Consider the following 70,113-nt stretch of genomic DNA (forward strand, 5'->3'; position numbering starts at 1 on the left):
GTTGCAGGCTGTGATCTGATGGAAAGTGCATGCAGGGAAAGCCTGCTTCGTTACGCCCGCAAAATCCAAATGCCCACCTGGGCTGGGAGCATCGAGCTTTCAACCTTTCAAGTACCCCTAGCTCAATTTTTATTTCTGCTAAACCATAGTAAGCACCAATGACCTCTTGTAATCTTGTTTATAGACCTGTCAGCAATATAAGAAACCATACTTAATTGTGCTGACTGCGTCCCTGCAAGAACACAGCACTCATTCTTCAGACACTTCTAGACCCAACGCGTTACTGAAATCAGAGAGTCCCACCAGTCCTCCTCCCTCAACCGCGTGAGTGCACGTTACATTCAAGCAGGTTGACCGCCTTCATTCCCAAAGCTGTCGCTTTCTTTCATTCCGTTACTCATTTTTGGTGTATTTATTTGCCCCGTGCTGGGATATCCCATGTCTGCTGACATAAGTGATCGCGCAGCAGCCGGAGCTCCTCTCCCCGACGCAGAGCGTGTTTAGGCTCTGTTGGGGTTTACACAGCCCAGACCTCACAGGCAGCTGGACTCGGTTCTGTTACTCATCGATCAATCTTTCAGAGCAGTGGCTGACAAATTTGTTTTAACACGGATGTCTAAACAAGAAAATCCTACTGCTTTTTTTACTGCAAGAATGAAGGGCAAAACCAATATTTTTCCTATAATGAAACCTGAATACCGGGTCTATTTCAAATGACAGAAAACACAAATGTTATGATTACAGAATTTAGTGTGCTTTCTACCTCAGAGTGAGGTTCCACTGTGCAGCTACAAAAACACGCTAGGGAAGGTAAAGCCAACGCCAAGTCCTAATGGCTTTCTCTAGCCCTGAAGCACGCTCAGTTTTATTCCCTACAGCAGTGGCTTCTTGAGAGAGTATCACCCCCCCTTCATCCAAGTCTCTAAGCTGAGCCTGAGCAAAACACCATTCCCAGGATTTCATCCAGTAATTTCTTTAAGTTGCCAGCAGCCTAAATTGGAATATGCCTTTTAACATAAGTCAAATCTATAAAAAAAAAATCAAGAACTACGAAACAGGCTGCTTAATCTCACATCTTAAAGGGCAGAACATTCATTAAACAAGCCAGAAATGTGCTAATTCAGGGGAATATCTTTTTTCCTGAAGGCTAGCGTTACAAAATAGTGTCACTAAATACTACCAGAAAAACAATCCAGTTGCCTCTAAAGTTCAGCAGCGTTCATGACGACATTCCTGTCCCGAGACTGCCACCAAGATGTTCTCATACAACTCAGTCATATGGAAATCATAGCCCTCGCAGAGCAGCTGTGTTTTTTGGAAGTGACTTCATATTTTTGGATGTTGTCTGCCACATGGAATCTAACATCTTCAACAGCAAATAAAGCTCTTCCTTTCATCCCATGCCACGTTTCCTCCATGTAATAAAGGTGGTAGACAATTATTAACTCTACAATGGCTTCTTTTTGCTGCCTTCCCTTAAGGCACAGGGACTGCATCTCTGTAAACGCCTCTGCAAGCTCCTGGTATTCCTAACAGAAATTGAGCTGAGATTTTACACAGAACTGGAAGGTTTCTTCTTCCCACTTGCCTCACATCTGTGCTGATGTGGATCTACTGACTCACTCCCAAACAGTCACTCCTGCAAGTTCGTTTCCCCAAACTACATGTTTCATAATGACGGTTCTACCACATGTGCGTCTGGCAAACCAAAAGGACTGCTGGCTACCACCCTTGGGAGAGGTCTGGACAGTGCAGGACACGCCAAAACACACCCCTGGATCCTGCTCCACAGGCCGTGTGAACCAGCAGCTCGGAGAGCTCACGAGTTGCCAACGGCCAACGCCTTTGCAGCCCTCTGTTGTTAGAGTGGGGGTTAACAACTCGCAGGAGAGTGAAGAGAGGATACACCAGGCTGCACTGACACGACAACGACAGGCTGAGCTCACCTTGTTCACCAGGAGAAGCTGGAAGGAACAAAAGTGAAGAAAACTCATCTTCCCCAGCCATTCCCAATGGGTGCGGAGGAAGCAACGCTGCTCCCCACATGACCGGGCAGACGAGCCATGATACAGCGCCAGCCTGTTGAGTCACAGCACAGTTCCCACAAACATCGGCCAAGGCAAAGAGTAACTCTCCAGTTATCCCTCCTGCCCAGCTCTGCGCGATATCCAAGTCCTTTCTCAGCCTTCCCTTCTTCAGTAAGGAGTGCTCAAACCTCACTACAGAGTCCTGTCCTTTTATCTGCTTAGGAACATACTTGACAAACATTCAAAAGAACAACCATCTGCACATACTGCCATAGAGTATCTGCCATTCCATCCTACCGGTCAGCTGCTCACTCCTGGAACACAGCTGGATCGCTACAAGTGCCAAATGGATGTTCAAATGTAGCTAATGAAGAATAGGGAATGCTGCTCCGAGATGCTGCAGTCAGGATCTGCCCCAGTAACTCCCCAAATCCATTGGCCTACAGCTCCTGTCAGCTCAGTTCCTGCAGGTCCAGGTGACCATATTTTGTTCCAGGCATGCCAGGAAAAAATCTGACCTCAATGTTTTGGAGTAAACTCCAGGCTCAGCCCGTTTTCCACCACGCCCAGATCCTTCAGACTAACAGCAAACTGCACATTTCATAGAAGCACCTGAAGATACAGATGCTCAAAATGGTACCACGTTGCTAGGAGGCTTTAAAGGATCTGCTTGGTTTTTCAAATCCCTAAAGGCCTTCCATACATTCTAAGGTACCTTTCAAAGTGGGAGCTACCCAGGTGTAAGTAATTAAGGTACTCAACACCTTCATTTCAAATGGACAGACCTAGAACATGAGCATTTTCTAGTAAAGGCATTTGCTTTCCCGTTTCCTGACACCAAGAACGCTGCTCAAGACCAATGGAAATCTAATCCTATTAATCAAGAAATCCAGTCCTATTAACCAAGTTAAGAAGTTCTGCATATAAATGGTGGAAAGAGGCAAATATGATAATACAGAAGTATTTTTTAAACATTAATCATACATTAAACATTTTCTGTCTGGCTTAAAATTAAAGGCAGCGAGAGAGCAAACGTTGTACCAATAGATAATAACTTGATAAGGTAAATAAAAGTAGCTAAGAGAACTTACAAATCTCACATAACATCCCCAGTTTCTTCTTACCTGGGAAGATGCCCTACACAGCTGGATAGAAGCTCACTAGTGTGGGCTCGTACCTCCCCATCATTCTGCTTCACCCCCATCAACCACTAATTGTTTTATGTAAAGTAGAACATTTTTCTTTAGCCTGCACTATAACAGATTAAATTAATAATTACTAAACTCGCCAGACAAGCAAGAAAAAGCAGAACCAAAGCCACTAGTCGGCTCAGGGCAGTGGGACCGCTAACACTCTTGGGGGGGGGCTGTGACAAGGACACCCACCGATTGGTGCTGGAGCACCCGGTGTTCCAGAGGGAAGCGTCAGCTGAGATGCTCGTGTAAGGGAGGTTCCAAACACACGTGCTCCAGGAATCACCCACCTCAGAGAGGCTCAAGGAATGCTATGGTGTTGGCATAAGATGGTTCAGTCCCTCTACAGACCTAACCTTGCAATACTGATGGAAGAGCTACCAGATTGCTTTCTTGGGCAAGACCTGTCTGGAACAGAGAATTTGCATACGTATATTAATATATAGGCGAGCTGCTGCTAGCCAGGAGGGAAGTAAACAAGGAAGTAGTCAGGAATTGGGAATAGCGGGGTATCTTTTAGTTATTTAAGGTATTAGCCGAGCCAATGGGCAAGCTTTTCCTGTTTTAAATAGACACAAAAAGATAAAGGTCAGCAGGGGAATTGGTTACATTTCTCTTTCCCACGTATAGGTATACTGCAGCGGAGGATGTAATCCTGCTCAAAACAACATACAGAATAATTCAGAGATTTTAGAAGTATCACATAGGCTTCATCAACTCAGAGCACAGTGTGTCATAGTTAGCGATTCCCTGTGAAAGCCAGAAATCCTGATACTTAAACAACAAAACTGAATCCTGCTATGCAACTCAGGGATCCCACAGGAAAACCTATTTAGCGTCAAATCCAACTATGCTGTATGCTTAGCATTATAACAGAAACCCTCCTGTCTTAGGGAAAATACATTTTTCTAATCAGCTTTCTTAGGCTCCAGCAGATAATTGAACTAGAAATCAAAGTGCACCAAGAGGCTCAATAAATACTGCCAAACCAAATAATTCCTTAGGGCAGGCAACAAGATACTCAGTGGCGCTCTTCCAGATCTGTTAACATGCAAACTTGATCCAAACACTGGGCTGTGCACGGAACCCACCTTTCTTTTATTGGCTGGCCACGTTGGTTTGTAATTAAACCCATATTTTTGCAGTACACTCAACAATTACAGAAGCGGCTCTTGCAGACAAAAAGCAAAAATAAAAACCCACTCACAGTCTTACAAACCTGCACATCCTACTAAGGAGAGCAAGAGCCTTCAGCTTCCTTGGAGATCAGGCTGACTTGCAGTTACACTTATAATGCATTCAGGTTCATTAGAAACCAATTAAGATCACTGGCAGCTGTAAATAATTCAATCAATGATTCAATTTCTAGCTTTAAAATGCAAAGAAAATGATGCTTCTGTTTATGAACATACCTTTAAAGATTATATCATTTCTCAAAGGGTTTTATATATATACACACACACACGCAGAGATATTTGTATAAAAGCCCAAGAGGTTGTTTTTTTCATGGAGAGATGTAGAAGGACCTTTACAATGGGTGTTCTGAGTTTTGCTTCCTTAACCTTAAGCATGAAATCTGAGACAGACCATGCAAAGCATACAGCAGCTTCTCTGAGGTCTCAAGCGTGTTGTGTCTCCGTCCAGGTTCCGTTTTACAGTTTTCTTACTGCCTCCAGAATCAGCGCCCCGGAGAACGTGCAGTTAACAAAAGTCAGAACCCTGCTGTCTAGAGCTATTACAGCAGACAAAGCATAAGGTGGGATGCTATTGAAATGTTCCTGAATAAGGAACTTAAAGCAATCATTTTGTTCTGCTTTTGTTTTGGAAAGAGAATTACAAAATATTACTCTTAAGATCAAAAATGAACAAGAGATCCATTCCCTCCCTCTATTGTAAAAAAACCCCACATCTTGCAAAATCTGCTTTAGTGGCTCAGTTGTGGTCCAGGGATTTCAAAACACAGATGGCTCTCTTCCAAATCTTCCTTGAAAGACACGAAATAAAATTGTTTGTTTTTTTTTTAACTTAGAAAATATATTCTCATTGTATGCAAATTCCTTCCCTGGCCTACGGGAAAAATACATCATGGTGACCACGAGCTGTGAAAGCTTCGCTGTTTGAACCATGAGGTGTAGTTTGAAAGATACGTCATTTCACCTTTCTGCTTGACTGGTTGTGCTATCACCGAAGGGCAGAGCATTAACACCCAGTTTAACCTTAAGCGTCTCTGTATTCGGAGCTGAATTTGCAACAGCAGAGAAAGCCATCCCGAAGTGTAGTCCTTACGGTGACTTTAATCCAAACAAATGTATTCAATCATTTCCAAATAAGAAACATAGACCGGGGAACAAGCGGATTCGATACCGAGTTTAATTGCTGTTCTTTGGATGCACTCAAGTAACACTGGTTTCTCGGCTCGTTGTGATGCTATCAACAACCTCTGGCATCTGAACAAACAAAATGACTGTTGAGGAGTGAGCTGGCTTTGTGATACGGCAATTTAAAGAATAATGGACTTCGAGTGACAAAGTCTCCACGTCGCGCTATTATGTTAGCAATTATTGCAGAGGAAGTTTGTTTAGGATTTCGGCCCAAGGTTCCCTAAGTGAGGCTTGTAAACAGCCTGGAAGTTGACTTTCCTGTTGGTGATGGGAAGATTGACAGCTAACAGCAACCTTTTGTGTAGCAATGTCAACTGTGACTATTTTGCAGTCTCACTGCAACGTGATTAGATTGTAATTAGACTGAAGCTCTGCTGGATTTTTGGATTGCTTAATTGGTGGCGCCAAACCAAAAGACTTTCAATGAGAAAAAAAACCAACCCTGAAACTTTAAATCCCCACTGTTGAATTGGTTTAACACATTCTAGTGCAGTTTCATGCTTGTAGCAAATGAACCTTCTGTCTTTACGCACTTTGGTTAAAATCCACAGAGAGTGGAAAGATCCACTCTTGGATTCTGGACCCCAGTCCTGGTGACTCGGCCAGAGGCGTCTGTCAGTAAAAGCTCCTCAAATTCGGTTGAGAGAAACGGTTCCTGCTTTGATTTAGAGAATGGTATAAATTTCTCTCCTCGGTTCCATAAAACTGTTATGAAGATGAAACTCCTTTTATAATGAAGAAGTAGTTGTCAACAAACAACTGTGGGTATAATCTTGGTTTTATAGAAATCTGGAAGTCGTGTTGTGAGCACCAGTGCGACACTAATGTAATTTGGTGGATTCAGAATAAAGGAAGCACTACAGATTCTTTATCTTGTATATTTTTATAGATGTGTTGCTCAGGGCACTTTTCTAAATCCAGAGAACTAATATTTTCAGGTCATCTACTTTAGCGAAGAAAAGATTTAGGCGGAACAGGATGATTCATGCACAAGGATAATAAGTTGCTTAATTAAACAGATGTTAAAAACAAGGCAACAACAAAACAAATGAAGTCTGAATCAGAATGAATTTCATCAATTAGGAACAAAGGTCCAATAGGAAGTGTAACTAATAAGCCCATCTTGGAAATTTTTAAATATATCCAGAAACGTGACCCACAAACTTATATTTGGCAAACACTTCCAACTGTTCCAACATCATTTGATAAGACCGAGTTACATAAACACAGCCCATACGTGAGGAAGTTGCCTATGTACACTTCATGTAACAAATAAGATGATGGAAACATGCCAGTATTTTAAAAGATCCTGTTAAAAGGTAAAGACTTTTCTTTCCTTTCTCTGCAAGAAAGAGTAAATTTAGAGAAGATGGAGACAGGAGCTGAGTTTGCTTCTTGGACCCTACTATCAAGGTCTCCACTCCAAAACCAACACAGCTTCTTTTTTTCTCCCTTTCTAGCATGTAGGTGTGCTCGTTGATCACATGGAAGGAGACTGCTTTGTGGATGTACATGTTCCTTTACCAACAGACTTGAAAATCCTCTGCAAGGACCCAATGTTTTTGAATACGTTCTTTCTCTGTTGGGAGCCTGGAGCATTTCTCTGTGGTTCAAGGCCATTCATTAGCAGCTGCCGGCTATGCTACAGCCCCTCTCTAATCAGTCATTCCATCATCACTTTAGGATACTCGTAATGCTTGATAGGACTTTAATATAAAACCTCCCAAGGCAGTTGTCAGATGGCCCTGAGTTCTGACCATGATATAATTCACATGTTGAGGAATGTAATTTCACGCTATGCGTGTCGCTGAACTGCAAGCTTTTAGTTCTGACTTCATGGTACTTAATCTCTTCCATGCCAAAATTTGCTTCAATAGCATCTTTTATGTTCAGCTGAACTGCTGCACTAGCCCAAGGGAAAAATTTGTTTTAAGGTGGATTTAAATTTTGCTGGAAAAACAAAAAAAAATCTAATCAGATCATTTAATACAATTTACACTGTTGCTCCTTCTGCCTGGGATGCGCAGGGGATGCAGAATGGCTCTACTCGCCCCTGTCAGCGACTGGCACATAGCATCTCTGCTGGAAATAAGGATTTCTTCTCCTCTCCTGCCTGTAATACTTGTTCTCCAGGGGCTTTGAAACCACTGGCCTCCTGAACCCCCTCCTGCTCTGCACGGGTGTTGGACCACTGGAGGTGACTGCTCACTGCTGCACTGTGCCCCGTGCGCCTGTTGTCGCTGTGATGAAATGATCCCAAAACAGCCAAAATGAGGGGCTGAATGAGATGGAAATAGCAGTCATCCCCCACAGATGGGGTGTCAGCACCAGGAGCTACCGGTGCCCAAGTCTGAACAGCAGCTCTCCAGCTCCTGGCAAACACGGTCCACGTTTTGCTATAGTTATTTGGGGTGCAAGCTGTGAGTACCGCTTCTCTCCGAAACATTTCTCTGTCTCACTCATTCCAAACCATTCTTCAGCCCAGTTTGACGACTGCTGCCCTCTGTTCAGACCACAGCTTTCTCCAACGGGGTCTGGCTTTCCAAATACCTAACGTTTAGGGCACGACGCTAGGGAGGACTGAGAAGATTTTACTGCTTTCAGACGACATATCTGTGCAAACCAGAGCTCTCTCAAAGTCCTCTGCAGAGCTGATGCCAGTCACAGCTGCCGAGTTCCAGCATTTAACAAAGACTTCACTCTGGGGACAAGAGCATTGTCCAGCAAAGGAGGTGACAGAGCCGTCAAATCTCTATGCCAGATGTCGGTGTCGTAACTTGCCCTGAGACTCCTTTCTCTTTGTGCACTTGGCCTCGCTGCCTGCAACGTGCGTTTCCCAGCTGGAAAGGCCTCGCACACTTCTAACACTGGGAAAAAGAAAATTGCCCAGAGGGAAAAGGTACAAAAGGTTTGCCTCTGCTACAGGAAACTGGAACTGCCAACAGTCTGCTCTGCTGAACTGAGTGCGTCGGCAGAATTAGGGTTTAGGAAGGTATCTGTGCACAGACAGAAACAGAGAGAAAGAATTTCCCAAGTGAGGTTATTTTCTCTCAAAACAACACAGAACACAGAAATAAAACTTCAGGGATCAGAGCTCTTCACAGTCTGGAATTTCAGTCCATGAAATATTCCAAGATTGTTCTAATTTTGTTACCTTCCCAAACCGGGACTCGAGTCTCAGTCTCATGAGTTTATCTATGCGTGGATTTAGTTGTGCAGCTTTCATATATGTGTACAATATTTCATTTCAGCAAGATGCAAACGTTTCATGTCATCTTTCTCCTTTCGATCTTTTAAAAGCAATGCAGCTGAAAATCGAACATCTTAATACTAACCATTACAATTTCCTGTAATAATGAATAAGCAACAAAATTGTGACATTTCTATGCCATGTTTTGAGTTACTCGGCCATCATTTGCCAGTGGAGACAATTCCCTTGGGAGTTTCTGATCAGCTGTAACTCTTTGCATTGGGAAATCTTTCACACCAGGAAATCAAAGCATATTGGAAACATGAAAAGGTGGGAGCATAGAGAAGTGCTTGCTGTGATGCTGCAGGGATGCCTGTCAGTGGTGGGAGCTCTGAAGTCTTGCTTTGTCATTCTGCTCAGTTTGACATCCCTCACTCCTCTTAGCACAAAGAACCATATATGAGTGTATACATAAGCAGTACACTTAGTGCCCAAACAATGGGAAAACAGATAAAACTCCAGTAGATGGCGCTCAAAAATATCCAAAATTTGCATCCCTGTGTGGCTCTCACAGGACAGTGGTGCTGTGCAAACCCCTTGGTGCAGTGGCGCTGCCACAGCTCTCCCAGCGCAGAGGTTTGGGAGCATTTGGTAGGATGTCACTATGATCCTGGTGGACAGGAGACAGCTGTAACTGCAGGACCTGTACCCAAAGGCTGGCTCAGCAGCGGCAGTGGAAAACAGGGCCATGCGTGTTCCAGTTCCTCCCAGTTGTCCCTGAGCGCCCTTCTCTGTCATGCACGGCCATTGGTTCTATTATCTGCTCACCCTCGAGCTCAGTATGAAGCTAACAGAAAATACCCATAAATTTAATGGATTGAGAGATCCGAGTCCTGTAAAAAAGCACAGCGACATTTGGAAAAGAGAGGCAATCGAGGGCAGGTGTAGAACACGACTCGCTGGGCAGAGGAATGTCTGTCTACCAGCTCTTGAGCAGTTGTCTTGTTTAGCAATGGCCAGTTCTGGTGCCACCTTTAAATACTGCAGCTCTGGCTGGGAAGAGCTTGCTGGGTTACAAAGGCAGTTCAGTAGTAATTTCTCAACGGAAGCACAAATGGTTTTACCGCCACCAGGGGAACGGTTTTTATTGACCATTTTGACCAAAGACCGGAGTGAAAGTTGATACCATCTGATTGAGTCCATGGTGACCCATGGGAAATGATCTAACAACCGGTTCCCCTTCATCCCACAAAGCCACCACCAAAAGGGCATTAGCAACAACATGCTGTGATTCACCAGATGCTCCAGGGAGCCCAGCAACACTCTGTGTGGAGCCCAGATCTCCTGACATCTGCTTTATGCAAAGCAAACTAAGCCCTTTATCCAGCCAGGGAACAGATACATCGTGAGCAGCAACCATGAAAGCATTTCCAAGCTGATTACCAATGTGCTTCGGTCCTCCTCTGGAGTACTTACGTCTGCTTTAACATCACTATGAGTAAAACATCCATGTGTATATGGATTCCCCTTATTTTTTTTTGTGTCCTGGCCTGAGCTTCGGACTTGATGCTTCTCACTTCTGGCCACTTCATGGTCCAACTGCACTTTTCTGTGTCTGGAGATAAGTCCCTCTAGTCCTCCCTGGCACGATCAAGCAGCCTGAGCTACAGTGAGGAAGAGATGCTGCTCAGAAAACCCATCTTAGCCCCACTGATGTCAGCACACAGTGGGGCAGAGCTTGGGCCAGTCACAGAATGTGATATGGATGCTGTGCCCAATACTGATGGTTTATATCTTTCAGAATACTTGGAGTTGGTGGCAATTGAGGCTGTGCCGCCTGTTGTGTCCCAGCTGCTGTGATGGAGGAGCTGAAATATTTTGCCAAGGGAAGAAAACCTTGTTTTCTAGGTCCTTGTTGTTTGGGTTTTTTTTAATTTGAAAAGGCAAATGAAGGTGTTGGTGGTATTACACTGAATTACTGATCTTGCAAGAGCTGAAATGTTAGCAATAACTTCATTGTCTTTCTGACCTTTGCATAGGAACAACACTACTCAATTCAGCAGTTTTGCTTTTGAGCAAAAAATGGTAAGGGGTGACAGGATGGGTTGCTTCAAGCCTGGATTTCACTAAACATTAGCTGTACCAGTTTTGTTCCAGACCAGGCAACAGCTGACCCAGTCATTCAACTTTCTTATGAAAACTATTTATAGGGAAGTGGTGAGAAGATCAGGCTGTTTCTGTACAAGTTTCTTTTACAAGGCAGAGTGATGGCTGAAAAGCCCTTCGCTGATGTGATAGCAGAGGTCATTCTCTGAAGCACCATCAGCTGGTAAGCAAAGAAAGACATTTTCTTTGTCTCTATTTAGCTAAAAGCAAAACACAAGTGGCAACAGAGATGGTCTGTCTAAAAAACAATCAATTCCAATGGGACTAAGGCTATTCATATTGACTGTGTATCTGACCCCAGTATGCTTAACCGAGCAGCTCTTGAGCTACACGATGTGAAGTGTAGTGGGATTTCAGCTCTTCCATTGCATGGAAGATGAGGGAAAACGACCATGGCTTGATTCAGAGGGGCAAACATCTCACCACAAGAAGCTAGAGCCAGTTTGTAGGTCAGGCATCTCTTAGCCATCAGACTGCAAAGGGAGCACTGCCTTGCAAACAAACTTTCATTTCGGCTGCAGCCCCACCATGCCCAGCCCTTCCAGTAATTATTCTGGCTCTTGGCCATCAGTCCTGGGAAGATGCTTCCTTCATGGAGTGCCGTTTTATGCCGTGAGCATTAGAAGTATACCCATCTCAGGCTATTTGCCCTTACATGTAGTTAGAGAAGCATATGTGTGTATGTATACATACGCTATTTTCTCTCTTTTTAATTTTTTTTAACCAATACAGAACAGCTCAAGATATTAAAAAACTGAGTAGTGACTTTGGTTTAAAAATGACATGTCCTTTAGGAGAGCACGGCTATCTCCTACAGCTTTGAGATGAGGAGCAAGAGGTCGATATTCCAGACGAACACTCCGAGTACCTCACAGAAGAATTGCTGAATGAGAATCTAAACAGTTTTCATCACATGTGGTCTGGCAGTGGCGAAAGTGGCAATAAAAAGTATTCCCTTCCTTCTCTCTGCACTCTGTCCAAAGCTTATGAAGGATTTCGGCATGCCAACTACCCATTCTGGCAAGGGGAAGTCCTGGAGAATACAGTCTTCAGTTTGCACCATGTCACAAACTGAACCCAAGTCTCGTTTAAGGGATGATTTGGACTCCCCTAACTCACCATTTCATCTCCCAAGAATTTGTCCCGCTAAATACTGAACTGAACTACATTTCCCGGGTCCATCAGTGCAGTGTCAGGAGAAAGCTAGCTGCAAACCATTTCAAGCTGACAGCTTATGTTCCCTTGCCAGTGCATTTCCCTTGAGAAGTGGTGAAAGTTGTTCCATGAAGCTTTTATGTTCTGTTGGGGCATCTCAGCTAATTCGCACACAGGACTTTTTTGTCTTTGTTAAGCAGCCAGCACAGCAGAGCACAGGCAGAAGAACAAAGAGCAGCAGGCAGTAAGAATGTGACACCATCTCTTCCCATGCAGCTCTGTTGCTGCGGCTGGGCTGGCTGGATGTTATTTTAGTGGCTGTGCATCCCACCCATGCGTTTCTGTGGGCCCAGAAGCTGCGCTGCTGTGACGCCTTGTGAGCTCGAAGCTTATTCATGTTCAGGAATGGGAGGGTCAGGGCCATCGACACACACCAGCATCCTGCTGCCTATTATTTCCTGCCAGCGCTGGCGTCGCACCAAGCCCTAACATGACAGGTGGATGGAGTTCACCAGGAAATAATGTCATGGGCCAGTTTTCCAGGAAAGCTGTTAACTCTATTCACAAACTCGGGCCTTCAGATTGAAAGGGAACGTGGCTGAGAAGAGGTGGGGAAGGGCCGCTCTGGTGTTATTTACCTTTTTTTTTTTATAAATAGATTATTCACTGGCATCTCCTGCTGCAGTACAGAAATCTTTACCTCTACATGGTGCCCACCTCTTCCAGAGCAGACTGTGCCTGAACGCCTTATCACTTACAACAGCACAGGGCACTGCCTCTGCCATCCCAAATGACCACTCTCATTGCAGTCACATTGCAAAAGACAGTAAGAAATGGAACTTCTGCCTTTTGCTGCGCTAACTGGCTCCTGGGAAACAAAAAAAGGAGAAGAAATATGAGGTGAGATTCAAGACTGATGTTAACCTGGGGACTTCAGGCATTTTAGAAGAATGAAACTGAGGACACAGCCGAGGATTTCTCAAAACAAGACATGCATTTTTAAACGTCTCTGTCTTTCAACAGGGCATTTTTGTAAAGCTCCAGTATCTCTCCATGAGTTCCCAAAGTGTCCAACATTTGCTGTCCTGTATTCTCTTTCTTTCCTCTTTTCCTCTCTGTTTTTAAACTTTACAATTATTTTTCTTTTGCTCTAGAAAGCACACAAGAGTTAAGAAGTGAAAGCAATCAATCCAAAAAAAGTGTTTTTCAAAAATGCCATGTTTGCCACAAATGCAAATTTTTGGATGCAGGAGTTAGGACAATAGGATTCCAACTGGCTGCTCACCAGAGGAAGGATTAGGTCCTCTGTCATGCTAATAGTGACATCAACAACCTGAATAAAAGCCAAAAATTCAAGTTGATTCTGCAGTTTAAGACTATTGTTCTCCCCTTTGGTTTAGCCTGTAAGATATAGTCCACACATAGAATTTTGTCAGGATTTACTTAATTTTTCACATCACACAGTGCCATTATTGATATGTTAATGTACTTTTATGCATAAAAGCCCTTTGTAACTGACAAATATTTATACTGATATAGTTAAATGTCCTGTAGTCTAAAGACACCTGAGATACTGGAAACACATAAGCAAAATGATGACTGCCCATGTTGTTCTGCTCTTCTTATTTTGGAGCCTGTTGGAAAAATAAGTTAGGTGAAACCTGCTAATAATAAGCAACAACCTCCATCTCAGATACTAACAGAGAGGTAGCCCTTTACTTTGATTCTGAATAAGCAAAGCTGAGGCAAGAATACAGTATATTCCAGAGGGCTCGTTCCTGGTCTGACCCTTCTGGATGCTAGTGAAACTCTCAGACATTTTTTCTGTTCCGTACTCAGAGCCTGGTTCCTGGTAGAGCTGCAGTAATACTGCACGTTCATTGTTTGGTAAGAGGAGCTCTCCCAAGTGTCCAAGGCAGAGAAACAATTCTTGACACAAGTCCACAAAACTAACCTTTCTCTCTTTTTTTTTTTCTTTAATAAACCTGGCAAATTCTGGTACTAGAACTGCAGTCACGTACAAACCATGGCACGTTAACCAACAACGGAATCGTAAATTGGGCATTTTGACTTGAACAAATACTAAGCATTGTCATACCAAACTGATTATTATTTTTAAATGCTGTCCCAGGCTATAACTGCCTCAGTGTACAATAGCAATACAGGGTGTAGTTACAGATACAGTTTCCTGTGCTTAGGTTATGAAATTTTTATTTAAGATCCCCGTAACATTTGCCCAGTGCACCAGCACAATTCCCCTATTAGATAATTTTCTATCCTTGTGAGGCCAGTTTTGCTTGCGCAATGTCGCCAGAGCTTTCAGGAAGGGAGAGACAAGCAATTGTGACAATAAAATTTGCATCAGCTCCCACCCAACCTCTCCCAGACCCAAAATACCATTTGTAGTCTTCAAAGCCTTTTCACAACAGAAGGGAAGGTGTTTCTGAACTGGAAAGTTATTGTGGTCTCCACAGGGTCGCATCCTCCAGGCTGACTTTTGTCTCTCATGTTCCCACGAGAAACACCAAACAGCAATTGTGGAGTTCCAAAGACTCATTGGACTGTGTGACCCAGCATCCAGGCATGAAACTCCAAATCAATCCAGATCTGTTCACGGGGTTCAAAAGTTGAAGCAGAAATTTTGCTGGTTTTAGCTGACCAGTTTGAGGAGTTGACCCTTGCAAAAGTATCATAAATGTGACCTTGTAAAAAACATTTCAGATGTTACAATATCACCAGTTTCTGGAAAAATGAAGGTTCTAAGCCTGCTACGCTCTACTCACGTAGCACCTCTCCCAGAATGATTGCTTTTAAGGGCTAAAGAACATGTATTGTTCCTGTGCTGGAACAAGGACAAGGGGTGCAGGGAGAAAGAAAATTATGAAAATGTCTCTAATATAGTAGATATGCTGGAAGAAAAAACATAGACCGTGAGAGTGGTGCTGGATGTCATCACTGGTCGTTGAGAAAAGATCCTACTACTATTCCAGATAGTCCCAAAATCAAAAAAATCAAAATCACGGAGAAGTCTGTGCCAGTTTCTAAGGCCATGTGGCAATTTAGTGAAGAGACGTGAAAACATCTTAAACAGCACAAGGTCTCTGGCTGAACTGTACACATCCTCTGCCTTCTTCCTGCTGCTTAATGCCTCGATGCCCCACAGTTTGCAATGCAGAGGGTGGTGCAGGCACTCTGCTGTGTTCTTGTGTGTGCAGCACAAATATAAGAGAGAGCAGAGATGAGGGAAAGAAAATCTCTCGTCTAGTACAACTCTTGCTCCCTTTTATTTGCCCTTCCTGAAAAATCTGCTCCCAGAACCCCGTTGCCTCCGTTCCACTGACTTTGGCTTTTCCTTTCAACTTGGAGCAGAGCCTCACCTTGCTCCCCAACTTTCCTTCCCCACGTCACGCGCAAGCTCGCCTGTATGGCGGACGGAGGACCCATGAAGGGATCAGCTTCTGAAGAGGGCAACAGGCTGCTTCTGCTCTGAGCTCCGCCTGGGAAGCACAGGGCTGAGCTGCTACATGATGTGTAGTGGGAATCACTGCATCTCTTCAGCCCCTGCACTCCTTTCCTTGTCAGCCTGCAAAATTCCACTGAGGAAAAAAGAAATGGAGAGCGGGGAGAAGGAGTGAGAAAAACTATTGTGTTCCCAGGAGAAAAAAAAATAAACAGCTCCATTTAGCTTATCCAGCTTTGCTAATGTCAATCACTTTTCTCATTTTAAACAGGAAAGACACCACTTTGGTCCACCTGTTCCATTATTTATCATGCTACGCATTTCCCATGAATTGTCACTCATGCAAAACCTGTACATCGTAAGGGGACACCCTAATATTTTTAATGACCTTAAGCAAAGTGATTGACATTAGACACTGGTGTCAGATGTTGTGGTGACGCAACATGTTCTCCTAGCAGCAGGAAAGCTTCCTGCCGTGATTAAGTTAGGGCTATGGAAGTGCTAAAATGTGTTGTCAGCTTTCCTCTGATGCAAGTGATTTTATTATAGCGTCTGGTAACCACGGAGTGTGGCAACGCAAATACTAAATCCAAACATCCCCTCCTATACATATAGCTTGCTCTATTTAAAACACAAAGTGCACTTTGCAAATCCCAGGATAAGTTATGGATGTAACAAGTTTAAACTGTGGAGGGTAGAGGAAAAGGCAGTAACTAAGCCAGAATGCCTGGGCGATTTCAGCAGGAGAAGCCTATGGCTCTGGGATGACCTGCAGAAGGCAACCCCCTGTGGCACCTGCCGGGCAGGTGGGCTTTGCAGAGGCATCCCCATCGCTGTCGTGGATGCCAGAGGCTCCAGAAGGCAAAGAGGAGCCAGGCCTCGCTCACCTCACCAGGGAAAAGCAAAAGTCATATCCAGCCCTTTCGAGTCTGGAGAAAGAAAGGGGGAGGTCGGGATAGGGCGTGGGAAGAGCAATCCACACCGCTCCTCTGCCTTCTCACAGCTTCATAAACGCTGGGGTGGAAACCTGTGACTTATCTCAGCCCCACTTGTCCTTCATGCTATAGATTAAGAAATGTGTGGGTTTGCTTCAGTTTGGGACCAGTCCCTCAGGTATTCATAACCTGAGAAAAGCTGGAAGACCTCCGGAACCAAGAGGTACAGAATCGAACATCTCAGACACACACAAGGGACACCGAAGTCCTGCTTTTTGTAAGGATTCATAATCCCAAGGCTCATTCAGTGAACCCTACACAGACAGCTTTGCTTCCACAAGTAATTATTAACAGTTGTGTCTAAAGTTGACCATGCCAGTGTTTGCAGAACAGAACGTTATGATTTCTCAATAACGGAGCTATTAATCAAGGTGCAAACATCTATAAAGATGTTTGTAAGACATCAGCATGTCGATGGAAATTGTCATAGGTGTTTTGGTGTTTTTTTTCTACAAAAATAGAATAATAAAGCAGACAAAGTCGAAGATACAAGCTATCTTGATAGAAATGAAAATAGATTTTCTAAAGCTCTAGCAGCACTGAATATTATTTTAATGAAATTTACTTTTTAATTTTATAGCAAAATAATCAAAAGTGCTAAACCTGTCCACTTCATTTACAAAAAAAGTCTCATGATTTAAGCTATAATCATACCTCGTTATTTAGGTTAGACAATATAATTACACATTTCTATCTATTGTTATTCAATAGTAAAACAACATTAATATTAGTTGGTTTAAAAAAGGGGGAAAGTACCACAGATACGGGGGGAGTTACATAAAATATAAGAATCAGCTTATTGAACAACCTGCAGTTTGGTTGTTTGTTTCTGCTTTTTGTTTGTTTGTTTGTTTGTTTTCGAGCTACCATTTCAGTCACAGGCAATCTGGCCGTAAGCTTGTAGTCACTTCCAACGCTACGACTTCTCCCTTGGTCAAATGTCACAGTGTGTATTTTAAGGAGATCTCTGGCATTTCAAATCAGTTCAAATTATTTCCTTAGTTCTCACAAGTTCCCTTCCCAATATGATCAGCATGTTGGAGTACGCAGTTACGATGATTGCAGTTATGATGACACCGTTTGCTGTGAAGGAAAAGCGTTTTTTCCTCTGTCTTGGAGAGAATCACTATCAAGTCTGCAGTAAAAAAATATTAAAAGCATTTGCAGAGTTATTAACAGTTTTCTTAATCCATTCCATTTTCATTTCATGGAATGAAATGTTCATTTCCAATGTTAAATTAAAACCTGCAATCTCTCCTACTGATAAATAGTGAAGTTGACTTACAAAGGTTCTACCTTCTGCCCAACCTCCTCCTGCTGTCTTTAGCCAAACAAGGTTCGCTGATTTGCCACAAGCGCTGTCTGGCTCTCCCGCCTCTTTGCTTTCTTGTTTTGCTGCCTTATTTTCCAGCACACTGCACTAGAAGCCAGCAAAAGGAGTCCTGATGACAAGAGGACTAATCCAAACACCGAGATGATTGATCCATGGGAATTGAAGCTGTATGCCACAGCAGTAACCACAATGCCAGCTATGAGGATAACCACACCGAAGGGAATGGTACAGCGGTAACAGGAGAGCTCTGCTCCCCCTGTGGCTGCAGTCAGCTGGCATTCGCTGACGAGAGGGATGGTGGTTATCACACAGTCATTGTTATTGCTCTTCTCCATGGTTACAGGATCAGGATGCTTTGGGGTGCCCAGGATCTCTTTAATAGGTTCATTTGTCATCTTGATTGCCTTGACTTTGTCAATTCCCACGTTAGAGCAGGCTCTGCTGAACACACCTTGCACTGTGGAGAGAAGAGCATGAGTTCAACTAAGCAGCATTACCATTTTGTGACAAACGGGTGACACAGAAACACGCCACTCGGGATAACAAAAAAGCAGATGCTCTAAGCCCACAAGAATTTATGCACAAGCTTAATTGTAATAGTATTGATTGTGGCAGGCTTGAATCAATCCTTACGGTACTCATTAGCATGTGCATAAGTGCTAGGAAGAACAGTCAAGACCAGGACAAAACCAACATTAAAGTGCAACGGGCCAAATCCCACTTTAACTTCCACCCTAAAGTCAGTATTTGCGGATGCAATTCAGATTTCAATGGCATCAACATTTTCTGATGAGGAGGCAAAGTTCAGGGGCTATTTTCATTCACACACACTTTTTCACACTGTTCTTTATACACCCACACGCACACCTTACACATATTTGCTCCAATGCACACCATGGGCAAATCCAGCCAAATCCAGGACTGAACAACAAACACTTTCTCAAGGCAAGTTCTACCTAGAAAAAAATTCAAATGGTCATGACTAGGTACGGATGTGGGGTGAATGGGGCTGAAGACAATTCCCTGCTCTCAGGCAAGGCCACCTGAAAGCTGGTGAACCTACCGTTACAGCAGCATCCATGCCAGACTGTTGGTTTGCCATTTCAATCAGCTTAATGGCAAAAAACTGGGTTCCTTATAAGTCCATGAAACCACATCCATGTTACTGCATGGGAGGGAGATTTACAGTCATATTCACTCATCTGAGTTACAGTCGGTTGCTGTCCTACTCTCTCGTATCATATACACGCTCTCAGCCCTACAGACAGCAGCACAGCTTGACTGCATTATGGGCAAAACAGCTGCTGGCTCCATGGAGCCCAGTGCCGAAGTGCAGTCCCCGATCAGGGCACAATGAGCCCACGGCTCTCCACTGCTTCAGGCTGACAGACCTTTGCCATCACACCGCGGTGCTGATGGTGTGGGGACCACCCACGAGTGTGCAGTTGGCCTCTGACAACGCTAAGGCTACTGCAGCTGTGATGCCCTGGACCAAGCTGTGCGCTCAGTGCACCCCACCACGTATAAGAGAAACCGGGGCACTGGGGAACCACTGGGTTTTCCCGCTGCGAGCAGCTCACAGGACTCCTCCACAGATCACTGGTACGGGCGGTGTAGCTTTCGCTCCTACACACAGCATGGTATGCAGCTGAGCGAACAAGGAAGAGCGTTGGCAATGCAGTAATGCTTTTATCACTTTTATCACCTTCACATCTGTGACTAGGAAGTTAATTGCCAGATACTTGTATTCTCCTTTTCCTTTCCCACCACTCCCACCCTTGTTGCTAAGATATATTTGCCCATTGTGGAGAGCCCTTGGGTTTGTATCTCAGTACCTCATGTAACTGACCGTGTGTTTTGTGAGAAAGAGGACTGCACTATTTTTAAACACATGCACAAAGAGGCGATGCTCTGTATCTAGTCAAGACAGTTTGTATCTGAGTTTCCTTCAGCCCTAAGGAGAGAAGGAAAGTTCAGATCTGGTTTGACAAAGCTTTTGTTCACTGGTCTAATAAAGGTGGAAAAAAAATAACCCTTTTCCATATGAAAGGTCTCTTAGTTCCAAATACATAGTAATAAATGCTCAAAAGTCCAAATACTCTAACAGTCACAGAAACAGGGAAGCTTCCCAATAACTTGAAAAGGGTTTGGATTTGGCTCATATTAAACATGTTTATTCTGAAAAACTTTAATATTCAGTCTATTTACTCCTGTCTCTAAGAGTCCTTGCCTATTCGCTTCACCTCCATCCCCAATGAATATTAAATCTCTTAGCTGTCTTGTACAGAGATTCATGAAGAAAGAAGATACATTTATACAGTCAAAAGTAAGATGAATTTTTTCAAAAATCTCCTAACTATCAAAATTAAGTCAATGGCAAAATACCTGTTGACTTCTGAGAAGCACAGTTCTTGCCTATAATAGGATGTAAGCAGACAGGTCTTCACATAAAACAAATAAACTGGCCTCTATTTAAATACTGTAAGTTAAATAAACAACAGAACCTACTTGAAGTGTAAGTAAAGGTATTCAGCCCTAGAAAACCAGGCACTAGAGATCTTCATTGCGGGCAAAGTCACTTCTGACTTACGCCAACAGGTGACTTGGTTCAAGTTTCAGGGTAAGAAATATAGGCAAGGATACCCGGCAGCACCAGCATCCTCTTGCTAATCATACCAGAAGTACTTTCTTAAGGAGCTACTTTGACTTGGAGGAAGAATGTGTTTCTGTGTCAATCTGAGGGTAACGCTGAATAAAGAGGAGAGCACTGTTTTATCCACTAAGAAGTGTAAATTGAGATTTACCGAAAAAACGTGAAATCCATCAGCATGCACACCTACCAGGTCCAGGAGAAATCCATCGTAAGAAATCCGTTGGCTCAGGAAGCAGAGGAAGACAGCTTAAGATGTCTCGTATGTCAATTCAAGGCGGTCATGCAGCAGCAAAAGCCGCTCCAGGCTTTGAAGTGTCAGATGTTGCTGAATGATGAATCGGAGGTGACAATATTCTAGCATGGAAGTTTCCTACAGGAAAAGTTGTTGGATATTTATCAGCTTCTTAAGAACACAACTCCTGCTTGGAAAAGCTCCTGCTATAGGCTGACTCCCGCTCCTAACCTAACTGAAGCAGGAGATGTTCACCCTCTGGCTCTCCCCATGGTTTCTGCCTCTTTTCTTGGCAGCAGCCACCCATTTCTAGCCCTCTGTAACATTTTCCCTTGATGATGTGTCGTCTCAACACGGAATGTCACAACCCAGGCAAGTCCCCCAGAGCAAGCTAGGCAGGAAAAAGCACACATATGTATTTCTGTAGTCAAAAATCTCACTTAACTTCCATTGCTCACTTCACCTATGTGAATTCCAATTCAGAATACTTGAGGTTTTGTCTCGTCTATGTCTCCAGTTTGTTTAAGCAAATTGCCTCCCTGTGCCTTGGTTTTCCTAGCTGCAAACTGACAGTGACAGCATGCTTCCCACTAAATATTTTACATGTATTCTACTGTAACAAATCCCAAGAAATATAATCTCAAAACCTTCTCACTGGAAAAAAAACAAAAAGGCAAACAGTCCAAGAACTCACTGTAATAAAATTAAATCCATTATATTGATTATTGCTCATTTCTGTTATCAGAGTTTTTAAAACAAGACTCATATCTCAAACAGGGACAGAATCTGAAGCAGAGCAGTGTGACAGCTTCGCAGAAAGCAGAGTGATGGAAGTTGTTATAAACTGCAGAAACAGCTGTGAAACTACCAAGCAGCTGGGTAAAACTTAGGAAGCAGCAGAGATTTATGTTGCTAATCTTATTCAACATTCCCTTCCTATATATGCATGATTATGGAGGATCATTTTGATACTGAAGCAGGCGTGGGGATGGGAATAAAGCTCATGAGAATAAATTCATATAATGATAAACTTTAAGGGCTTTTTCTCTATTTATTTAGACCATGCTAACATTTCACAAACACAAACATTTACAGGCACAAACTACTGCTGTTCTTCTCTAGATGATCCTTGGAATGAGTCTGTGACATAGCTAAAGTATATTTAGCTGATTATTGATGTTGGCTAATAACAAGGAAGTCTCCTTGCTTATCTCCTTCACTATATGCTCGCACACTACCTAGCACTTAGTTTGACTTGTTGAAAGGTTTGGAGGGTAATGAAGAAAAAAACTGACTTTAGGTAAATAATCCAGATTGCACTAAAACAAAAGCAGACCTCTGAAATTATCTTGCAGTCAACTCCCACTCCAGTTACAGGAATGGTTACACTTGTTTGAAAAGCTCTTCCTAGTGCAACTGTGCCCCCTAAGCCGCTCTGCTAGCATCATTCTTCGAAAGATTCATTGCTCTGTCAGTAATTTATTTGTATTCACCCTTGACTACATACAGTTTAGGTAATCTTTTAAATTAATGCCTTTATCAAAAAAATGACTGACAGAACAGGGTTTTTTTACCAGACAGGATTTCTCCCTTCCTCCTCCTCTCCCTCACCACAAAGCTGAGAAGCAGAAACACATGAAATCTATACATTAAGCTTCCAATATCTTAACTCTGAATCATTTCAGTGTGGTGCTGTCTCAGGAAGCTTCCCACACACTGAGTATCTCCGTGCAAGTGCAAAGAGCTTATATTTCTCAGCCAGTACAATCCTTTCCCCCCCTCCTTTTTTTTTTTTCATTTTATTCAGAACCAGTAGGGCACATTTAACTTTTGTGCTTTCAGGCTCTGGACCTGATTCACTGTATTTTGCATAATATCTCAGACACTCTTTTTTGCTCATGTAAAATTCCAATCAATCATAATGCACATGCTTTGCACTTGGTTTTGCATTAAAGCGACTGTGGAAAAGAGCATAAGGAGTCCTTCCGTACTGAAGGAGAACCAGAGTTCATCTGGGATTCAACAGACTACAGTAATCCTGAACACTACCCTTCAACTCTTCCCCATGCGAACACTCCTGGGAATAGAGAACTAGGATTTGTACTTACAAGGCTCCAGGTCAAGCCCTGAACTGCAAGGGTAGCAGAAGAACACATCACACCCACGCCAACTGCGCGCCTCCGGACGCTGAGAAGCTTCCATCACTAAGTTTTTAGGTAACGCAATTACCACACGCAAGCTCTCACACCTTTTTTCATTTTTCAGATGCAGTTGGAGGGTAGGATGGAACCCAACCAAAAGCCTCCACAAACCAACCCTGCCATCCTTGCCAAACAAACCTCCAAAGGTCGCTGCCATCCCTCCACAAACCATCCCTGCCACCCAGCAAACGGCACAACTTTCTAACCTGTTTGCAAAGCATCACGCACACCTGGGGGAAACCGCTGCGCATCACCCCCATCCCCAACACCAGTGCGGGAGAGGAGAGGCATGGGAAGCGTCACGCACGCCTGCTGCTCCGCACCCCGCAGCAAAGGCTCCGCCGGGCACACGAGGAGCTCCCCGCCTGCGGGGAATGTGAATGGCAAGACTTCATCCCCTGGGGAAAGCCTTGTGCCAGGAGGGAGCCGTGCTCGGACCCGCGGGGGGGGATGCCTGGAGCGCCCCGGAGCCGAGCGCAGCTGAGCTGAGCTAAGCTGAGCCGAGCCGAGCCAAACTGAGCTGAGCCAAACTGAGCCGAGTCAAACTGAGCCGAGCCAAACTGAGCCGAGCTAAACTGAACCGAGATGAGCCGAGCTAAACTGAGCCGAGCCGAGCCTAGCCGAACTGAACTGAGTCTAGCTGAACTGAGCTGAGCCGAGCTGAGCTCAACTGAGCTGAGCCGAGCTAAGCTGAGCTGAGCCGAGCTAAACTGAGCTGTGCCAGACCATGCTATAATATCGTGTGCCATGCTGTGCTATTCCGTGCCATTGCATGCCGAGCCGTGCCTTACCTCCCGGCTGCCGGGCAGCAGCGCGGCGGGCGAGCACAGGAGGGGATGCGGCTCCGCTCGCTGCACAAGGGACCGCGCACAAAGTTCTCGGTGAGAGCCAAACAATTAAGGGAGCGGAGCAAAAGGCAGCAGCGGGCGGGGCGGGCGCACCGGGAAGGTCCCGCTCGGGCCGGGAGGAAGGCTGGCCTCCAGGGGCCGGGCTGGGCAGGGCGAGAAGGAGCCTGCCCTGCCCTCCGCTCGCCCGGCTGGGGTGATGCGCGGCGGCGTCTGCATCGCGCCCTGCAAAGGGGGGAGCTGGGCGAGCGCTCCCCAGCCCTCCCTGCCCTCCCCGGCGCCCCACCGGTGTCAGCACAGGGCGATGCCGTGCGGGCAGAGGGCTCCCTGCCTGCCCGCAGCCCTTGGGGAGGTCCGCGGGGGCAGCGCTGGGTGCGGCGAGAGCAAACTCCCAGCTGACACCCAAACCGCGAGCTGGTGCTCAACTAGAATCAAATGAGGAGGAGCATACTTTTGGATTACAGCCTTAAAAGATGAAGTTTTATCTATCGTCTAGAAATATGCTTTAATCACACGTTTCGAGCGAGCCCCAAGTCCTGCCGGGGTTTGGAGTGGAGGAGTACAGGGGATCTGCGATTTATTTTTTGCAGCGATTTCCGTTCTTTGCAGACAAAAAGCAGAGATATTTTGCTTTTAAGGGTTGTAAAGGACATGTTTGAATTTTGTGGTTAAGGTTACCCAAAGTTTATATTCAAAACGCACTGTTTTATCAATGATGGATAAAGGAGCAGTGCACCAGCTGTATTTGATCAGACACCCTGTCTCTGAGAGCACACATGTACTTTTGACTCCCTTTCCAGAGCAAAATCCTGGCCTCACCGAAATGAATAGCAAAACTCACATCAGCTTCGCAGGGGCTGGGACTTCCCTGTGTCTTCAGAACACCCCAGTGATGCCATGCCAAGGGGTCATCTCCTCCAGCCGCATCAGCCCAGGGGGTTATGGAAGGGCTTTATGCAAGAAACTGTCTTTTTGTCCCCATTTGCAAGTGTTCCTTCTAAACACATAAGCATTTCAGCAGATGATGGGGGAACTGTCATTAGAGAGCATCTCTTGAGCCATTGAGTCCAGTCCTTCCTAATACAGGCAGTCATGTGAGGTAAAACATCCTTATTAAACTTGCTGAGTTCCACCTCAAACCAAACAGGATTCCTACTCCTCCTGTTGGAAGGTTCTGAGCCCTCTTCTGCTGATATCCAGGAACCTCTATCTTGTTTCTAGCTGCATGACTCCATAGACAATTACACACAGATGAACAAGCCTCTGGCTGAAACAGATGTTCTTTCTTTCACTAATTAACCCTCTAATGTCTTAAGAGGTAGAAATCAGACTCCCTCAGTCTTACTTTTGATCACCATTTTTTTCAGATGTTGCCTGACCAGAATCCTGCGTAGAAGTACACGAATTTTCCTGTCTCTACCAGAAATATTAACATTTCATAACTATCCTCAGGTTCTTCAGTAGGTCTGGATTTATTTCCAGTACCAGTTCCATTTATCGCTTTAGATCAGAAATTCTTGCTGTTAGCACATATGTGCATGACCTAAATTTCACTCCATTCCTATTGCATCAATTCCTCTCTAGTCCTTCCAGCACAGGATTCGGTCCTCCTATGCTGACAGAGAAATCCCTCCCATGCCTACACCATCAGCAGTTCCACTAGTACATTCTTACTTTTCCACACCATTAGTACTGCAATTATTACATAAAATACTGAAAGTATTACAAAACACAATTCCCAATCTGATTTTTAAGGAACTAATCTGAGTGCACATAAACAAGCATTGAAGCTGGGCTTTGCATTCACGTGTTTCTGTACAAATAAATGCCCTAACAATAGTTAGAAAGTCATGCTGTTTTCTAGACCCCGTGCAATTGTAGCACCGTTTTGAGAAGCAGAAAAGCTGAGATGGAAAGTGATGGGAATGTCGTCTCCCTCTAGTGCCGAGAGATAGGCAGGCTCTCCCCTAGAAGGATGGGTTTATAGCTCTCAGGCACATAAGGGTCGAATATAACTTTGGGCAGCACCCCTGTAGCCTTTTCCAAAAGGGACAACTGACTGTCTCTGCCTTTTAAGGTCCTGCTGCATTCTGAGCATGACTCTCCAAGGATATAAAGAAAGAAGCACCAAACATACCCGAAGCAGCATGTTTGGCACCTGTAGAAACTCAGTGCAAATAGCTAAGAAAACTTCAGGACTGAGCGACAGCTGCAGTGGGGGGGGTTACAGGTTCACAATTTTGGACTGCTGTGCTTTAACACTACATAGTTCCCCTTTGGGACCTGCCCCAAATGACAAAATCTCCTCCCTGCGGCCTTAACACAGCTGTTTAGGAGGAGGTGCAGCCCCAGCGGCCGGGACAATAATAAGTGAGAAGCCTGTGTGATTCTGGAACTCATGCAGCCTATTGAGAGAGAAGAGCTTTACTCCTAAATTGAGCAATGCTGTTGCTCTGCCTACTAAGACACACTTGCAATACTTTATGGCTTCTTTTGAGTTTCTCACAGTCTCCTGGGCCTCAACAGTGCAGCAAACAGTGACTCATTAATCTGGCAAAGTACAACCATTGTGGACTCCCTATTCAATTAGTTTTTCTTGCCTTTTCCCTAATCCTCCACAGAGTTTTCCTTTATTTCATCCCTAAGCCCACACATGGACAAAACACACCAGTTGATTTGCATTTACTGAAACTTTTAGAAAGCACTCTTTCAACATGGTTAACATATTGTAAATTGTCCTTATCGTGTCATGCAGAGTGTGTGTTTTGTGACGGGGAATGAAGTCCTCAACAGAGCCAGTTAAACCAGAGAACCAAATAATTTCACATAAAATGCTGTAGCTCCCTTCATTAAAACAGTTTACAGTGTGAGGGAGTTCAGCCCTGGTGGCTGATAGCTGTGCAAACCACCCACCCTGTGTGTAATCAAGCTCATGAAATGGATGTGCTTATAATGAGAAACCTCTTTGGTGACTAGGAATATGGAAAGGAATTTTCTTTGAACTCTATTAGGTCCTACCAGTACTTTGGTCAGCATCAGTTATCCTGCTGTGCATTTGGACTTCATTACTGCCTTACTTGACTTTCACTTAGTCTTCCTGCAGTGCTGAAGGAGACAGGACATCTGGAACTGAAAATAATTATTCTTATCTCCTACTGCTTTCGTAATTACATGAAATTCACATCTGAAGAGCTGCATTCCTTAGGCAGACATGTGCTTTTAGTTAGCAGAGGGATCCACCACACTCCCAGAAGCCAAATCCTGAATCTTGCACAAGTCAGTTACAGAACCTCTGGTTCTGTAGTGACATGAGAGCTTTCTGGCTGATCTAGGAGGAAGCCTGGTTACAAACACAAGACAATGTAATTTCACCATATCAGTATTTTTTGTTAGAGACTATCGCAGCAGGATCCAGCAGATTCAGCTGAGATTTAAGTCAGGGTAGGAATGATCTCTTCCCATGGCTCTGCAGAGAGTATTTCTTGTTCTTCCACCTCCACTGAGTACCCCAAAGAATTTAGAGGGCACAAAGACATGAAAGGAAATGCAGACAAAGAGCTGAAAAAGTGATTTGTCCAAGCTCACCTAGTGGATGATGTCAAGAGACATTTTGCATCCTGCTTCCCTGCTCTGCCAGTACAGAGGGCATAAAGAGCACACGCTGTTCCCTCTTCGAATCATCAGTCTAATGAATATGCAGCACTTCAGCCATTGTAATTGACTCTCCAGCAGCAGAAAGAAAACTGTGAGCTTTCAGCTAACTCAAGGGCCATCAGTTGAATAGCTTCCTTTAAACAAGCTTCTCTGTAGGTTCTAGACAGCTTGGGAAAATTGGTGAGGAGGGAAAGGAAGAGTTATGGGGAAATCACTCCTTGCCAATGGTGTTCAGTGGCTGTTGATGCACAAATAGAGTTTTTTGGGCAGAAGAAGTCTTCAGATTTCTTAGTTGACATCCTGAGTAACACGAAGCATTCAATTTTATGTTCAGTCCAAGATCTGTACTATGAAACCAAAATTCCCTGCTCATATGAAGTATATTTTTCAGAAAATCATCCAATCAGGAGATGGAGAATTTGTTTTGCCAATTCATTCAAATATGTTACTGTCTTTACTGTTAAAGAATTATGCTTTATTTCTAGTTTTTCTATTTTTTTTAATGTTAACTTAAAATCTTTTGGCTTTTACCCTGTCTGATGAGTCTTTCTTTGTCCTACTCTGCTATGATCCCTGGGACTAAATCTATACACAAGATCTATGTAAAATACTGCATAGAGCTAAAATACCCAGATTTTCTCCCACATAACAGACGACTTCTGTGAAATTAACAGTCAGTCAAGTGAGCTAAAGGATAGTTAGGAAAGAAGAGAAAAGAAAGAATTACTGCAGTAAAACTAGTTCTCACTGTTCCCACAGAAGAGAGCTTTTCATGTTTATCATCTGCTTTAGCATCACAGGCGGAGGGAAAGTTTTAGAAATATTTCTACATCCGTGTAAACAGGTTAGGAAAGTAGAGGGTGTGGTAAGGACAATCATTTGCCAAATGAAGTCAAGATCTAAATAGCTTTGCTTATCTTTTGAATGAGTCATATTAGGTCATGCAGATAATAATGCAATCCCTTCTTTCCCAAAGTGAAGTTTTAAAATTACCTCTTTCCTCAAGGCCAGGTAAATAGGTCAAACCTCACAATCTCCAGTTTATTTCCACTGGGAGTGCATTACTTTCCAGACAGCTGTGGCTGAAAGGTGTAAGTCAAAAGTAAATGTGACCAAACAAAAGAGATGGGTCCTGACACCAGGAGTCCAGCATATTAAAACTCTTTACCCAAGATGAATATCTGGTATTAGAAGACAGGAAATCAGCAGAACTCCAGGTATTCTCCGAATCCTCTTCCATTTGGTGGAGCTCTGTTGAAACTAGATACTATGATACTAGAAATTATGAAAATGTAGTCCTAGTTTGGGGTTAAGTACAACTCCACGAAGGAGGCCGTTATGAGCCTGGGTTTAATGGCTATTTAAGACCTCTTCTCACAGCTCAAACAGTTCCTGTTTTCTGCCAGTTCTTTGCAGAAGAGATGATTGTCACTCCCAGTGCACCTTCCTGCCTATACATTTATTCAGGAATATAAAATACATAAAATATATAGAAACCTCAGTGTGACACACAGGCTAGGTTTTCTGCATATTCTACGAGGGTTGAAAAACCAGATTTGCATTTGATCCATACAGGAGAGTAGTATACAGACTGCCTTCCACATGCACATCTGTGGTAGGAGATGCTATTGTTGGCAGTTTTCTGGATGAAGAAATTGCTCCTTGCAAGCTGCAAAACTCAGGAAAGAATTTGTGAGAAAGGCTTTTACACAATGCAGTCAGTAAAACAACAGTAGCAGAAGATATAATTGTTATGGCTACATGTAATAGAAATACAAACATGCATGCTGTATAAATGGAGTGTCAGGACTAGTCAGCACTTTTGCAAAGTTTGTGGAATGCGCTGAGTAAAATGAAATTACAATAGTATATAAATATCTGCAGAGCAGCTGAATCCATCAAAATCCAGCATCTTTAGTTTATCTTCAGGAATTTCTCAAAGTGCACCAGTGCCCCACAGGGACAGATGCAGGAAAACACAATATAGTGGCAGCACTGTCTCACGTATGGATACCCATATCCAAAACAAACATGGAAAACCATCTGGGACCCAAAAGCACCAATGTAGTATTCATTGCTGTTTTCATTTTTGGTCACATATGATTTCCCAGTGGAGGAGTTCTCCAATTTACTGATTTGACGCCACACCATAGAATTCAATGGATTACTCGGTGTTGATCCCAGTAGCAGAAAGGCTAGGTGCTAGGGTGGAATTAATACAGATTATTTCCATTTAAAAAAAAAAAAAAACAACCTACAACAGTGGGCAATTTAGATGCATTAATCTCATTGATAGGCCAGATCAGCAAGTTTCTTTGAGGTTTCATTTCCCAGCAGTACCTGTAGTACCTAAGAAATACAAAGTATGTGGGTCAAGTTGTGGGCACTTTTGAAACTCCCCCTCACTGCCCTAGAATAGTAACCCTCTATTTCCATTCAGTTAGTATTTAGGTCCCTGATCCATGTGTGGGACTGGATCGTGCTGTATCTAGGCTGCCTTCCGTAGCTGTGCTCAAGCCTGGGTTCATATTCCCAGACCCAGCTGCCTTGAAGCAGTTGCTCTCCTGCTGTCTGCTGGGGCAGAGCTTTAGGAACGGAGTCTTCGTCTGTGTCTGAATTCACCCCAGACTACAGCCACACTACCTAGTACTGCAGATATCCAAAGGTTTGGGCTCAAAATTTAGCTTCTATCCCTAAACCGAGGGCAACACATGGACATACAAGTGATAAATAATAACACTTACATAAACATACACAAAACCAGAAAATAAAGTCTCCTTTCAGAACTGTATGTGCTTTCTTAGTAATCACCACTCCTTATTTACCAAGTAAAAAGGTCACAAAGTAATGCATTTTTGAAAGCTTTGGTCCCCAGAGTAACTTTATGAGATAAATATCTTTTTCCATGAGCGCTGAGGGAAGGAGGGAGTGGCAGGCAGCTGCAGCCACAGCCCAACTCTGATGCCATGTAGGAAATCATATAATGCAAACATTTAGTGCAAACTAACAGGCAACATTGAGCTGTGGTTACTTCAGTCCCTTTGCAGGACCACGGCTCCCTAAGACATCACGCAATCTCACAGGCTCACTTACAGGCCTGTGTCCTTGCTGCGTGCTAAACACCAACCTTTGACTCACAACTCCTTTTCACACTGGGTGAAAGTCATCGCTGTACAAACAAGCACCACAAAGTCTTTCAGTCTTATGTGAGTCCTATTTCACAGCATGAACGGGATTTAAAAGTGTGATAGAAATGTGAGAAAATCACAGCAGAAAGAAAACTACTGTTTAAATATTTCTGCAAGATAACCTCAATCAATCTCACAGACCATTGCCTCATATTCCATTTTCAAGACTAGATCCTCTGCTGGGTGAGCAGCGCAGCTCCACCGAATTTAACTCAGCCAAGAATCTACTTGTAATGGTTCAGTCATAATTAATGTATTGTCATCATGTTTCGGAGACCAGCTAAGCTGACGGAAAGCACGCTATTGTAATTCACAAAGAACACAAATAAGCCAAAATATTTTATATGTACTATATAAAGATTAATATTAATATTAAAAGGTCATAATACATGTAAGCATACTACAAAAATAAACCAAAAGAACTGGAATGTGTGCCTAACACTTTCACTAGGGAGGTGAGAGCTGGTTTGACTGTTAGTGACATTGTTTTAGAGAGATGCTATAGGTCAAGTTCTGGCATCAAATTTGTATGATGGTGGCAGAGTTGTGTCTCGCCTTCTGCCAAAACTCTCTCCCAACGTTTCCTGTGTTGTGCAAAATGACACTCAGCCTGCATGTCCAAACCAGAGTCAGCCAGAAGTCCTCATGCTCTGTTTGCAAACCAACGGACTGGAAGGGACAGCTGACATAAGTGAACTCTTTGTCAAAGAAGTCAGCCGCTTGGCAGGGAAGCTAGAAAAAGCTAGATTTTGCCAGCCTTGCACAGAGGTTACCACCAGAAACGTTGGGCTTGTGTTGTTGGGCAGCTTGACATCAGTCAGGGGGTTTGATGACATCCCATAGCTCAGAGCTGCTTGCGTATCATTCTGAAGACAGAGTGTTCTGTAGGAAAATCTTACAGGAATTAGAAGAATAAAGGTTTACTAACACCAATTTACAACTCCAAGGGGTTGCCCTAGCGATTTGCATTTTGCCCTGAAATGCTCTGCCAGCTTCATACAGTGTTATAGGCAGTGCCATTCATTAGGAGCCCAAGGTGAGAGGTGTGTGATGTCAGCTGAGGAACAAGGGCATGGAGCGATAGCACGAGGGGAAGTGGCTTTAACTTTCTGCCCCTCCTCACTCCTGAAACCCCACTTGGGAGCCTTGCATCCAGCTCTGGGATTCCTCAGCATAAGAAGGAGATGGAGCTGCTGTGATCCAGAGGATGGTCTGAGGGCTGAAGCACCTCTGCTATGAGGACACGCTGGGGGAGTTGGGGTTGTTCAGCCTGGAGAGGAGAAGGCTCTGGGGACACCCCAGAGCAGCTTCCAGCGCTGAAAGGGGCTGCAGGAAAGCTGGGGAGGGACTTTTTAGAAGGGCATGGAGTGATAGGACAAGGGGGAATGGCTTCAAATTGGAAGGGGGAAGATTCAGATTAGACGTTAGGAAGAAATTCTGCACGATGAGGGTGGGGAGACCCTGGCCCAGGCTGCCCAGAGCAGTGGGGGCTGCCCCATCCCTGGAGGTGCTCAAGGCCAGGCTGGATGGGGCTTTGAACACCCTGATCCGGTGGGAGGTGTCGAGGGTTGTCACTGGATGGGCTCTGAGGTCCCTTCCAGCCCGGTCCTCGCTGCGCTCCTCGTGCTGCCGCATTCCCACAGCTCTCACCCCCCCTCCGGCCGCTGCCGGGGAGGTGCGCCCATCACCGCGGCCGCTGGCCTCGCCACGCCTCCATCCCCAACGCCGAGCATGGAGGAGGCTCCGGCGCCGCGGGGCTTCTCCGAGGAGCAGTTCCGTGCCGCCTGCCGCGAGCTGGAGGCGCCGGCGGCGGGGGGAGCGTGGCAGCTGCTGGTGCAGAGCGTGGGCGTCAGCATCTACCGGCTGCAGGACGAGGTGCGAGCGGGGGGCTCGGCTCGGCGCCCCCCGGCCGGCAGACAGCGGCTCTGGGGGGGCAGTGCCGTGAGCCGGGCATGGGGAGAGCTGCGGGGCACGAAGAGGGAGGGCTCTGCCCCGCCTCTCTCCTGGCACCGCGCCTGCAGCCCCGTGCGCTGCGCTGCGATCCGCGGCGTTAGGGTAACGGAGCTGTTTTCAGTCCCGAGGATGGTGCGAGGGATGGAGCATCTCTGCTGTGAGGACAGGCTGGGAGAGTTGGGGGTGTTCAGCCTGGAGAGGAGAGGGCAGCACGGCGAGGGAGGGCACTCTGCCTCTCCTCTCTCCTGAGGGCCCACCCGGAGCCCCGGGTCCAGCCCTGGGATCCGCGGTATAAGTAGGATATGGAACTGTTTTGAGTCCAGAGGATGATGCGAGGGTTGGAGCATCTCTGCTGTGAGGACAGGCGGAGAGATTGTTCAGCCTGGAGAGGAGAAGGCTCTGGGGAAACCTTAGAGCAGCTTCCAGTACAGAAAGGGGCTGCAGGAGAGCTGGGGAGGGGCTTTTTACAAAGGCGTGGAATGACAGACGAGGAGGGATGGCTTTAAATCGGATGGGGGAAGATTTAGATTACACACTAGGAAGAAATTCTTCACAATAGAAGGGTGAGGAGGCCCTGGCCCAGGGTACCCAGAGAAGTTGTGGCTGCCCCATCCCTGGAGGGGTTCAAGGCCAGGTTGGATGGGGCTTTGATCACCCTGATCCAGTGGAAGAGCAGCCCGATGCCATGAGAAAGGAAGACTTTTTTTCTGAGTTACTGCAAGCACAAGGAGAATGGTGATTGCTTGTTCTCCTGCCTTACTTGACACTTAGTGTAAATATACATACATGCAAGATAATCCATATTTCTGCCTAGTGACCTGGAATGAAATGGTGTTTAAGCAGAAACAACTGTTTTTGAAGTACCAGGGTAGTGTTTTGGCCTTTTGCTCTTGAGTCTCAGCTCAATTTCAGGTGTGATGCTTTCAAAATTGGTGTTTCTTGTGGCAATAAAAATGCTGATGCCTTTTACAAAGATGATGTGAGTGCATGGGGCTGCACATGTGCTGAGCAGCTCAGGTTTGAAGCTAGGGATTCATTGATGCTTCACTGAAGCCACAATGTAGATGAGTGGCTTAAGCTTCTTGGTCCCATTACTATTTTCTGGTGCACAAAATCTTTGTCTTCTGGAGTTGCTTCATGAAGAGGAGGGAAAGAAGGAAAAATCAACCATTCACTAACAGAATGTCATATAATCCTTTCCTCCCTTTTCTGGGAAGTGCTTGAACTTGACTCCTACACTGCATATTCAAAATACTGACATTGTTTTAATTTAGTCCTGAGCTGGTACTAACAATAGTACAAATGTTGCTCTGTAGGCACAGATGGAGTTTCCGTATGTTCAGAGGAACATAAAAAGCGTTAACATACGAGATATCCTGCACCCCACCCCTTCAGTGCAGACTGCGCTCAGAAAGAAAATATCTGATAAGTATTCAAGGCAGATATAATAGTGCATTGTGTATAAGCATGGATATTATAAAGCGTTCTTGCATTGCAACCTGAAAGATAAGCATACCTAATGTGCTGGAAAGCTTCTTCTAGATTGTGCCATACTCTGTAACCTCCTGGAAATGGCCCAGCTTCTTGAGCACCTTCTGTAGGGCCTGGAGACCTTGCCACAACAATTCAATGCTTCTGGTAAGCTTTGGTGTGGGCAGGACGCAGTCCACACTAACCACTGGAGGCGAAGAGAGGCGTGTGTGTGTGTGTGCTTGGCTGAAGAAACATGCTCCCTTTGGAAGTACTTCATGAAGTGAAAGGGTGCTGGTGTAAGGGAAGGAACAACCATTGTGCTGGGCAGGTCAGCCTGTTGGATTTAAACTTTTGTGTATAGATCAAAAAGTCAAGAGGTTAAAGACTGAATCTTGCATTGTTTTTTTAAACTCTTACTTTTGCAGCTTTTGAGCAAATTCGTACTGTGCGCCCCACCTAACTTCCTTCAGCTGTTCTCCCTGCTGCAGAGTGCTTCCCTTTCCTGTGTGACTTTTCCTTTCTCCATTCTGTTTCCACAGCAATCAGGACTTTATGAGTATAAAATCTTTGGTGGTCTTGCTGACTGTCCCCCCAAACTGTGTGTGGATGTCTATATGGATTTAGATTTCAGAAAACAATGGGATCAATACGTTAAAGGTAAGCTCACCTAGGCAGTTTAAAAGCAAGCCTTATGTCCACCTTGACTCTTCCCACTAAAACTTTGTTGAAGCATATTTTAAAGTTGCTACATCCGAAGACTTTTAGCTAGACTTAAGCATCTTTTGGTATAAAGTTATACTCTGCAAGTATACATGTAAACACTGAAGTGGAACAGCTCACATCGCTATACAGCTTCCTTCTGGGGTGAATTCTTTCCATGCTGTTTAAAGTGTGTAATCAGCATCAGTTGTTATGCTGGAGCACCTTGCAGCTTCTACTTGTCATTCCTATATTAAATTTTAGTAGATGTTCTGGGGAGAAATGGAGATGCTGCCTTTCGTGCATCTTTGCATGTTGCAGCGGAGCAGTGCAGTGGCCTGCAGCAGTCTGATTGGGATGGAATGTCTTTTCCTGAAAGCATTGGTTGTTCTTGGCACTTTTGATAATCATAAATGGGTTGCCATTAGTTAAACAAAAAGAGTTGGAGTGAGGCTCAACGTTATCATATTGGATGTAAACTACTATGTTGTTTTAAATTAATTCCATAGTCTTTGATTTAAGTGCATTTAGGAGAACTGAATCCTTCTTAAATAAATACTTTTTTTTTTTTTAATGCCTTCTTAGAGAAAAGAAAGGAAGCAGTTGAGGGAAGCTACACCCTTCAACTAAAAACTAGATAATGCTGCAGAGCTGGCGTTTATATCCTTGCTGACTGTGATATGTTAATCTGTTAATTTATACTTGTGCTGGTGCTTCCAGTCCAGCTCTTCACAGAAGTTAACTCTTGAAGGACACAGGCATGATGTTAACGCTTGCCTTTTAGCTTCAAAACAGACACAAGCCTACCCATTCTTTGATCTGTTCTCGCCAAGGGTTTGTTGGAGGCCTCAGAAATTCAGGTTTCAGCCTGCTGCTGTTGTTGCAGTACAGTTGGCTGTTTCCAAAGCAGGCTGCTGGATACCTATGCGATTTGGACGTCCTGAGGCCTGGGCTGCAGCTGCAGGTTCAGCAGGGAAGCTGTGATTGAACTGGAGAGAAGTGACAGAGGCACCACATGCTCTGTAGTGTGATACTAAATGGTTGGATTTGAGCGGGATTGAAACTTGCTGCTGCTGATTACAACACCGTCCTGATTGAGATCAAACTTCCCAACAATTTAACAGTTATAATTGACTGCTAAAGCAACAAATCCAGCTGTGTCTGTTATGAAAAAAACCAGACTTGTGATCTATCGTAATAATGCTAGGTGAAATTTGGTTATGGATTAAAATACACTGTATTCTGCTTTGATCAGAAGCTGTCCACTAGTACTGACAGACTAAATCAAATACTAGTGTGACATGACACTTATACTTTGTGTGTGTTTTCAAAGATACAAAGGTGGATGAGTTAGTAGCTAATAATTGCATCGAGGTCTTTAAAATAGGGTCTTAATCTGTTTGAAAAAGGAAAGCTCCGCAGTTAGAGATGAAAGTAAAGCTAATATAATAAATCAATGTTCCAGTGACCTCTGGTGGATAGCATAATGCTGTGGCTTATTATGGCACTGGGAATATTATGTGCCCAATACTGCTCCAAGGCGGAGAACAGGAGAAGCGGTTTTTGTGGGTAACAGCTGGCTTGTAGGGCATACTAACAGAAGCCTAGTTTGGAAGGTGTTCTTCAGAAAAAGAATCTCCCATCTGTGGCACTCTTCTTGCCTTAGCGATGAGATTATCAGTCTGTTCCAGCTGTATTTTCAAAGCAACAGAAAGTGATGTGGCAGACTGTGCATTAGCTCTGAAGGATATATGGCACTGCAGGCAAAAGGCTGCTTTAGAGGAGGAAAAGACCACTCTGACTGTTAATGTGAAGCACCTTTCTGGATCAGACCCTTTCTAACTGTACCCATGTAAAGCCCAGTCCCTGAGCAGACAGGAGCTTACCCCGCTCAACCCTGTGACTTGTCAGGTCTGTTACCCTGAGAATGGCAGTTCCTGCTGCAAGGGAAGAAGCTGAACAGCACTGTTTTTCAAACTCTTTGTGTAGCTTGAACTAATTTTTCTTCTTTATGCCACACTACTATCTGACTGAGTCACTGCCATGTTTTAGGGGCTATTATTGGATATATTTTTCCTATTCAGCTGCCTTCTGATGGAGTTTCCAGGCAGACTGAAGGTGATGTAATGAAGGCCCATAAACTGCTCAAGCTTCTTGTTCACTGTTGCCTGTATATTCTGCTGTGAAATTAAGCTTTTCCAAACTTCATTAATCCCTCATGTAAGACCTCTTCAGGTATTAGAAAGCAGTTCTCATTTGTCCTAGTTCCATATTAAATCGGAATAATTTACAATGATAATGACATGCTTGTGAAAAAACTTACTGTACTTGTGGCTCAGAATTATACAGAATATGCACAGGCGAGAAAATACGTTCAGTATGGAAAGGCTTTGAACGAGCTAACTGTCTGAAAAGGAATTGGACTCTGCCTCCCTCACAGAATTGTTCTGGTTTTGTGATTTGGGTTTCTTTTTGTTTGGTGACAGGTTTGTTTGTTTGTTTGTTTAAATCAATGGATTCAATAGGAGCAGAAAAACAGGGTACCTTCTTTTGTGTATTTAGTTCCTAAACAACCCTGCTACAGAACTTTTCTTCGTGGCTTCTACTACATATCAATTTTGACTTAAAAGTTGTGTGTAAAATGTGCTCATGTCAGAAATCTGAGCAGTTCTGGATGCCACGTGTGGTTCTGTTGCAGTAGAAATCAAAAATATCTAATAATCTTTGTTTTTCAACTGTAGAACTATATGAGGAAACATACGATGGTGAAAAAGTAGTCTACTGGGAAGTGAAGTACCCTTTTCCTCTCTCGAACAGAGATGTATCCTTTCAAGCTTTTTGTTCTTCTCACAGTTTTTTGGCACCTGGTCACTCAGGGATCCCAACAATGGACTGATCTTGATCTAAGAGCTTGCAGTCCTAATATTACATGAATATGTATACCATGAAGAAGAGTGTGGGTGCCCCTTCCCACGCACAACTAAAGCTCACATGGCTGAATTATTGCTTTGCAGGATTGAATCCTGTAGAAACATGAGAAATAAATTGAAGGGGCTGGTATTTGTAATGGTATTCACTTGTCAATTCATCATCTGTCAAACTGACACTATTTTGACATGCCTCCTCAGCTTGGCATACAGTATGTCTATATTCGTGAATGTCGAGAGATGGATGTTGATGGGCGGAAGATGTGGGTTGTGTTAGCTCAAAGTGTGTCTGTTCCACAGTGCCCTGAAAAGCCTGGTATTATCAGAGTTAAAAGCTATAAACAAAGTCTGGCAATTGAAAGTGATGGCAAGACTGGATCTAAAGGTAAGAGGTCAAAGAACCATGATCACAAGTCATGTAGCCACAGAATGTATGCATTAGCAAAGTGCACAAGGAGGGAGACTGGAAATTTTAAGCTGAAGCCAGTTCCTATAAAGTGGATGTACTGAGCACTAGGAACACTTAAAAATTAATGGAACTTCTGGAAACATCCAGTGCAGAGTGCTGCTGTTAGGAGTCTTTTATTTAACAATTGGGCTGGATAGTTAAGAACAGACTACTGACCGCTTTGTTCCCCCCCATATCCCATTCCTCTCCCCCAGCCCACGCTTCTTTTCCTGCCAGCCGGTTCAGTTGGGTAGAGCCTGATGCTTGCTGCTATCTGGTTAACTCAGCAGTGATTTCAGTGTTGTGTTTGACAGATGTAGAGGTTAAAGAGTTTGCCTAGAAATTGGCTCCTGTCTGAGATTAGCCCTTTAAAGACAACCTTATAAAACAGGCTGCCTAAAATGGTTTGCAATAGCCTAAATTAATATCACGGTGCTCCCAGTTTCTCAGAGGTTAACTGGGAATGGCTAGACTTATTTCACATTCCACTGCAGTACAAGCTGACATTTTTGTGAAGAATTCAGAGCAGAATTGTTGTGCTTAGTGCTTCAGTCATGCACACCGACAGCTTCTGTCATATGGTGTTGGAACTAATATTCAGACTGACTGGATAACTTTCTGGTAACTTCTCTCTCATCTCTAGTCTATATGTACTATTTTGATAACCCTGGTGGCATGATTCCGTCATGGCTGGTCAATTGGGCTGCCAAGGTAAGTGAAGATTGACAGCACGTTGGTCTTTGGCTAATCTGTTTCCAACAATGTATTTACTGCATCCATACCTGTCTTCTGCAGGTTGGGAAGAGTTATTTGTTCTCATTTGAATGTATTGATTGTTCCAGCTGTTATGCGCTCTTATTTTTAGATTCTCACTGTTGTTTGCTATCATGGCAGTTGTCTTAAATTTGCTTATTGCTATCATGTTTCTTTGGTTACTCAACCAGGCAGGTAAATTTTTGCAACTACAAGTCCATGTTCCAGACCACATGTGAGTAGCCTTAGCACAAGCAAACTGTGGTAATGAAATCTGCTCCTGAAGGCTTAGAGGAGCTGTCTGCTGCTTTGTACCAGATCTCAGAATTATCCTTTATTTGTTTGAAGGCCTTGATCTATATAGTGGAATTCTGACCTTGCTTGTAGTTTTTCTTGGTTACATTATGCAACAATGACTCTTCATTTTTTCTCTTTACAGAGTGGTGTGCCTGCTTTCTTGAAGGATGTGCAGAAAGCTTGCCGTAGTTATTCTAAGAGCACATAGGTTGAAGTTGGTCTTAATTGTTTAATTCTTAGAGCTCTGCACTTAGAGGAGTGGCTATTAGGTATTACACTGGATAAAATCTACCTCTAATATCGGGAAGAATTTTATTTTAGTTGGTTTATGCCTTGAATTTTATTGGATCTTTGTTTGCATCTCAAACTGAAGAGCTAGCCACGGACAAGGTAACACCAACATCAGCTGAATCCTTTTGAAAGTGCTTAAGTGTGGCCTTGTCCCCTGTGCTTTGCTTCTGCTGGTCCTCATGTGTCAGCAAGAAGAGCTCTGTTGAGTGAAATAATGCATCCTCGGACAAGAGACAATGGTCTTGCCAGGAAAAAATGTCTGAACTTGAACTGAAAATTCTCTGCATGTGTTATGCCTGGATCTGCCTTTGTGGCCTTGCAGAGCGAAGCCTGCTGGAATTGGCTAATGGAACTTGAATTAAATGCTTTTGCTACCCAAGTTTGTCATTGTTAAACTGTCTGCCTGCTTGTAAACCTGAAAGGTGCTGAGGGCATTTAGGTAAACTACTAGAAGTCTGCAGTAGGAACTGGAACTCTGTGTTACGAAGCTTCCATGGGATGGCTTTAAGTCCAGATATAAAGGGACTTGTGCCTGAAGCCTTGCATTCACATCTCAATAACTGTGTATGAAAAGCAAAAACTGTGAGCTTTGCCCAGCTAGAAAAAAAGGAGTTGGTTCCCATGTCTGATTTAAGGGGACTTTAAGGGGCACAAGTTATATCTTCAGAGTCAGTAGAATTCTCTATAAAGCAGCTTGGATAGCAACTTGAAATTGGAATTCATTTTAAACTGGATGCCTGCAAGTGAATGTGAATAAACTTCACGTGCAACTTGGGGTTGCTTGCATTTTTAAACTCCATGTAAAGCATTAAATTAATTTTGGAATGGAATCCACTAACTGCACAACTGAGCAGGAAATTAAATTTACAGCGCCTTTGTGGGTGGTGGGGTGGAGGATGGAATGCGTAAAAAGTGAGAGGGCCTCAATCTCAGGGCTTTAAAATACTCTGCATTGTTACTAGATATAATCCTGTTACTGAACAAACCTTGTGATGGGGCAACTTTCTCTTGTTAAAAAAGAAATGGTTGAAGTGGTTGCCTTTATATTCCGTGTAAATATTTGTTTCCCATAGATCGTGATTCTGTCTGTGCAGTGCTCTTGTTCCATCTCTCATGTTTAAGAGTAGCCGTACTGGGCGGGTCACACATGACGGACTGATGTCACGGGCTGTTTTATTTTTAAAGGCTTTTGAAAGAGCAACTTGGATTCATGAGAACTGCATAGGATTTCATGTGATCTGAAGAGCTTGTTGCCAGCAGTTTGGGCATTTTTCAGGTGTCTTTGACTGGGAGACTGTTACTGAATTGAATATTACAGTGATAGACAGTTTTAAATCCATTTTAAATTTAGCTGTCACTCTTTTTTTTTTTTTTTTCCCCAGCAGATAAAGAACAGGCATGAAGAGAGAGTAGTTCTGAAGCATAATTTTCTTTAACTTTCCATGCTATTTGTATGCATGCACTTAGTAGAACTGGAGCCAAGTTTTTATTTATGAATACTGAAGATTAATTGTCTCCATCATACCAAGAATATGATGGTGTTTTGCCCGAGTATAGTAATTCTGTAATTTCTTTGCTTTGGCAGTTTAAAAAAAAAAAAATTACCTTTAGAATTCAGAAAGCATTTTGGCAATGTCTTAAGAGTGTAGGAATTCAAACACCATAAGCAATCGCAAGAATACCAGAGCTGCTTTTGAACAACAGGATGTAGATACAAGTTCTGTCCTGAACCAAAGCAGCATAGGTCGGACTAGGTACATTGTTCAAAAAGAAGATAGAAAAGCAAACCAAACTGTTCTGTACTTGATATAACAGAATTTTAAAAGGGGCCTAACTGAGGATGAATCTTCCTAGAACAGTGATGCAAACTAATTGATTTTGAATTCCTTCTGAACACAACTGACCTCTGTACCACAGCAGTGCAAAACCTATCTGTAACTGCAAACCTGCCTTAAAACTTAAGAGTTTCCAGGTTTACAAGAAACGCACACCTCGTGAGCTGAGTATATGCACAAACGTCAATCACACACAGAAGAGGTACTGATTTTTCAGGCTTTTTCTCCAAACAATCTGTAATCTTTTCTAGTCTATAATGAAAGCAGGAGAAAGTGAAAGCATTTTTATGTTCATAAATTCATTATTGCATCTTTGTCATTACAGCTATTTGTCACCACGATTAGTACGTGTGTGTCTGCAGTGGGCTGAAAGAGTAAGACTGAGCATTCACGAGGCTGAATGGTTCCATTGTCAGTCTTGCTGAAAACTTGATTTCCTACAGACCTCACACTGGGATTATAGAACACACAGCCTTTGCTCTTGCGTCCTTATTAAAACCACTGCGCAGGTAGGTTTTTGTGCTGTACACAGCTTCCCAAATTGAAACACATTTGATTAATGGGTAGCTACTGAAAACAGCTTTTCCTCTATTTGCAAGCAATGAACCAATGCTGTCAGAGGAATGCAACATCAGATCTTCTGTTAAAGTTAGGTCACCAAGGGCTTTCATAGTGACATAACATGCAGTGGCATTTCAGTTTGTTTAAGTGTGTGTTACTACACCTATCTTGTGTTACCAGGGAAGGAAAAGCTGTTCCAGCTTTGTGCAGTGTGGCTTCTGGTGCATAGGGTTAAAGAAAATGAACCTGCCCCCCATGTGCTTTCTTAATGTAGCACCTGAAAGTTAGCCCTGTTTCCACCTGCTTGCCTAAGAATGGAGCTCTGAGTTAGTTCTTTGGAGTGATCTGTTGTGAATGTAATCCAAAATGCAATAATCAGATTTTCCATAAAGCATAATGAGCTTTGGCTCCATTCTCATATAGAACTTGTGTTTTAAATTTACCAGTTCTTACAAAAACATATTTTTGCATGTTGTTATTCACATACAAAGGGGTTCTTTGAGAGGATGGCTGGTCACCCCAGCCTGTTTCCATAAGGCCTGGTGTTGTAACAAAGTGAATATAAACTATTGTTCCACATTGTCCTCTAGTCATTCAAATCCATTATTTCCATGTGATCTCTCTCTAAAACTTATATTTGAGTTGGAAAGTAAAGTAAGGGAAAGATTCCGAGTAACCCAAAATCAACAGTGAATGGTGTCAGGTAGGCAATCTCTGTAGTGCTGCCTCTCAGAAGATGATGCGTAAAGGGAAACACAAGTTGTCTTTGCTCAGGAAACATCTGGTTGATACTTCATTTCTCAAGCACGTCATTGGCTGTTTTCATAATTTAGTGGAACAAAAATGTGGGAAGATAGAGGGATAGACTTCTAATATTGATGCATGCTAGTAGACCGTGTATCTTCCCACCAACACTTTTTCTTTCCATTATGATAGTTTTCTATGTATAAAGAACATTTTCAATGGGATCTAATGGTATTTTAATTTCACTTAGCTGAGAGTAATCTCTCCCTCAACATGGATTTGCCTACCTGTAAATGGGAAGATAATTCGTAACCAATTTACTGCCTCACCATAGTCTCCTGATCAGAGGAGACTACTAGAGTTTCAGACAGAAAACCTCATTTTTCATTCGGCTCCTGAAGCTTGAAAGAAGACTTACATATGAAAAGAGAGAGGAAGGCTTATAACAGGAGGTAAGTTGTTATAAATTTAGATGGACTGTATGGAAAATAAATGCTCTTTGAGGAGCAGTAGCAATAGTAAATCTCTATAGCAAGATCTTTTCATACCACACTGGCTTGTAACTGCATATTTAGGATGAATCCTGACCAATAAGGTAAATAAATCTGGTGTTTAAGCATTCTACTAATTTTTCTCTTCAGCTTCCAATTAATATATTAATAAGGATTACTTATGAACACATACTGACACATGAAGAGAACCTCTTCTTTCTCTATTAGTTTAGTATTTCTTGTTCTTTGACCGTAAACAATTACTCTCATCTGGAATCTGAATTATGAAAGTATCCTGGAGTCCCGCTGTGAGACAGGAACATTTTAAATGGGAACAACTCTCCACTGGAAGCCTTCATTTCCAAAGAAAGAACAACTGCATCCTGTGAATAAGCGTTTCAGTGGAGCATGCCATAATAAACAATTACGTTGAAGGGTCTTGAATACAGGCATTAATTTTAGCCTTGTGAAAAATTCCCTGCATCTCAGCTGTGCAACTGGTTAAACTGAAAGCTGTTATGGCAGTTTAAGCATAAGTACCTGTAACGTTAAGATTTAAGTGAGCTTGCCTTTGTCCTCACTAGATTTCATGCAGATTGTCAGGTTTTTCTGAGGCCTATTTCATCACTGGTGGTAGAAAAGATTCTGTTATGGGCTTTGTGACACTGGAAGAGTCTGTTTTTTGCCCTGTTTTGCAGAATCAAACCCTATAACCCAAAATGAGTGGGTTCCCTTGTCTGCTTTCGCTCATCAGCCCCAGGCTTAATTCTCCTATTATTCTTCATTTATGGAAGAAACTGACCAATTCCATATCCATTAAGTGGCCCATTCATCAGATCTTTCCAATTTAAAGACAAGGATGTAATATGAGACAGCATCAAATGCTTTGCACAAGTCCAGGTAGATGAGTTCTGGTTTGAGAGTGAGTTTTAAACATTTTTGTTAAGACCAGACTGCTGCTGTTCATTTTTGAAGTCAATGTGTTTTCCTAGCATGGAAGTCATATAATTGATTTCTACATATGAGTGGAGAGTGTGCGCCCACCGGAAGCTAAAATTGCTTGCCAACCCACTTACTTTGTGAAAGGCTTATGTGATGCTGCTCACCTATTCAAATAAAAACAAGCGGTAGGAACATTTCTTCAGCAGGAAATTACTTTGACACCAAAAGCACCTATTGTGTCAGAGGGTGAGGTGGGCATGTGAAAAAGAACACTGCCTTCCACTGATTTATTTCTTGTAACATGGGAATAAACTGACCCTTGATAACACATAAGGCGTGGCTCTAGGAACCATGAAGTTGAGAGCATTATCACTGAATAATGAGCTTGATTAATTCCCCAATGACAGGCAGGCATGTCAGTAATTTAGAAAAAGGACTTGAAAATCCATTTGGAACAAGTTAGAGAATAAGAGTAAACAAGAAAAATGAGGGCCCTTCAAGGTCTTCCAGCAAAGACAGACCTAGAAATTACTTGCAGATTATCAAATGCAATTACAGGCATCACATAAACCAAATAATTTCCTTTCATAAACTGTGTTTAACCCATCTTCTCATTTAGACTAGTAATTCTATATGCTTAATATCTTTGCTAGTAAATTTATTGTGAAAATGTGACTTGAATAGGTACTAATATTTCGTCTTGATCATTTTTGTGATCAGTAGATGCCAGAATATTTTATGACATTATAAGGGAAGGGCTTTTTAGACTGCTAATGATGATCAGCAATGAAACAAGTTGCTCTGAGAGACTGTGAAATCTCCATTTTTGGAGATGCACAAAGCTCAGCTGGACAAGGCCCTAAGCAATTTGTCTGACCTTGAAATTAGAGCACACTTCAAATGTGGTGCTGCATTGGGCTGCAGGTTGGACCAGATGAGGAGATGATCCCATATGTCCCTTCGAAGCTGAATTATTATATGATTTTTAATAATAGTAAATCCAGGAGATTAGAATGTGAATCTTTCTGAGAGGGCAGCATTAGGTTTTTTCCAAATGCTGTTATTTAACAGACCAACTCGAATGAGCTCAATTTCTATGATATACAGTGAGATGCACAAGTATACAAAAATCCTGTAATCAAGATCTATATTAGAAATGGATACATAACATGTTTTTGACAAGATGCTTGTTGTAGAAGATAACATGAGAGTTGCAAAATAAATAAATATTTGAATGAAGAAAATATCAAATAAATAAAATCAAAATAAATATTTGAATCAAAATTTATTTTGATTATTGCTTTAATTTATTATTTTAAATAAATTTATTAGTGGGAGTTTGGCAAGAAATATGGAAAATTTAAATTAAATGAAGTTAAATTAAAGCAGACTTTAATTTAATTTGCTAGTGAAGCTTAATATGGTACTAAATACACTATTGAGTGAAAACATGACTGCTTTTGGAAAAGGACAGCAACATCAAACAAACTGAGGCTGGGCTGCACACTCAGGCAAAAGTTATTGGTGTCAGTTGTTATCATTCATTTCCTGTTGCATCCAGCAGCTGTAGATTGTATTTGAAAGGTTAAAGCTCAGAAAAGCTCAACCAGGAAAGGCTGAGATGTAATAAAAAGAGAAGATGAAATGCAGATTTAGAATATCTAAGCATTCCACACTGATCCTCTGGTTTTGTCTTAACTCTTACAGCACGGTAATTTTAAAACAGCATGCTGAGACAAACAGTGCTCACAGAAGGCCTCATACATGGAGAGACTCCTTTTGTTAGATGGGAATATATACTCAATCATATTTCATTAAAATTAAATAAATATTAAAGGATATTCAGTGTTAGGAAGTAAAGTCGTCTTCATTGGACCTGGTGTCCACGACCAGCCTAATCCAATATTTAGCAACAGAAGATTAAGAAATGTTTGTGTTGATTCTGTAGTGGACATTCATCTATCTGGTCCAATGATGGATATTTCCAATCAGTTTTTACTGATGCATACGATGTGCTTTACTGTCACGTACCTTTTTGCTTCACTTCTCCCTTCAATATTGTGACAACATCTGGGATGAGCCCAAATCCTAATGTCTGATCTGACCTTCTGATGTCTTAGCCCACTGAGTTAACCTGGATTGATTATGCCAGTGTAGAAGAGCCGCTGTGCCAGGCAGCACAGTCCAGGTATAAAAATGTTACTCTTCAAACTGCGTATGATAATGCCTCGTAAAAGACTAAACTCCCACACTGAAGCCAGTAATCTCAAAGTAAGGCAACCCAGCCTGCCATGTTACTTCAAATACTGTTTTGTTTCCTTTGTATTAGAAGGCCACAGTCTGGGAAACCACAGGGGCCTTGCAGGATGGAAATAAATGTATTTACTATTATCCTAACTTTATCTTCACTAGAGTTATCTGGGGAGTTAAGCACATCTGCACAGGAAAGATCTTTAGTCAATGGACTTAAGACAGGAGATAATGATTACTGGGGGAAGCTGACAAACGTACCCAATGTGTTTGGATCCAGTGGATGAACTGCTACAGTGGCAGCCTCGTTGTCTTTCAGAATGACCTTGCGTAGGCAGTGGCGAGTGTCAACTGGCAGAGGCTGCAAGCGCCAGGTTACTGACTGGAATGTGGCAGAGGGGAAGGAAAACAAGAATACCTACGCACAGAAAGGCATGCATGCAGCTAAATGAGGGCAAAGCAGCACCTGGAAAAGGGCAGTAAATAGAGCTTAGTAGTGAGGAAAGACTGCAGGAAACTGGGTACCCAAACAGAGTAGAGCCAGGAAGGCGAATCAAAGCATTCGGAAAGGGCCAGAGGCACAGTGTAACAAACAAGGGCACCGCTGGGCACACACTGCTTACTGATCTGTGCAGCCTACAACACCAGGGATTTGGAGAAATAGAAGCAATGTGGACACAGTATCATTTTTTTTTAATCTGAGAAGTCACATCAGCATTTGGTTTCCTTTTTCCTGATACTTTCCTGATGTTTCACGCAGCATTGGAAAAAGACCAGAAAAAATGGGAAAAAAAAAAAAAGTGATTTGGTTTAAAAAAAAGTCTTTTGCTAATTCATGCTATTCAGAGGCCAAAGTACAACTCTAATAATTTTCTTTGGGAAAAAAAAGTAGGATGTGACCATTACTTGAAGAAAACAGTGGAGCAAATTCTGTGTTGGGATTATCAATTATCAGTTATCAGGACTCACTCAGCTCTACATGAGAATCCAACTCTCTCACAAACACAGAGGTAAATTCTAGTGCAGATTATATGGAAATTTTACCCTGCAGTTTCACTGTCTCAGTGAATCAGAAACCTCAGCACAATCCCTTTTAGGGTTAGAAATCTATCTTTTAGGTTGGGAAGAGACATTTATTCCTCTTTGAAGATGTTAGTCATGGTAATAAATCTACTTCTACAAGATAAATAAAAAAAAGGCAAGTAATGAAAGATAAAGTGGGGCAAAAAGTGAATGTAGCAGTAGGTTTGGGCTGTTTGGCTGCTTTTTCTGTTTGAAATCAACAGGAACAGTGAACTGGACCTCCACCTTCCCGACATTGGCTTGACTTTGACTGAAATGTCCACCTCCAAATGCATCAGTGTTCTATCAGAAGCCAAGATGCTATCTCTCCAGCTTCACAGTATGTGAATGCATTAATAGTCTCTTCATCCCAGCCAGGGAAGCAGATTACGATATTATTCTTTATCTCCTGGGAACTGACAAGTACTAATTGCAGGCAGCCATATCTCACAGCACTGTAGACAGGATAAACGCTTTGGCAGCATTAGTGGGTGACTTGTGGTGATCACAGATGGCAATGAACTAACCTGAGGAGTAAACAACACTGTGCTGTTTTGTATTCTTAGGAAAGGGTTGGTGGGTTTTGTCTTACCAGGGGCAAAGAACATTTTACAATGGGCTTGAAACATAGAAATTTCATGAACATAAGCTTTATCTGATTAGTATTTAGTGTGAAAGGGCACAGAATATGTTTGCTTAGATCTATAAAAGATCTATTTGCAGATTGGAAGGAGAAATAATGAAGATTTATTCAAAATTACAGCTGTTGTAACCAAATAAGAATATCCTGACACTCGATCATTTTAATGCTATTTATTTTGATAGCTGTTTAACAAAAAAGCCTAAATCTTTAAAGCCCAATGTGAAGTCCCTCTGAGCCTTGAACTTACAGATCAAATCCCCTGTTCTTTTTCTAAGTAGCAAATAGATACTATAAAAATCTGCAATGCAGAGCAATGTCTGCTTTAGGCAAAGACTGCCCTGTTGCATATTGTCATGATTTGGCATAGAAAAATGCCTTCTCATTATTCTCCCAGACTTCCAAACTCATCTTTCTGCAGAACTGTTTTTAAACAGAGGTGTGACCTGAACTAACCTCTCCTCCAGTGAGATCACTCCAAAGCCACTCAAAACCTTAGCACACCAGGATTACTTTGCTTCGTTACGTAGGCTGTTTGTAACTGCACCATCATGGTGAGGGTGTTTTCAAGAACAGCTGCAATTAACATTTTGAAACAGAGTCTGATCCTTAAAAACTTAAAGAGCAATACATAAATTTCATAGTAAGTAGTGTCAGAATTATAAACTTTCTCATGGAGTAGAATACCAACCAACCTGATTAAGATCAGAGTACAGATATTTCACTTAGGTTTTATAGAATAAAAACGTAGCATCCTAAATGAAGACCAAGACAAATTTTAAGCATTTTCCAAAATATCAGTCGTGGAAGTTTCTTACAGCTTACAGTTTCTCACAGTTTACAGTTTCTCACTGAGACTTACCACAGTATAATACCACCAACATCTCAGACTGAAGCCTTCCCTCATACATGAATAAATATTGGCTCAAGAGACGGATTTTGACACTAACACTTTCAGTTGAGGATAACAGGTTCTGGAAAGATCTAGATTGTTCTCTCTTGCAAATGTATGTAAAAATAACATTGTATGTCACCACATAGCTCATGCTAAAATGTACAAGGGTTTGCCTCTAAAGAGATTTACACTGTAAGGACCCCGTGGGTGAAAAGTCAGGGGACAAAAAGAAGTAGTATAAAATTAAAGTCACTTACTGGTTCTGTTTATCAAATATTGGTTCTGCCTGAAGGACCACGGAGTTATAAAGTGCAAAGAACAGGATAAAATCCTCATTATGGCTGAAATGAAATGAGATGAATTAATAGTCAGTAGTAATTGCAACTAAAAGCTGCTTTCATTAATTTATCTTGATGCTCTCTCATAAACAGTTAAATGTCATTATTTAGATTTTAAAGACAGAACACAAGATAAAAGGATCTACTCAGTCAGCAGCAGAACAAGAAGTGAAACTCAAATTTTCTGGATCAGTCATTACTAAACCCTGCAAGACACTTTGATTTTACCATGGAATAAACAGGATGTGGTCAACTGTACAACCCTCCTTTGGGTGCAGCTTCACTCAAGTTAAGCCATCCAAGTTCACACATGCAAACTTTTATTAGCCAAAACTTTGCCTCAGCAAAGAAGACTACTTGGTCCACAGTCAAGATGTTTTTTGGTGAGATCAAGAGGCAAAACTACATTTTTGATAAGAGGGCTTGGATCTTTCAAATGAACACATCTGTCATCTCAGAATCGGCACATAACTAACAGAAGCTTCTGCACCAATAACTCGTCAGTGTTTAACAGTTCACAGACTGCTTCACATCTGTCTTCGACAATCAGAACAGAGATTCTTGTACAGTTACGTCAATTTACACCTGATGAAAAATCTCCACACAAGAGTCACTGAAACTGTATTTTTGTACACTGTGCCCTTGACATCGATCACATTTTTCTAACTTCCAATGCAATTGCTTGATGGCAGATTTGGCTAAATGTGATTTGCATAAAGCTGTTTGATTTTGCTCAAGTCTGAACTAACATGTCTGCAATTTTCTTGGCAAACACATAAAGAGCTTAACTAGCTCACCCTTGCAGGGAAGTACTCTGTATGCAGCATGAGAAATGGGTTTTTTTGTGGCCAGCTTAGATCAACTTCAGACTGTAAACCAAAACAAACTCAGAAAAGAAATGTGCTTCTATTTTGTACTCGGTTTACATTTCCCAGCCCAGATGACTGAGGACACAGTGTGTTGATGATTTCACTGGGAAGGGTAATATGTTACTGCCATCTAGTGCTCTGCAGTAGATTCGGCCTCTGTCACATCAGTGAAATAGAATATATTAATATGACACGTGGGAGCATTTGATAAAAAGTTTACATTTCCTATCAGTTGATCTATGAAGCTTAGAATCCAGTTCAGTGAAACACTGTGGCTTTTGGTCTGGGTCTGTGATCTATTCTCTGTTTACATGGAGTAAAATAAGATTTTAACAGTGAAAAAGTTCCAGAACCAGAAAAGCGGCATGGTAGAAACTATGCTGAAAAAGTCTAAGTGAAGACTATTATCTTCAGAGACAGCAGTGGAAGAGCAGATTTGCTCAGTGAGCAAGTAATCCCTAGCCAGGTTGGGGCTGTCTTTTCCTCTATCAAATAAAACCCCAGAACTCTCAGGTGGCTTACAGATGATTTCCTGTAAAGCTTTTCCTAGGATCATATGGTAAAAATTTCTCCACATCTGAGACCAAGGCAGTTTCTTGGTCAAAATTTAGACCTTTGACTCCTAATGAAGAGAATATAATTAAAGTTTTGATGTTTGCTTTACGAGACTGACTTCTGGATGCTGATAAGACACGTGGATGGAAATTATGCTGAACCACAAGAGAGGCTGCCAGAGGGAAAACATATTTTAACTGTACTGAGTCTAAGCACTGTTAGGTAGTTTGTGACTAAAATAACTTTTACTGTTGGCACTGAGTATCTCATGTTTATTGACAGCTATAATTGTTACTGGTGCAGTAGGAGGAAAGTTGAAATTAAAAACCACATTTGTGTGGAAATAGTTCAAAGCTTGATCCAAAACTTATCAGAGTCCATGAGACTCTTGATTTGAATTTTGGGCCACCACTTCATGGTGGTCCCACTGAGATTCAGCAGTTTAATAAATTCTGTAGTATATCAAAACATGCTATTGTAAAGTCGCTTTGTTTTATTGACAAAGGGTGAAATGTCACAGCAGCTGCTGCCAAGTGTAGTCATTCATGTTTTCATGAGAAGTTTTTGACAGCCTCAGTATGATCAGTTTTACATAATTTAGGGAGCTATCTTCATTTCTCCACTGGGTGAAAGTATATTACAAGAAGTCTCTCTTTTCCAGTTAATAGAATTACATAGCTTGCAGCTAGAGGACTAATACTTCAGAGTCATTTCTAAGAAGCACATAAAAAAGCAGTCCATTGTGATTCTTTTGTGATAATTCAAAGATAATCCATTTCTATTTCTAACCACTTCTGCCTTGCAATGTGCAAGAATCCTAAAATAAAATCTAGCAAGATATGCTTCAGTCTAACTATATCCTATAGTGAATAGAATGCTAAAACTGGTAAGATCCAAGTCAAATTTGTACCATTTGTTTCTAGAATTTCATAAAAATACCAAACAGGAGTGCTGGTGAGATCTGCAAGAGCCCTCTGGTGTTATAAGAAGCAGATTACAGATCAAATCTTCATTTCCTTTTGTTCTGCATCGGACTAACATTTTACAACCTTTATAAAACAACAGAAACAGTGGAATGTTATAATTTTGCATTGCTGAGTGTAAGAACAATCCAGAATCAATCCCAAAGTGGTATGCTTTGTAAAAATGGGAATGTGTCTGCTGTTTGGGGCACACTTTAGGCTCGGCCTGCAAGTCATCCTCACTGCTACAGTGATCCCAGAAGCTAGTCATTACTCTCCATTTTGTCATCACACTATATAGCAGTGATGTTCCTGTAAATGATATTCTTGAGCCTGCCAGCATGGTCAGTTCCTCCCTTTTCTGGTCCCTCTTCCATCTTTACATATATTGAAGTCATCATTCAGGATCTTCTGAGACAATGCTTTCCACTCTCTAGGGTCAATATCAGGTCTCGTCTTCTAATATCTGTCCGAGATGGGTGACCAATAACATAGGCTAGGAATGAGCTCTTTATTACTGGAATTCTGTGTGCAGTGCAAACCCACACAGTACAGTCAATAACTCAAACCAGCATTACAAATCTCCTGGCTCGGCAAAAAATACATCTCCCCTCAGGCTACCAAAGAGTGAAAAACACATCTAAAAATGTTCCCATTACCTAGTTATTTTCTTTGCAATGTGCATAACCCAAAACCAATGGCAAATGTAGTCATTTCCCACTGAAGACAAACTATTTGCTTTTCCTAAGTTATGATTGAAACAGGCTTGATATGCATTGATAGAACAGGACTGCTTTCAAGTCAAACAATTTCCTGTTGTTGCAACCACAGCAACGGAATAAGAAACCAGGGAACAAAAGTAGCAATCCTGGGAGCTGTTAATAATGGACCTAGACCTGCTTTTGTTCTGTGACCTTAATGATAGGTATGATACAAAAGCAAAAGCTGCTCAAGCACGTAGGAAACAGCCTTCCTCACAAATCAGACTTAGTTAAAATCAGCTTCTAGAGGAGACTGAGACAGACAGCTTCACAAGGCTAAAGGAAAGGTCATTCCCTCAAGGAAACAGAAAACAAATCTTTAATTTCTGAATAAACAGCACTACTATACTGAGCCATGGGACCTTTTCCTACGTCCTCTTTGCAAAGACTAGCATCTTCTACAATGTGAATGATATCATGTAAACTAGGCAACACAATGATAACTGGGAAAGCTGATCCAAAAGAAGAACACCAGCAGAAATGGAGAAGATAATGAAGCAAGCACTTAACTACAAAATGAAATTGCTGGTCTAAAGGACAGAAAACAATCAGTAAGAACATAATTACTGATTCTAAGCTCAGTAAGTCCTACCAACTAAATGTGCTAATATGTTCCTATCTGAGCCTGAAAAAAATGGGGGACTTTGCAACGGCAGGATGGCTTTTCTACAGATTATATAAATATGATAGACGGAAATGATTTGTGGCATGGGAAAGTTTGCTCTTCTCACAAGGGAAAGTGCTACTAAAAAGGCAGCTTTGATTTGTCTCAGGGGTAAATATTTTCCTGATTGTGATTATTTATAGAAAATAAGTATTTGTGGTGGGCGTTTTATTATTTTCTTTTTTTCTTGAAAATTCCATCTGTTCCTTGTTATCTGTTTCAGATGTTCTACATGAATGAAGCATATCAAGGTGTCCTTTGTAGGAACAATCCAGCAGCTACTCAGTAAACTCACCATCACTGTAAGTAAATTCGGCAATCAGAAAATTACTATAATTTGTCAAAACTGTTATCTCTTTCCCCTGGTAATCAGCTAAATGCATGGGAAGAAACTTTAAATGGAATCATCTGCACCCCTGAGTGCGTATATGTGTTTTGTACAGTGTAATGAATTTCTCACCAACCAGATCAGAATACTCGTGAGCACTCTGCATATTTAAAATGTTTCCTAAGTTTTATGTGCCAGAAAGGACCCTTAGCGTGGGGAACCGATTGCTGTACAGTTTTTCTTGCAGAACTGGCTTTTTCACAGCAGCTGACTAACATTACTATATTTTACCAGGAATAGTACACTACACTATCTTCTATACTATCAGCATTTCTTTTACATTCAGCATGGTTATAATACAAGTTTCCATTCTTTGGAGGTTTTTATTATTCTAGATTTCTCATTAAGGATTTGAAGGAATATAACACTTTCCTTATTCAATTAAAATATCCCGTGTTCGTGATTTCATTGATAGAAAAGGATGTTTAAAATCAACATTTAAAACCATATCAACCTATGAATGTATGTGTTTATGAAATCCTAAGCCCCTTTAGGATGGTGATTAAATGACTTAAAACTCAGATACAAAAAGATCAGGACATATGCTTAGGGGGCTATAGATTGATTATGTCCTTGCCCACCTTCAGATCATGCTGACTCTCCTTAGGACCTCTGATAATCTCCTGCCTAAAAAGACTGCAGGATGTAAACCAATGTACCATATCTCACAACATATCTCTGGTGTCGTGTTGTCCCATGTCCATTTTCTGACTAGAGAGGATTTGCCCAAGAGAGACTGAGGCAAAGTTTGAGAGGTTGAAGTATCAGTCTTTCCCTTTTGAACCATTTTTAGCTCTGTGTCATTGGAAAGGAAGTACTTTAGATGAGCAAAACTGATTCATGAATCTAATGGGCCAGTTCTTGCTTAACCATTTAACCTTATTCCCACTTCACATTCCCTTCAGATTTGAACTGTTGAATGAAGTCGTGCTTCACCTTCCAAAATACTGAAGTACATAGTTTCTTATAGAGAAATGCTTTTATAGATTCTTCCAGAAATTACTGCATTATAAGAGTATCAGTTTGCTCTTAGTACATTGCATGTAAAGTGTTGCTTTGATATCTTTTAGATCATACAATCCCATACAAGTGCAAATTCTTTTTATGTAATTACAGTAATTGTCAGGAACTACAGACTTTGCAATAAACTGTTAGAGGTGGCAGAAATCTGTTCTTGCAGAGAAGAAAAGAGAAAATGGAAGGATCTGCATGCTTAGCATTAAAGAAATGATTATAGTGATTATGGATTTCTTAGTTATAGAACTCACAGAACAAAAGTGCCTGTAAGAAAGATTTAATGTCTTACTGTGCTTTTATTCCTGTATGTGCCTGTTCTATTTACTGTACGTAAGACCTTTCCAAATGATAATGTGTGTGTGATGCAAAGGATGGAAGAGACTGAACAAATCAGAACACTTCTACTGTTCTAAAAGGACCAAGAAAGATTTATTTCAGCTGAAAGTCTCATTAATGGCTTCTAACCTGTTCCAGATATGGATATTGCATTCAATTACTTTTAATAATTTGCCAGTGTGAAGAGCATTTCACAACAAGATGATCATCATTCAAAACAAAATGAACATCAGTTTCATAATTCAAAATAGAAATATCTCTCCTGTGATGCAGTTTGGCTTGATCAGAGTCTGACCTTTCCACATGCAAAACATACTTAATAAAAGAATTATTTGTGGTATTGTCTCTATCCCAGACAGCAAAAACAGTATGATACGTGGTTAAGGCTCAGAGTGTGTTTAGTGGTGCCTGAAGAAGCACTGGGGTGGGCGTGGTATATTCTTTGTACATTTACAAGAGCTGTTTTTTTCCTCTCCTATTCACCCGACAACTGCCCTCTGCCTGCAACAGTTGGATGCTCTTAGTTCAGTCCATCTGATTTTTCATTACATCTTTATTGTTCTCTGTCCACGAAACTGAATAGAAATGGCTGCCAGAGGATTTAAACCTGTTCAGTGAAGCTTACGCTTTTTAAAGAGTACACAGCTATGTGAGCAGGAGCTCAAAGAATCCACCTGTCCCCTAACAATGCTGGGTTTTTCTAGTTTCCATTTTAAAAACAGAACTCAAAGTTATTCAGTATCAAGAAGTCTTTTACTGAAGGATTACAACTCCAGACCTTTACCAGGGCTACAAACAGTTAATGTAGTACTGGCTGGTAAGGACTTTAAAAACTAATATCTGAGGGCAATAGAACTAAGGGTACCAGAGTTTCAGTTTGGTTTTTGTGATGTGACTTCAGACAAATACTTTAAAATCTTGATTCCTCACCTGTGAAATGAAAATAGTCTCTTGTTCCCTCAGAGGGGAATCACTGTATGAGCCATTAGGCTATTCCCTACTTGAGCAATATAAGATACTAAATAACTAATTAGCTGTGCCACAAGAAGTTGAATTTGTCTGTGTCATAAGTAGCCTGGAAGCTACTCATTTCTTCTTCGTTAGTAACAATAATGCTTCACTGTTTTGAAATTGTGAAATGTATTCAGATTTTCTCTCTGCCCCATGAAACTTCAATGCTGGGTCTGGCACAAGAAGAAGGCGGCTGATACAATGCAGGAAGAGGCTGCAGAAGCCCCACATGGAGAGCATTTATCAGAGTTCACCAGTGAAAGGCTTTTTTTGTATGCAGTACGTTTGAGCAAGCTGGAAAAACTAATAGCTTTGACTTCAGGAGGCCAGACAGTCAGTAGACAAGCACTGTGCAGCTCTCCAGACCGCCCTGCGAAGGCTCCTCAGTTCTTGCCCTCAACACTCCTATTATTCCCTTGCAATTGCTGCCAGTTGGCTTGGTAACTGTGGGCATATTTGAACAGCTGAATTCTTCTCTCAGTTACACTTGGCACCACTATGGACTTCAGGGGAGCTACAGGGTGTAACCAAGGGCAGAACTTGGCTCCAGGCACCCACTACAAACCAGGTCAAGGCCACCAAATGCATTTTTATCATTTATGTTTTAATCCACATCACTTGCAAAAGGAACCCGGAACGTTAACTGTATCACCTGGCTTCCTTCAGTTGGGCATAAGATTATGCTGTATGTGAAGATTTGTCAGCGCGCCAGCAAGTACACATTTCTTGTACCTGGAGCGCAGACTCACTGTCACTCATGCTGCAATCTACCCACCTTCAAGTCTACTCATGCTGAGCTAAGCCATCTTCCAGAGCTGTACTTGACACAGTGCTTTGTTTTAACCACATCTTTTTATTTCATAAAACAGAGCTAAGTATCCTGAAACTAAGGGAGTATTTTTCATGCTGCTATAATTTGTGAAATAATGAGACATTTTGGTCTGTTAACTCCTCTTAAGTCTCACCACAATGTTATGCTTTGACTTCATTTGTGGTTGCAAAATATTGACTTTTCTCTTTAGCAGATTATATGAAGCTGTGTATTTTGTTTTGGGAGATATACACATATATTTATATATATATTTAATCTTAGTAGAAGCTGTCAGTAAAGTTACCTTTGTGCTCTAATCTGTTTTTGGACCCTCTTTAAAAACATTTACCAGGATATTGTGAATTTATTTGCTGATCCTATCTTTTCTCAAAGAAAACTTAGGATATAATGACGATTTTTTTTTTCACTACACAGGTCAGATGCACAGAAATCAGTCTTCACTTGTATGGGGACTATATTCCCCAAACAATTATTTAGCAACATTAAACCTTCCCTCATTAGATATCATTGACACAAGTAGGCTTTTCAAAAACTGCCAGAAGAAGTTAGAATTTGAAGCCTTCTAAAAAGTTTGCTAGGACAAACTCCATAGTAAGGGAGACAGTACTGTCTACTTAGGATTTAAACAGCAGCATACCTGGGCTTACTCTCCTTCCTTTTCAACGGACATATACTGGGTTCAGTTGCCAAAAACCTGATCATTACTGATTTATCAACTGATCTGCTATCCAAGCAAAATTTGGATATTGAAGATGCAGTCCAAAATGCAGCAGCCACAGCGTTCAGGGGGAAGAGGGAGGAGTGAGGGCAAAATTCTAATTTTCCACAAGGCAAATCTTGGAAAAGGATGAATTAATTTAAGAAACAACAGGTGCATATGGCTTCCAAACGTCTCAGGTTTATTTGAGCTTGTGAGGAAAAACAATGTGTTTTGCCATTGTCTTTGATACCTAGTGCTGATCAACTACTTTCTTCTAGTAGAGTTCCTGGATTTCTCAGGCTTAAATTACACAGGACCCTCAAAAACTTGATTCCAGGAGAGTCTGGCACTGGTCTTTCACCTCTAGACAATAAAATCCAGTTTTGCTGAGAAACCTTAAACTACTACTTCTGAACCAAACATTAAAGTCTACACTAAAGAATTTCAAAACACACACTGAGGTGATATTACAATAATCATGTATATTTTAATCAAACACTTTCAGGTCTAGCCAGGGATAAAATCCTACATAGTAATATTTATCTAGTGAAAACATGATACACGCCCCAGAAATTCCAGGCTAAGAGAAGTGAAACACTACATAGTCAACCTCTTTTTCAAAACACACAGCCAAGGCTTTACTTGTGCCAGTGATCGTTTTCCTGGGTGTAAAGAGGAACAGCAGACACAGAGCTTTTTATCATACGCATGCTTCGTCACTGTACTCCAGAGGGCAGCATGGTAATACCTATGAGATTTGTCTATCAAGTCAAGCTGAAACCTCCCAATTTTCATATTAAAAATAAACATTAAATTATTTACTAATATTTTCAACAGAGAAGCCATCAAATATACAAAAGTAACATCTGAGGAAAAGCTGTTCAGACTTCATAAGTACAAATATTAAAACAGTTTATAAGGAGATGAGGTTTAAATGAAAAGTATCAGTCTTCCTATACAATATTGTAGTTTTATTAAAGGATTGCATATTCTCAAGCTAAATTCAAACAGAAAACAAACTAAAAATAGCTTTCTTTTTATAAAAAAATGTGATATTTTCTGATGGTTTCCATGTTCAGCCTCTATTAATACATTAACTGCAAGTTTATCATATCCTGTATTAAAGTGCATTCTTCAAAGCCAAAGAAATGTAGGAAAATGCTGCTTGATAATGACTTTCAAAAACTGTAATAAGAGAAGAAAAAACCAAACTTCTAAATACTTTACTTCAGAAAACATTAGCTGTTTGCGCTTCAGGCTCTTGGGTGCTTTTAGAAAATGCAACCTAAGAAATCACCTTCTTTGTTTCTGTGATTTGTATTTAAGAGAGATCTTAATGAAAATCACAGCTCTTCGCAGCAGAAAAAATAGGCATCCAGAAAGCGCACCCAAAAATTTGAATCAATTTTCCATCGTACTTCTCTCCAAAGTAGTAAGCTCATTCTGGGTTACTAGGGGGAGTGCAAATCTGAATAGCAGAATATTGTAACCATTAAAAAGCGTATGGAGTGTTGCTTTGCTTATTATGGATTTTATCAGAGCTTTGTTGAGTGAAGCAGCAATTAAACTAAATATGCTGTCCCAGAAACCATTTATGAGCAGACTATACTGAGAGAGACTATGGCTTGCGTTTCAAAACGTTCTAGGCTTTCTTTTCAATGGTTGTGGAGAACCGAGTATGGGTCTCTTCACAAAAGATCTGGTGAAGCCAAAAACCTACTGTGTCAGATGTTTAGAATTTTTGGTCCTGCACCACTTGCGCAACACAGAAGCCTTCTCAAGGAATTCTGGGGAAAGCTACCTTTGTCAAAGTTTTAACAACTCAGGATCTCTTGAAGGAAAAGCATGCAGAATCACTTCTATTCTGAGGCCTTCTCAGTCCTAAGCAGTGCTAGGGCTCTACCAACACAGAACACCTAAAGATGCTGCAATACTTTTGCCCGCAGTCTCCCCTTGAAAGAACTATGTGTTAAAGGAAGGCTCAGTACGGGGGAAATAAGTAATTAGAATCTGTAAATAATTAATCTTAGAGAAAGGCTGGCTAAAGATAACATCTTGCAAGGGAAAATACTTTTTCTGCAATCTTAAAAGCCATAGATACTGCCAGAATATGTTTTTGACAGTTCGTTATCTGCTAGCCCTGCCCATAGAAATAGGGGTTTTTTTGGCCAAGTTCTGCTTCACTGTTTATCTGTGTCATGCAGGCCCAGCAAAGCTGCTTTCATTTCCTTTTGTCCACTCACTTGTTATGAAAATAGATTTTAATAGTCTAGTCAGGAATTTTAATATATGAGACTCAAACTGCGTGCAACATTTGCTGACCACGTTCCCACAAGCACCAACCTTGGCAGCACCAGCATTGTTTAGCAATCAAGTCTCATACTTCCATGCGCATCTATCATGATTACAGTGGAAATGTAGACATAGACAAATGTGGACAGAGACAAATTGTGATAAAAATTTATGGTAATTTTGTATTCAACTGACCTCTTCAATTAAACTACGATAAAAGCATTTTCTTTACACAATAAGAGCAGCAATGTGATTTGTCACAAAACTGACAAGAAAGTAAGCTTTTGTAGGCATAGCATTCCCTTCAGACTTAAGATCTGCATTCAGCCTCACCTTCATAAATATTTTTTGTTTTGCAGAGAAAAAAACACCTTTCCTATGCTATGTTTCTCCATGTGCACAACACACCCTCTTTCTGTCACGCTAACCAGCAAGAAGCTTGGGACAGAGACTGTGTAATTACACTCTTTGCAGAACCTTGTAGCAGTGTTGGTTGATCTCAGCTGAGGCTGCTAAGTGCTGTATGTAAAATAGATGTTCTTGGATTCAGCTCGATTTCACTGCCAACAATTTAGGTCAGCCTCTAAGCGTCTTTAATTTAATTAAAATACATCAATAACACCCTTTGAATGCCTGTGTCTCAGTTGTTTCCAGCTGTACACTAATTTTGTTGTCATTTACACAACATTTAATTTTCCAGTTGATATCTGGAGAAATTCCATGGTATTTTTCCAAGCTTTTTTCCTTGCTGCTGTGGGTATGCTGGCTTTCTCCAAAAGACACTTGCCCTGAAGGTAAATCAGAATCTCTGCCATCTTCTTACTCACTCCCCTCATGATTTCCACAGGATAAAATGATCAGTCATTGGCCTGTAATTATATTTAATTCACCGGTACTTTCATTGGACTAGCTGCTCGAGGGACTGAAACTGGTGCAACAAGAAGACTGAAGCAGATACATGAAGTGATCATCAGAAGAGTGAAGCTATGCACCCTTACACATAACTGCACGTGCATCACTTACCCACAACACAATTATGACTCTTGCCCCAAAGAAATTGTGATCCAAGGCACTGATTCTGCAAGCTTTAAGCAAGTGCTTCTCTGACTAGGTGATGCCAACACTGCCATCTCAGTACCTACCAAGAATCTTACAATGTATGAGATCTGCCTGAAATCCCAATTCTGAAAGTCATAATTCTACATGAATTCTCCAGATTCATTTAGGGGGAAAAACGTTTCTGTTATTGCACAGAAAAAGACTGGAAAACATGACACAGATGTTTCCTTAAGGCTCAGTAAACAGAAAACAAATTAAAAAATACCTTTTTAAAAAAAAATTCTTTGGTTTAAAGAACACATCTTTTAAATCTTAAAGGCAGGCTTGATGATGTTTTAGTACTTGGGGTTGACAGAATGATCACTGGGACTATTCACAGAGTATAAAGATAAAAATGTGCAAAAGATCTTTGTCAGATCTGGGCCTCCAGCCAGCCTCTCACTCCCCAAGAGCATGTCATATGGCACTACTTCTAAATTTGGCTCAAATTTGCTTTGGTGAGCGCAAAATTTGCCTAGATCCAAAGCTGGTTCTGCATCTAAGTTTTAAAGCTTTTCCATCACACATAGAAACCTCCAAATAAATAAAAATTACAAAGAAGCTTTTATCTGGATGTAGATGTGTTTATAAGAAAGTAAGAGCAGTGAAAGCAAAACAACATTGGGCAGGGAACCAGAGGCTGATATCTGAGCTATAAACTACTCCTGATTACAGTATTTAGCAAATTTACTGAAAATCTTTCCCTCAGTTTCATGGCTTGTAGTCACAAAACCTCCTGGTTCTTCTTGTCAGGACTAGAATTTACCCCCATGAAGCCCCAGGGAATCAACATAAAAGCAACGGCAGAAACTGGATGGGATAATTTCCTTCCTCCCCAACATTGTTCTGTGTAATGTTGGCAACTAAATCTGCAAAGTAACAGTTCAGCAAAGGAAATCTTTGACAATGACTACACGTCTCGCATTGCAGCCCCTTCCTCCCCATTTTTAGGTGTTTATGCTAAATAACTTTTCATTTGCCATGTGGAAAAAAAACTGTTCCTAAGGTAGGGATACACTGTACATGCAGGTTCTTCCTTAACCCCCTCTAAACTACAGAAAACTCAGGGAAAAAAGGGTAGAATTTGCTCATCTGCCAATAAAATGTAAAAACCAGAATACCTGCCAGAGCAACAAAGGATCCCCTCCCTTAATCTGCTAATACAGAAGATCACAGGAATACCCCCTCCTCCTCTGTGCCTCACTGATTGATTCTTCCCTCTGTGAGCACCAGTTCTGCTCTGAACAGAAGAGGGGGGAAAAATTACAGCAAAATAAACTGCAACATGGCAGTGAAACATCACCCAAGCCCCAGAAGAAAGCTCAGACCGTGACTAGACCAGCCCTTCACCATTATTGCCCCTGGGAATTTTCTAAGCAAACACCACCAGCTCGGCGAGAGGGCAAGCAAGACCGGCTGCTGAGCACAAAGGATAAAGTAGCTGAATGAGAGTTTATAATCAAACCTTCCAGGTGGAAAAGGGAGTTCTTTCCTCTCAGCTCAGCCTCAGCACAGCACTGAGGTGCTGCCTGCACTGTGGCACTCAGATCTTTCCCTGAGGGAATGATCCCCTCCTACCACCTGAGGTAAAACTCCTGTCACCTGAGGTAAAATTCCTCTCCTATCAACTGAGGTAAAAAATCCTGTCAACTGAGGTAAAAATGCTGTCATCTGAGGTAAAAATCCTGTCATCTGAGGTAATACTCCTGTCTCCTCAGGTAAAACTCCTGTCACCTCAGGTAAAACTCCTGTCACCTGACAGAAAGCTCCCATCACCTGAGAGAAAGATTGTTTCTTGCCACCTGAGGGAAAGAGCCTCTCCTGTCACCTGGCAGAGGCTTCTCTTTTGTCACCTGTGAGAAAGTTTCTCTCAGTCAGCTGACGGAAAACTTTTCTCCTGTCACTTGAGGGATGGCTCCTCTCCTGAGACCTGAGGGAAAACTTCTCTCCTGAGACCTGAGGGAAAACTTCTCTCCTGTCACCTGAGGGATGGCTTCTTTCCTTTCCAGCCCTGCCCTGTGGCTGCACTCCCTCTGAGGCAGCTGCTCCTGCTTGTCCTCCAGAATCCTCTCCAGGTCCCCTCAGGGCAGCAGGGCTCCTTTCCAGTGCAGAGCCAGGACCTGGGAAACAACCATTCCTCATCCCAGCTTCTTCTCAGCTGTTCAGCATGACATACATTGGAGTGCAAGCAGACAAAATGCTTCTGGAAGTGAGTTTCTGGGAACGTGGGTACAAATCAGTGTCTTCTGAGCAGAGGCACCCTCAGGGGAAGTTCAGGGCGGGTCCAGTGCAGATGGTGAAAACAGAGGTAATCTCAGAAATAAAGTGGTGTTCTGAAGGTGAAACTTCTTAGAAACCAGCGATGAAATTGTCAGCCCATGGATTGCATCAAATGCGCTCTCAGAGATATTAGCAAGGCATCAGAAACCTGAGAGATGTATTTGGGCAGCAAGAGTTGATGGTGGTAGGGCCAGATTTCCGACATTTTACTTTAAGCTACTCTTTTCCCCCCAGCACAGTAATCTCAAAGGCTGGAGGGCGATATTCAGACAGAAACGGATGCAGATTGGGGCTTTGGGGTTGTGGAGGTGGGTGGAAAGGTTTGGCTGGAAGCTGAGCTGTGTGGAAAGGTGAGGTGAGATTCCTGAGTGTGCAGCTGACGATGTATCAGCTCACATAAAATCACAGTTTACACGGCTAAAATGCAGTTTTGAACTTCAGCCACTTGATGGCCACACTAAAAAGTTTTGTTTCAGATAATCCCAGTGCTACAGTTGCCAATAAAATAAGCCTGAAATGTACTGGTCAACAAACCATCTCCACAGCCTCCCATATAGGAGTGTGTTTGTGCTTTGTGTCTGTTTTGGTTGTGTAAATATTTATTTCAATCCTGCTCTGAAACAACTGTATACTATAACACGGAAAGGAGGCAAAGGTTTTATACCAGAAGTGGCAATTCAAATTTAACTCTTCAATCCCGTTGCCTGGGGTGTGGTGGCCCTTTGGTTCCCACAGCCTTGGATCCCATAGTCTCAGCTTACACTGCAGCTAGGATGTGGCTGCTCAGAGCCTTGGAATAAATGTAGCATTGCCTGTATATACTTGTATATGACATAATAATATAATAATAGTTTTTTTAATAATGTAATAATATAATAGAAACATTATTTCACATAATTTGTGAAAGAACTAGCTATGGCATGAGAGTGTGGCTAGCCAATCCATCTCCTAATTTTAATATTGAAAGAAAACACACTGGAATACATTTTGAGATTTATTAAGTTTATGACTTATAAAGAAATATGGAAATCCAATGGTAGTTTTAAATAGAAAAGAGGTAAGACATTTCTCATGGAAAAAAACTACAAAATTGTCATTCTTAATTTTTTTCAGATTTAATTTCTTCGTAAGCAAAACATTAGACAAATCAAAATGATGTTTTGGCTTTAGAAAATTTGTGGTTTGAGCCTCTGATTGAACCCTAAGCCATTCTGGCTGAGATCATGGTCTGAGCTTTTTACCTTAGAAATGCAAACCCGCAATGTTTTCAACCTTTTATTTATTTTGAAAGTATTGACCTTCAAATCCTAATCAGTGCAGTTTTGTCTTGGGATTTTGTTCTGATGTGTCAAATTAAAAAGTTGTGGGACTTGCTGTCATTGCTTGTACTAAAATTCTTTTGCTCCTACCATAACCTCAGGGTTATAGGGACTCATTGGCAGCATAATGAGAGTGTTACTTCAAAGGGCATGGTTCCTTTTAATTGTCTTGAGAACACTACTGACTATTTTATCAAAGGAAAGCACATACATTTATTATTTCCAAAGGATCTTGGGAAATACAGGGAAAAGAGGCTGCAATAGTGTTGAATAAAAAAAAAATTCTGTATATTCCTATGGAAATCTGATAAGACCTGGACAATTCCAAAGGCATGCTTCTTTGGATTACTTTAAAATTCTTGGTGGTGCTTTTAGACATTTGGATGTTTGTTTTAAACTTAATTTTAAAAAAGAAAAAATAAAAAGCCTGGTTAATATTTTTTTCAGCATTAAGTAGCTTATCTATGAAAGAGTTTGGGGAATGATCTGGCTCCAAGATCCAAAGTGTCCAGTTTAGACTTATTGTTACAGGTGAACTTCAAAAGTTGCAGTATAAATTTCTGCCTGTACACTCAGCCTCTTAAACAGTGAAACTAAGTCTCTGTGTAATTGCCCTCATTAATACAACATAGAAAGGTCTCAGGAGGCCAAAAAGCAGTGTCCTGTGCTTAGGTTTATGATCCCTAAAGTAGTCGATAATAAATAAGACAACAGAGATCCAGGTTTTAATGTGGTTGAGGCGATGCTACATTTAAAGCAAGCGAGCAGGTGTTTGGTCTGGAGCTAGAACTTTGGGAGAAGTATAGTACTATGTGGCTTAAGCTGGGGAAGGCTCCTGGGCAGCTGTAGTCTCATGAAAATTCACTGGGATCCACAGACTCAAAGGGAAACGGAGAGTTAATTTGTAGTGTTTCTGAAGCGGTTTTTTTTTAACTCCCTTTGATACAAAGGTAGTTCGTTTTCCTGACTCTTTCTCTTCAAATCCATGTGTATATGACATGCTGAGCAAGAAGAGCTAATTTATTGTTGCTTCCTGATTTTGAGTCTGTTTGAAACTTTATTCAATAAAATCTAAAACGACCTATCTTCACTTTCGCCACTGGGAGTTTCATGTGGTTCTAGTAGCTGCTCATACCTAATAATGAAGAAGAAAAATCATGCTACAGTTATTACTAATCCTTGCTTTCTTCTTTCTCCCCTTTTTTCCCTTTCCTCATCCTCCCCTGTGACTGTGGCATTGAATGCAGCTGAGGCAGAGCTGCTTCCAACCTCTGGTACTTATTTTTGGCTGATTATTTTTTGGCAAAGAAGGGTTATTTAATAGGTCTGACGTTCCTGGCGAGGTGGTGATTGATCAAAAGTCAGCACAGTCAATGTTGTTATTTTTTCCAAACTCATAGTAATGTTATTCCCTAAGAGCCCACAAAACCAAAGCAATTAGGCTGGTTTGATAGGAATGATGGTGGCTAAACCAGCATCAGAAGGGAAGATCGAAGCTTTCCATGGGATTACCTTTCCCCTACTTATTTCTTAAATCTGCTGCAATCTAATTTATAAAATGACAAGGCAATTCATGTCGTGTTTAAAGTACACTACCTGAGTTATGCCAACTGTGCTCTTCAGGAATGTGACATTGTGAAATGAGATTTCCACACACCTACGGGAATGAGCAGACACTGTATTTATTAGCCTAGTAAAAATACAATCTTATATCAATAACACCCAGGCGCTCTCTCCATTTCTTCCTGTTTGTGTTGTGTGTCTGTGTCAGCCTTGTTCTGAGCCAGTGTTACCAGGTGTACTCGCCAGAGTTTACTCAATTGGAGCTGTGAATACTGGCCAAAAATAGCGAGGGATGATGAGATGCTCCAGCAGAGTTAATAATTGCAAGTCAGTAAGAGTGCATGCAGAAGGTATCCGCAGCTATTGGCTGCTGGAGGTTTGAACTTGTCCACTGAAGATGAAGTTGTAACTGACATCAGGATGTGGAACCCTGTTAGCTGTCTGGACAGGCTGGCTAGTAAGGAACTGGGTGGGAACGTCAAACATTTAAGTTCGTATCCTACTTTAAGTATTGAGTTACTGGGTACTTTTACTTAGCCAGTACCTTTCTCGTGACTTGATTTACCCATCTCTGAGATAGAATAGTGCTGCTCATTAAAAGGAAAGGTTGGATATTCCAAACAAAAGCCAGTATTGCTACTATTGATAGGAAGAACATCCCAGTTGCATTGATTTGGGATGTCCTAATGTTGGTAACACACTCCTGAAAAAGGTGGTGCTGCTGGTATTCAGTGGATGACATTCACCTCTCCACAAATTAGTATGTGTATGGAGAACAGATGGAAATGGTGATATAAATGTGCTGCATATACAGATGCATTTCATTAATTCCCCTTTTGAATCTGTAAAAGAATCTCTGTGATTGTCAATCAGGTTGAGAGTATCTGAGTCCTACCGAAACTCTGATGGACCTATGCGTCTGCATTTGGAAATACACAGCGACTCAGAAAATGGAGGATGTCCATGTTTTATCTCAGTCCATTTAATGTCTCCTTAATATTTTGAGAAGGTTAGGTTTTGGATGAGCCCTGAAAAACTGTGCTTTCAGGGTTAGTGAAAATGGTAAACGAGTCTGATTCGAGACCCAGTGAAGCAGCTCTGGATTGCTTGCTGCTGTTGGGGTCTGAAAAGGGAAAACTCAGCTTTGGTTAGAAGTACAGTGGGATGACAAAGGCATGGGAGCCTGAAATGAAGAATTTCTGTCACTGTCTTCATATATAATGACAGATGCAGCAGGAGACGATTGCTTTCTTTGGATGTCGATGTCTGACTCATTCTTATCTGAGCCTTTGTAAAGCTGAATTTTTTGAGCTTCAGAGTGTCAGGTGGGTGCAAGAGGTCTGCTGAGGTTTGCGCCTGCGAGGAGTCAAAGGCTGTTTGTGTGTTATTTGAACTTTAGGAAAGAATGAAATAATGTTATCAGCTGTAGTGCTGAGTCACCCTAGCTGGAAAAGAGCTGCTTAGGTCAGCTGAAAGATTGTGAAGGAAAATACCAACTCAGTATTTTCCTCTGTCAGCAGATGATCCCTGCTGCAGTGTGGGCTGAAACTTCGAAGTGGAGATATGAAGGGGAACATTATAAACATCAGCTGACTTAAAGTAATATTTTTTTGCTTCTGAGGATTGCCTGAAGTCATGGGAAATCCTGCCATAACTGTCCCTTCTAATCTTTCAACAAGAAATATTTATGTCTCTTCAGTTATTTTCTAGCCTAGTCATATTACTTGGTGCTTGTTTTATGAAAAGCTTGGTTATAATTCCTACCTTAAATTGGCTTTGCCTCAAGTAAAAATTTCAGATCCACCTAAGTGATTTAGAAGCCTGGTCTGACTGAACCCGAAACACTCCTGAAAGCTAAACCTGGCATTTATGAAAGTGTTATCTATGGCCCATCATTAAAATTAATCATAATATAATATTTTTTCACTTCTTTGGATGATGATCTGAAGTATCTTGTGAATTTCTAAATGAAAAGTTTCATTCTACGTGTAAAAATATTTATTGACCCTTCCTTCATATGATGACATCAGCATAGCTTCTCCGTGGTGTTCAGGACAGTTAGGAGGGGTTCTGACAAAACTATTTTGTTGGAAAATGCTTCAACTGGGAGTCTCAAGGCCTCACTTATTACACATCCTGCTGTAATTCCTGTGAGCTCTAGTGTCTGAGACCTCTACTTTGAACCTTGAGTACATCTTGGTGTATGGCTCAAAATATTGCTTCATTCTCCATTCTAAAAGGGTCTCCATGTAGTTACTGCTTCAGTTTCCTCTTTGCATTTTGTTTTCTACCAGAAACAGAAGACTTATTACGTTCCACTGCTTCTTTGCCCTGAAGTTCCACTTCAACAAGTTAAATTGCATTACTGATGTTAGCACCATCATGTTAGTAAGTGGTTCTAGTCTGACTTCATAATATCTTTGCTTTGTGTCCTGAAGGACTTCTGGAATCTGAGCACTATATCTGGGGAGTATTAAGTATGACTCTTTTCTTAAGAATTTAACAGCATCGTTGGGTTTATATCCTTACGTGCTTTAAGTGATCATTTCTTCCCTATAGTACAAATACTTCAAATGTCAAGATTCTGATGCTGTGTATTCTGCAAGGAGAATGGCAGGTAGAAAACCTGAGTCGTTGATTGCAATTCAAAAAGGCAATGCTGTCTTATAAAGGCTGTGATATGTCAAGTATTGCAATCAGCTTCCAATTAGGAAAAATGAATCAAGGCACTTAAAACTTTCTTCTGCCACTGTGTTTAACATTTCTTTCTTTTTTCACTTACAGTATCAGGAAGTGGTGCTGAGTTGGCAGCAATATACCATCCCAGAGGAGGCTGTAAGTAAGTGTTAAAAATGTTTAGTCCTGTCTATAAAAATGACTTTTACTGAACTCTAAAAAGTACTAACAGAATTGCCTCTTCCAGCAAGTTTTGTAGTTATTAATTGGTGTTAATGCATTGATTATTTTCTAATAGAGATTTAGATTCTTATCTCAACTCTCCATCCAAATTGAATACTTTCTTAACCTTAGCTGTCTGATAAAATTTCTATAAACTCCTTCACATAGAATGAAATTCACAATAGTATAAATTAGTCGGTTTATGAGAATTATGATTGATGCATATAACAAAATCTCTCAGAAACCTCTTTTTGATGGAGAGCTTGCCTTGAATATTGATGTTAACATTGTTACAATCACTTGTTTCACCACAGAACTTATTGTAACTAACATGTCTCAGATGCTAGAATAAATTTAGGAAGCTGTATTAAAAAGATGGCCTTTCATTAGAATATTTAAATGGTTTCCTATTATTTCCTCTGAACTAACTAGTCATTATCTAAACTGCAATGTAAGTGGCAGTGTGATGGTGCTAACGTCAGTACTGTAATTTAACTTGTTGAAGTGGAACACAGTATCTGTCTGGATTATTTCAGCCTTTGCTGTTCTTCTCCTAAGGAGAAATTGTGAATATTTCCTTTTATTAAGACTTAACATCGCATTAAGAAACACCTGCCTTTTGAATGCCATGACATTAGTGGTACTGATTGTTTAAACACCCTTTTCCAGAGTTGTTGCACCCTCACAAGCTTATTGCCAGTGTTTTATCGTTTTCTGGGGGTTCAGAATGCCACTGGAGGACAGATGCCATTCTAGAGTATACCCTTACAGTCTAATGTGTTACTTTGTGGTCTCAGGTTGCTTTTGGTTGAGTAGTTGGATACTATCAGTTGTCAGTTTTTCATCTATTGTTTCTTTCCTGCAGCTCAGTGAGTGGGAGATGCCAGAGCGAACGCGCTGCCTGCTTTAGAGGAGCAACAGAACTCCGATAGTGATAGAAATTATTGGGAACAGTGTTCATCCAGGGAATTGCAGACAGACATGGCAGCTCTGAGGAAATGCATCCCTGTCAAAGAAGGTTTGTTTCAGCTGAGGCTTGAATAACAGCGGAAGTTAAAAAACAGAGTAATCCAGTGAGGGGGAAAACGAACTGGAGCCACTGTATGTAAGTATTTTCAAATTATTTCTTACTTAGTTCACTTCTCTGATGAGCAGATTACCATATGCATTTCTGGACACGATTTTTCGTGTTCAAAGAATGAAAACTGCATTTAATGTGATGTATAGGCAGAATTTTTTCTTTCTTGTTCTCTGAACATGTGAATATTTTATATGCATGGAATTTCAAATATTTAT

At 41.7% G+C, this 70,113-nt stretch overlaps 2 protein-coding genes and 1 long non-coding RNA gene across 5 annotated transcripts; 2 read left to right on the plus strand and 1 right to left on the minus strand.

Moving 5' to 3' along the window:
* Window positions 1–17,375: 17,375 nt before the first annotated feature.
* Window positions 17,376–24,695, minus strand: TMEM100 (transmembrane protein 100). Of its 2 annotated transcripts, none has more exons than XM_054083637.1 (3): window positions 24,673–24,695; window positions 20,741–20,923; window positions 17,376–18,357 (listed from the first exon to the last, which is right to left on the minus strand). In XM_054083637.1, the coding sequence occupies exon 3, from the start codon at window positions 18,293–18,295 to the stop codon at window positions 17,891–17,893; it is 405 nt and encodes a 134-aa protein (XP_053939612.1). In that variant the 5' UTR covers window positions 18,296–18,357; window positions 20,741–20,923; window positions 24,673–24,695; the 3' UTR covers window positions 17,376–17,890. The 2 variants fall into 2 exon arrangements, with proteins under 2 accessions (XP_053939612.1, XP_053939611.1); XM_054083636.1 differs by lacking the exon at window positions 24,673–24,695 and adding an exon at window positions 23,778–24,033.
* A 7,614-nt stretch (window positions 24,696–32,309) lies between these two features.
* On the plus strand, window positions 32,310–40,711 carry PCTP (phosphatidylcholine transfer protein). 2 transcript variants are annotated; one of them, XM_054083646.1, is made up of 6 exons: window positions 32,310–32,548; window positions 34,639–34,756; window positions 37,540–37,619; window positions 37,939–38,110; window positions 38,817–38,884; window positions 39,366–40,711. In XM_054083646.1, exons 1-6 carry the CDS (start codon window positions 32,405–32,407, stop codon window positions 39,429–39,431), a joined length of 648 nt encoding a protein of 215 aa, XP_053939621.1. In that variant the 5' UTR covers window positions 32,310–32,404; the 3' UTR covers window positions 39,432–40,711. The 2 variants fall into 2 exon arrangements, with proteins under 2 accessions (XP_053939621.1, XP_053939622.1); XM_054083647.1 differs by lacking the exon at window positions 32,310–32,548 and adding an exon at window positions 32,599–34,264.
* A 404-nt stretch (window positions 40,712–41,115) lies between these two features.
* Window positions 41,116–60,168, plus strand: LOC128854043 (uncharacterized). The gene is made up of 3 exons (XR_008452948.1): window positions 41,116–41,858; window positions 42,905–43,106; window positions 53,307–60,168. It is a non-coding gene; the product is annotated as an uncharacterized LOC128854043 (long non-coding RNA).
* The last annotated feature ends 9,945 nt before the right edge of the window (window positions 60,169–70,113 follow it).

Source organism: Cuculus canorus, chromosome 18 (assembly GCF_017976375.1).
Source record: "Cuculus canorus isolate bCucCan1 chromosome 18, bCucCan1.pri, whole genome shotgun sequence".
Taxonomy (NCBI): Eukaryota; Metazoa; Chordata; class Aves; order Cuculiformes; family Cuculidae; genus Cuculus; species Cuculus canorus.

Excerpts from the sequence above, each read along its gene's own strand:
- PCTP (XM_054083646.1), top strand. The coding sequence starts at position 32,405 with ATGGAGGAGGCTCCGGCGCCGCGGGGCTTCTCCGAGGAGCAGTTCCGT. Across the intron at positions 38,111-38,816 it reads TGGCAAGACTGGATCTAAAG|TCTATATGTACTATTTTGAT; the intron begins GTAAGAGGTCAA and ends TCTCATCTCTAG. Across the intron at positions 38,885-39,365 it reads TGGTCAATTGGGCTGCCAAG|AGTGGTGTGCCTGCTTTCTT; the intron begins GTAAGTGAAGAT and ends TTCTCTTTACAG.
- TMEM100 (XM_054083637.1), bottom strand. The coding sequence starts at position 18,295 with ATGACAAATGAACCTATTAAAGAGATCCTGGGCACCCCAAAGCATCCT.